Source organism: Falco punctatus, assembly GCF_963210335.1.
Source record: "Falco punctatus genome assembly, chromosome: 3".
Taxonomy (NCBI): Eukaryota; Metazoa; Chordata; class Aves; order Falconiformes; family Falconidae; genus Falco; species Falco punctatus.
Window position 1 is genome coordinate 53,672,567 of NC_137582.1, and position 72,089 is coordinate 53,744,655.

Below are 72,089 nucleotides of genomic sequence, written 5' to 3' on the forward strand. Positions count from 1 at the left end.
TAGTTATTTCAGTGCGCAAAGCGGTTTTGCATAACATAGTTTGCACTGGTGTGGTGGGTTAACCTTGGTTGGCTGCCAAGTGCCACAAGACACTCTATCACTCCACTTCTCAGCAGGACAGAAAAATCAGATGAAGAACTTGCGGGTCAAGATAAAGGCAGTTTTATAAAGGCAAAGGCTATGCATGGAAGCAAAGGAAACAAACAAACAAACAAATTATTATTTGCTTCCCATCAGGAGGCATTGCCCAGCCACTTCCTGAGAAGGCCTTAGTATGCTTAGTGGTTGCTTTGGAAGACACCTTAATAACAAATGCCCCCCTGCTCCTTTCTCTTAGCTTTTCATTGCAGAGCACAAGGCCATGCAGTATGGAATATCTCTTTGGTCAGTTTGGATCAGCTGTCTGGCTATGTCTTCTCTCAGCCTCTTGCCCAGTCCCAGCCTACTGGCCTTTGGGGTTGCAGAGACAGCCTTCAGCCAAAACATCAACGTGTTGTCAACACACTTCTATCTACAAATACAAAGCACAGCATTATTAAGGCTGCTACAAGGAAAGTTAAATCCACCCCAGTCAGACCCAATACAAAAATGTAATTCCTTTCCCACACGACTATTAAGGTTTTGTAATGATCATCATCCCTTGGGACAACAATCTAGACAGAACAGAAAGAAAAAAGTGGTTTGCAGTTTGCTTAGCTATGGATACAGTCACTCTTGCTGCTCTTAGAAGGAAGCTTCAGGAGTGAAAGTGAGCATGATGTTTTCTAAGATCAGTTAATTTCCTTTTTAAATAAATATTTTTTAGAAAAAAAGTATTCACTTTTAAGCTTCATGCTAGGGTTTGAGAAACACTAGTGGATGTGTATGTGAAGGCTACCATGCACTGAAGGTACATATCCACACTAGATTGGTGCTATTTGTGCTCTCTTGCCATGCACTGAGCTGTGTATTGTTAGTTCAGTGCTATTTTAAAACATGAGGCATCACAGGATGCCACATATTTCAGGTTTTCACATAATGCAGCAGAGTCTTCAGGAAGCATCAAGAGCAGGCTGGGCCACAGGGTTCAGGAAGTGGGGAGCTGGGGGTGGCAGCACAGCCAGGAGGGCAGTGCCATCACCCACACCGGTGAAGTCCATGGTACCCCAGCAAGAAGAGGCAAGCTCTGCCATGCCAGTGCTGGCCTTGGGCACAAACAGTGACGGCCCCAGGTGGAGGAGGCTGCAGAGCTATGCAGGTGGTACATGCCTGACTTTCAGCAAATAAGAACTCATTGTTACAATACTGTTTTGCACAAAAGTGAAATGCATGTTCAGCTCTGAATAAAGAAGGAATGGTAGAATTCCGATCACATCACCTGCCCTGAGTTGTGTTTCTTCCGAGTTATTCTATAATGCAAGTTATTTGAATGGAGAAAGCCTTTTTACTTGCCATTAAACTGATAATAATATGCAGAATTCTACAAAATACAGTTCGTTTTTTCATTAAGAGGAAATGAAGGGTGATTTCCAAACTTGCATAAAAGTATTTTTATTTTCTATTTTGCCTGTTCTTCTGCTCAGATTGCTCTGCACTTTTAATACAGAAAACCTGCAATTCTCCTCCTGTGTTCACAAGCACATGTTTTTGTCTTTCCAAAAATGTGGCTGCAGTACCTGTTCGGACTTGTCCTTCCAGACCTTTAGTAAGAGTATCTCTAAAAAGCATTTTCAATATATTGCCAGACCTGACAATGGTTATGAAATTTATTTCTTTATTCAGCACAAATATTTTGATTTAGGATGTAAAAAAATCAGTGTCCTAATAGACCGTAAAGAAAAACTCACTGACCCATCCAAACAAAAAGAAAAACCAAAACAAACCTCCACATCTGTATTATCAGAAAAGGCCTTTTCCTAATATATTTGATTCCATTTGAAGAACTAGCTTAAACTAATGTTCTACTGATTTATCTACAGAAACAATTTCTTTAAGTGTGGGTAAGACTGGATTATTCATACCCCTTTTATTGTTAAAGGCACATTCTGAAAGTTAAGTATCAGTCACTTTAGAACAATTCCTAATTTTAATTACCCACTGATTTAAGAATTTACCTGTTTCTCGTGATGTATTCAAGTATATTTCTATCTCAAGTTCATTGCTTTCTGCTCTTTCCACTTAGAGGTCTATCACATACACATTTATGTCCACTGAGGGAATACAAGTTAGCACAGCTCCATTCTCTGCTGATAAAAGTAATATCAGCACCAATTATATAAATTTAAGCATGTGAAAAACCAGTTGAGTTGACCCTGGTTTTAAAAGAATAAAAAAAGAAAAAAGAAAAAAATAATTAATTTGTTGCTAAAGATTAAAAAAAAAAAAAACACTAAAAAACCAGCCAACAACACAAGAGAAAATTGGGGTTTAGGTCTTTTGGAAAAAACTAGTAAGATGTACTAACCCTTCTATGAATTATAGAAAATGAGGTATCAGTCTGCTGCCAAATTTTGAATCCTAATTTCATGTATAGTATTCTGAATGTTCCTATCCTCAGAGGGAAGTTGTGGTTGTAAGGGTGCAGATGACAAGACCACTGCTCTCTGTCTAGCAGAAATATGCCTACAGAGCTAAAGCTAAAGGTGTGAATTACTGCTGGGCACAGGGAAAAACCTTAAATGACCAAACAATCTGTATTAGTAATATTATGCATATTATAAAATCCAATGAAAAACAGTTTGCTTGAAGCCTCCTGTGCTGGAACACAGCTCTATCGGTTTGCTTTGATAAATTCTCTATTACAGACTAAGGCAAACACTTTCTTGCAGACAGTTATAATTTTGTTGCCTATGCCCAGAAGCACAAACAAGGAAACAATACTACTGGCAATGAATTTGCCATCCCACAGAGAAAAGTCTGATTTTCAGGCACTGCTCAAAGAAACAAAATAGTTTGAATTGAGTTTAGTTGAATTTTTATATTTGGGTAGCAGAGGATATGGGACAGAAATAGTGTATCACACTACTTGTATGTTCTACACTGATTCAGAATGTCTTATGCAAATGATGAATCTGGGAATGTTTTTTGAAAAGTTATACTTCTATTATCTCCCGTTCCTAGCTCTCAAAGCTGTTAAGTGTTATGCTTGCATAATGGCTCTTTGCACCATTGATTCTTGGTGCTGAATGATGTTCATTCAGAGTTCAGATGTCGGTGCTGAACTCTGAAATCTTACAATGGTTTTCAAAGAACATCATATATGTCTTTCTACATATAAATTGAAAACCAGGTGGTTTTTTTTAGAAAATAAATGCCTCACTACTTAAAATATCCTAGAAAATAAGGGGGTCTTGGAAACTGTAGGCTTTGAAAGCCCCAAACATCAACTTCAAATGTATGTCTAGAGAAAATAAGATGCTACCCTCTAGTTTCTGCAGGGATATTCACTGGAGAGAAAACAAATAATAAATAGCTTTGCAAGAATACTTCCCAGTGCCATTTTTAATCATATGAACTCCCATTAAATGACATTTAAGAGTAGGAAAGAGAAGAATAGTCCTTCAAAACACAGAAGGGATTTTCTTTTTGGCATTTAAAAAGGCTTTGCATTTAGAATTTTAAGAATACTAGCTCATACAAACAGCTACAACTCGGATACCTGAAAGGGTATTCCCTTTCATGGGAACAATTAACTAGGCTTTTCTTTTATTCACAAATCAGTCTAATTGTACAAACCAATGAAACAGCAATTAAATATTATGATTGGATCTTTCTTCTTGTAGAATAATGCTGACCATATTAATATGATGTGTTACACCCTGACTGTAGATGTATCATAGTATTCTAAAAGCTAACTTTCCCACCTGTTAGGCAAAAACATTAAAAATAGTTCATTTAGATATCATAATGATTGCCTTTTGCTTCAGAAATTATTGTGCATCCACACACCTGTAGATTAGTGAGTGAGATGGAGGTGCCTGTTAGATGTTTGCTGTGTCATTTTGAGTTTTGCAGTATTTTATTCAGTGTTAACAACTGTCTTCACAGTTTTATAGATTAGGTCATGTGGGAGACCCTCAGATCTTGAATTTTGTTTACCCATTTCAAGATATTACCAGTCTGACTTTTTATTTTGTCAATGCCTTTTTCACCAAGTATGTTTTGCTCATCTCTGACCACCTGTGTCCAATGTAATTCTGAAGTACTTGGTAAAGGATATCTTTTGTTACCTGCATTTAAAAAAAAAGGGAGAAAACCCCAGATTGTTAAGGCATGAGAAATTGTACATGGTCATCCTGATAGTTGAATGTATTGGGATGTAATTCTTTCCAATATGTGCTATACCAATCACATTTTACAAAAACATGTTGCAGAGACCAACTAGTTTAGTTACACGTATTCAACATTTTTGAAATACAGACACATACACTAAAAAGTTTCTTTGCCTCTCTGCTAGTTTTCTTTCACCAGTGCTGCACGACTAGGGTCATAATTTCATTCTCACTTCCAAACAAAATATTCTCCCCAGTCAAATAGTAGGTGTCTAAAGGGATTTGGAGCCTCATTTTCAGATCATATAGGTAGTGTAGCTGGGCTGCAGTATGCCTCCATTCTGGTCTGTGTTCACGATTTTTTTTTTTTTTAAAAAAGGTTTAGATGTATGCAATGGCATCAAGGAGCTTTTTAAAAATTTATATATTTCACAGCTGAGCAGTTCTTCTTATGGAGAGAGTACAGCCAGAACTACCCCTTCAGACTAAAGGTTAAGACCTTGGAGTGGAATCGAAGACTTTAAAACTGTTTCAGCTCTAGGCTTCAAATTATAATTCATACTAACTTTCTGATTATACTTTTATATTTCATTATGAATCCATATTAAAGGTCTTTGGATCCATCTGGAACAAATGGAAATATTGAAAAAAGCTTCTGCTCAGCTTTGTTCATAAACTGCTTTATCAACACCTGCCTGTTATTTCTGTCCTTTTGGTCGTGGAGGTTTTTCAGGTGTGTTTGCTGAAGGGGTAGATAAATGGTGTCTCCTTTGCCCTGTTGAATGATTTAGCTGGAGATGGTTTTTAGTGGTGATGATCCAACTTCTTTTCTACATCCTATGAGATGCAGCATAAACTCTTATATGCCAGCTGAAATGAGGAAATATCTGAGAAAAGGATAGGAAGAAGAATCTTTTGTGCTCTAGAGGGAGACATATGATGGAGTGGGAGTTTCTGTTTAAGGTATGAAACATTAGCAGAGTTAAATGAGGGCCAAGTATCAACCATGTAAATGGAGATAAAGGTACATGCATACTTTTAAACTGCTTTGAAGTGTATCAAAAGGCTATTCCAAAAGCTATATGGCAGAAGTAAATGTTTTCAAATCAGCTTCCAATACCTTCTGGTTCTATACAGTTATTCACACTTGTCTATGCCTGGAAAAGACTGTAATTGTTAGTATCCCCATCATTTGGTAAAATAGCTTCAGATATTTTAATTTTTTTAATTATTTGATTCATTTTTAAGCTCTTCAGTTAACCAATAACATAATTATATCTTTTTTTCCTGGAAAAATTCATTGTGCTACCTGTAAAAACAAACAATTTAACCAATTCAGCGGAAATAAGATGTGTTTTTATAAGCTACACTGCATTACTATGGCTGATACTAATTAATTAAAAGTTCTGAAACATTTAATAACATTTAGTTTTGCTTAAAAACACTTCAATTATGCTTTGCATCTGCTCTGTAATCAACAAAGGTGGCACCACCTATCATAACTGACAGAAAATTGATAACAAGTAGTTGTTAAAATTATCTCCTGTGGTTTTAAAAAATAACCATAGGTCCGAGAAAATATGTCACCAAAAATATACATATAAAGTAAACACATGATCTCAACTAAACCCAAAGATATTAAATATTCAATTTTGGTTTAAAAAAATACACACAAGTATTCACAAAAATCTTAAGGAAAACAACTACAAAGCTGGTTTACAGACCTTCCTAAAATAGTTATTTTTTAGTATTCATGGTATGTAATTTACTCAGGTTTTATTATTTTCTTTATATTCCTTCTTTGGAATTTATTACCTTTTTATGTCATGTATATCTGGTATTTCACAGCAACATTTTCAATATGTTCGTAGTGTTGGTCAGTGAAGGAGCAGAACACCACTATCTTACTTTTGTGATTAACACACTATTAATAGTGAACATATATTTATGTATACATTTTGCAGTACTCTGAATCAATAAACTGACCACTATATGTCCTCTTGATTAAATAATATATGTAACTGTACAGCCTGTGATTTCAGTGGAAATACAAAATTATGAGAAACATATCCTTTCTGGTTACGTCATTAAACCAAAACTATATTTTAAAAATAGCATTTTAACATGACAAGAAAGACAGAGCATTGAATTTTCATTCTGTATTTTCCTCTTTCAATAAATGGACAGTTAACAGAAAAAGAGTATTCGTAAACATTTCTCTGAAGAAAATCTGTTCATCTGATTTTAGGTCATTTTCCAGACTTTTTCTTTTACACTGTTTGAACATTTGTGTGCCTGGTTTCTAAGAAATGTTATGGAAACAAATTATAAAGATAGAACTTTCAAGAAAGAATAATTACTGCAGAAAGTTCACAAGAAATCCATGGAGAGCAAGATGCTGTTGCATGAGTTTTATCAATCCTCAGCATTTCTGACAATCAAAGTAAACTAGAAGCTTACAAAGAAAAGATTAGCTGAGTAATTATAATTATGAGTAGTTTTTTATAGAATTTTCTCCTTCTATGTGTCATTTTAATGAAAATATAAATGCTCACCAAAAAGCAATGTAGATTACAAAAATGACTGAAGATACTAAACTAAGTAGACCAAAGATATGTCCTAATAGCTTCTCTTTATTATTAGGTTTAGACTACTCTGTGTCTCTGAAAGAAGCATCATAAATGCCCCATATCAGGTGCATGTAGTTTAACAGTCAACACACTCTGAATGAGTAGACTTAGACTGCAATAGTTGTAATGCTTGCAACACCATCTGCACTGTTTTTTTTGTGTAGACCTCAATAAGAAAGCAGTAATATTATGAGTTTAACTACTGAGCTTCTGAGGAATGCATTAGCAAGTGCTAAAATTATTAGGGACTGAAATCCCAGGGATTTCAACTGAACTTTAACATATTCCTAAGCGCTTTAAATAAACTACGGGGAAACTGCAAAAAGAACATTAGTATAAAAAGCATGTGCCACCTAAACAAACAGTTCTTAGCATCACTCCAAATTTTCTTAAATACCAAACTGTCCACATGGGAGAAAACTCATGTAAATACCTCAGCCACAGGAGAAAAAGAAAAAAAAAAAATAGCAGGTGCTTTCATTCATTGCTGAGATCCAAAACTACAGGAGACTATGCTTTCTTTACTTATGGTGCTCATGTGGCCGATTTCAGTTCCATTTTCTAATACAGATTTCCTGACAATTTTGGGGTTCTAGAAGACTAGCTGTGTGACTGAAAATAGTTACAGAATGCCTATTAAAGCAGAATATAAATTTATTAAAAGTAAAATAAGCAAAGGTTTTAAAAGTATCCTTTTATAAAGTGTTGTTTAATCAAAAGATAAAACAAAATATTTAACACAGAACTTGTCAAAAAATCAAGTTTCCACCTACTTCAGATTTTATAATGAAGATGCTTCCAGGGATTCTAGAAGAGAGTCCTTACTACACAAATATGGATTATTGTTCTACAGAGAAAGACTTCAATACGGTTTTTTTCTACATTTTACAACACAATTTTATTTTGTCTACATTATATTTAATAAATTTTGGTCATAAAGATCAAGTTTGGCAATTAATTGCAAAGTTTATTTTTTATTCAGTAAACCACTTTTTGGCTTTTTTTCTTTTTAATTTTATTGGATTTTCTGTTCTCCTGATGTATGAACAGGAAAAAATAGATACCCATCTCACTGTTCATCTGTTGTAATTCAGCAGTTTCATAGATGGATATGCTCAGGCACTTATCTCAAAATATCAAGCTAAATATTTTTGCCTTCTATCTATAACCACTGATATTCATTCAAATACATATCCAAGTATTTTTTGTTGTTATTTTTCAGCAGGTTTTGTTTCTTTCCTTTTTGGAGGGTGTAAGAGTCGGTCTAAAGAGAACAATATTTTCTCAACATTGCCAACTGAGACCTGGAGATGGAATGTGGTCCTCATGGACACCAAGACCCTGGGAAAGAGAACTGCATGGTACAAGGAGTACTGTGCTGCTCCCTGCCACCTAGGATTGAATAAGGCTGCATAACAGCTGTCCAGAAGATTGATCACAACCGTGGTCATAACAACAAACCAGAAAACAATACAAGAACACGCCTCCTGGTCTGAAGCTACCCGCCTCTGGGACAAGATAACCTGGCTTGAGAGGGTGGAGACTGGCAGCAGTCCATGGACCAGAGGTGGAGCAAGGTGTGTTGCTTGGCATAAAAAGATGCCTTCTTAGCAACTGAACTTTGGAGATCTTCCCCACCAAGGATCACGATGACCGGAAGGACCGGCAGGACGCTGCCTGGACCTGGAACCATAGGGACACCTTGGACCCATGGTGGTAGCTACATTCCTCTTGCCTTTTCTTTTTATTTCACCTTTTATTCACTTTCTGTCTTTCTACCTATCACACGCTGCTTTACGGGCAAACAATAAAATTGTGGTGTTCGATTGAAGCATAACCCCTTGGCGTTGTCACCTTGATTTTTGTGCTTCGAGATCATAGTTAATGAACCATCACGAGTCCACTGATTAGACCATGACAGAGGGGTATGGATTTACTACCTGTACCTCCAGGTTTCAGTGTCAACATTTTCAGACTTGGATAATGCTTTTATAGTGCAGAACTTTAGTTTTGCAACATCATGGAGGAAAGTGGTCAGTTAAATATAAACATTGATAAAGGCCCCTTAAACTTCCTAATTGCAAAAACTGCCATAAGGCTGAAGTTGGATAATTTCCACAAGATAGAACTGGAGGGAAAATTTGAGAAGGAGAAAGGGAGAAGCAGATCCAAGATAAACACATCATTCCTTGATGGCAAATCCCACTAAACCACAACATGGAGCAAACTGGCAACATTATCCACATACTCTTTTATGACTAGGGTCTCTAGGATGATTCTATACTATTAATCTCTTTGATGACTTAATAGCATCTTCAAGATTACTTTCAGAACATTAAAATTTGATACTGTTTTGTACTGCCAAGACACACAGAATAAAGTTCTTAATGGAAATGCCATCCAAGTCTTCTTGTGGACAATGAAGAGGTGATTTAGAACCAGCAGTGTAGGTTCACATCTGAATTACTTTTTTTCCAGTAGTCCTTGCTCTACATCCATTGCCAGCTATTATTTTATGAGTCCAGCAAAGTACTTTCCTGTTAAATTTGATTAGCAATACTTAGACAACAGCAGGTTTGGGTTTTTTTTCCCCTATAGCTTCCAAGAACAGATAAATAACTCGGTCTCCTGATCTCTAGCAAGGAAATTTGAGGTGGTCTACTTCAATATTAAAGGAAAATTATCTCTTCTGAATTTGCTAGTTTATAGGTCAGTCAATTTGTAACCCACAATGGTGGTTTTTTTTCAGTAATAGTTAGCTCTACAGCTTCTATCTACTTTATGAAAACAAAAATAAATGAATCTGAGATACTAATATTATGAGGAAAAATTTTTTGTTTGCCCTACATTGCCATAAGTTGTCCTACTGCAGTTGTTGCAGCAATATCAACACTAGTCAGCTGCAACAAGGTTTTTAACCATCACATACCAGATTAACAAGTAATTCTCATGCCTTGCCCCAACACAGCCACTAATTACCCACAATGTTTCAAAAGTTCCTCTGCTGTCCGTGCTGTTTCTTCATCCTCTTCAGGCCAGACCACCCTGCTCCTTGCCTCTGCAGCATCTGGATTCTTCTTTCCTGGGCTCCTCTCCCAACCAGCCTCTCTCCTGTCTCTCTTCCCTCTGCTTCTTCCAGAGCTCACCTCATCTGGCACTCTCTTCATTCAGTGCTCCTCCACCATGCCCCTTAGAGCTATATAACTACTTAGCAGGAAGCAGCCACAGCTGCACATTATCCACGTCAGCCAACCCACCGCCCCTGAAGCCAGCCCACAGCTTTATATTATCAATGTTAATTAACCCAGCTTCATTCGTCTACAATTCCTCTATGTGCAGTAATTTCATTGTTCTTCAGTATCTACTTGTTTACTCCTATGTAACTTAAGGATGAAGATATCAAAATCTGAACATGTCCCCAGATCTGAATTTTTAACTTCAGAAGTAAGCCAACAATGATATTAATGAAAACATAGCTAAATTGGTCAGATTTGGAAACAACCAATGATTATTATACTGTTGTGTCAGTAAAGCTTCAAGTTTTGAAGGATAAGAGTGCATTGGAACCATACAATCAGTAGATTGATCGCACATCTCAACCCTGTGTCCTCTTGATGAACTTCAGTATTGCAGTTTTCCAGCCAGCTTCTGAATTATCATATACTTTCCTTTCAACTCATTTGACCACACACGGTCCCTGAAGGAGCCAAAAGAAAAACAACAGCAATCAGTCTTGAAATTTGCAATATAAGATGTTGCCATGCCCACTAATACAACAAGTTAATTGAGATCATAGGGAATAATATAATGCTACCCTGTAAAGTATTTCTGCAGTAAGAAAAATCCCTGCTGTTGCATAAGCACTTAGGATTTCTCAAAAAGAGATAAGTGAAGGAGTTCAAATGAATCCTCTGAACATGTATTCATAAGGGTTTATGGAAACTGCATTGCAACTTCCATCAGCTGTCTCTGCCAAGGCGAATAATCAAAACAATGTGGTATGGTCAATTTTTGCATGAGACAGCTGTTTTATGGAGTACTTATTATGCCTGCAGGGAGCTGGGACCACAGCTACCAATCAAAAGTAGATGTAATATAACATCCTAACATTGCTTTCCTCTACAGCAAGACTTAACATGCTACAGACCATACTAGCAAGATGGCTAGATTTTCTCTGAACTGTTGCAAAAACATCTGTTGAAATTGAAAGTAAGCGGGAAAAAAAAGTCAGTAGAAATACAAGAATGAAATGCTGTATTATTCTTTCATTTTTAGCTAATCTGTCAAACTGCTCTCATCCTGTACCAGTCTAATTCAACCAAAAAAAGATTTTTGGACACAAATTCCTGAATATGTATTTACTTGTCCTCACCAAGCATACACTTCCTCGTTCTCCTTTGACAATCAGTGCATACTACATCTGAGGTATACAGACGCCACTATACAGAATTGTTCAGCTCTGATTATGACAAGAAGAAAAAGTTCTCACAAATCTCAAAGAAGGGTTCAGGAGGAAAAGATAATTGTTGATAAAGGAACTCAGCATTAACGTTTTCCTCATGAACCAGAAATATATTTGAGAAACTGGGATTTTTCTGTCTCACTTCTGCCAAATTTCATTTCTTCATAGTTTTAATTTTATTTGCATGTCAGATAGACTACTTATGTAGACTGTTGCTTACTTAGTCTGTTTAGATAGCATGTTAACATATTTAAACCAAAAACCTTGTGAATTTTACAATAATGAAAAATAAACTATTTTCCCTCAGAAATTTCCTACTTCATGTGGATGATATGCCTAAGACTTGTCTGATTGTATTTGTAGTATTTTAAAATAATATAGGAGAAAAAATGGAATGAAAACCCCCATGCTTCTTGGAATGCAAGAAATAGCAATATTGGCTTACTACCACTTGCGGCATAATTGAGTATTGTAGTTTCAAGATAGCACAGCCTTAACATGGCTTGGCTCTGGTTTGTTAGCTTTAGCTTATTTGAATGTGGTTTTGTTTTTCATGTTATTTTCTCCTTCACACATTAACTTTCAAAGAGGAAATACTTCATTGAGCAATTTGGCAATTTCAGTGTTACTGGACGCAGATTTGATACTTGGCTAGTACCATTTCTATACCTTTTGCAGTTGGTGTGTCATTCTTGTCTTATTGTGCCTTTGCTATCAAGCCTATATGTCCTTTCTCTCCCAACACCTTTATCATAAGCAAAAAGTGGGACAGCTAGAAAGAGATATCCTAACCAGATGAATCTGTAAAATGTTTAATCTAGGTTTTAATTGGCTTATTATCTGTCACTTTGATTTTTAGAAAGTGTACTACATATTTCAGTCCTTCCATGGAACTGAAACTGAATTCATTGTTTTTTACAAACTGAGAATACCTCCATAGATTTAGGAAAATATCTTCATAGATTTAGGACAAAATAAATCATAAAAGGGATATAAAAAATATACCTCTCCTGTGTTTGACAGACTTGGTGATACATGACACACCTCTGGAGATATTTGTCCAGTTTCTTAAAGTATCTAAAGCTAACTACATCAGAAACCCCTTCTTCACTAAAGAAACACCCTCTGCTTCTCAAAATCAGGGTTGGCTGGACACAGCACAGAAGAGGAGTCATTACTAGCAGCAATCAGAAGGGACGGTTACTATAGTAGAAGATAAAATTTAATACCTTAATAAAATTTAAGACCCTATGATGTCATCCAGAGTGTTACTGGAAATAGCATGTGATGTTTGTAGAATCCTGATGAATGTAATTTAAAGAAACTCATGTCATTATGTTTTAAATAGTGCGGGGAGTCTTGAGTGTAAGGTAAATGTCATTATTTTCAGTGAAGTCCTTCCAAACTGAAAAGCCTGCACAATGTGTGTTCAAATAGCAAACTATTCTTCTTCTTCTTCAGTTATGTAATCTGCAAATGGCTGGACATCAAAATTTCCTTTCAGAGAGGTTGTTTCTAATCTTTTAACTTTTGTGCCAAGTTTCAATAGTTTGCACATTTTTAGAACCTAGAATGACAGGGTTTATAATGGAAACACTGACACTCTTGTGGCTATAGATGTGCCAGCTACTGCTGTAATAATCAGTAGATAATTAGTTTTAGCTTTCCACTCAGAGAATTAGGACAGATGAAATTTTTCATTAAAAGATGAGTTTTGCTGTAAGAAAGTTTATTTCAGGACATGTCCACAATAATAAGCTAACTGCAGCTTGTTCTGTGATTCCTCAATATTTTTTTTGTTGGTTATTTTTTTTTAATTCAGGAGGACTAGCATGAATGAAAATAGTCAGAATGAAATGGTAGATAGCTAATTGCAGCTCATTTGTCCATTAAACACAACCCATCAGTGCAGCATGCACAGGTCAATGTGAGGACCTGAAACAAACTGTGATGTGATGAATCAGCTCATGTGCAGAGGAGCCTGCAGATGTTCTCAAGAAGGTCTAAGGTCACCTTGCTACTGAATTTCAGCATGGATTCCCATTTAGGAAAAAAACATAAATTCCAAATCATATTTTATGTCTCACAGCATGAAAATGATTCAGCCTCCTTTATTTTATAGGAACACTGATTTCTAGCAATTTTATTTTTATCAGGAGCAAAACCAGCACCACCACCACAAAAACATTCAAAATATATCAGTGTAGTTAAGTAGTTGTTATTATGGTGAATTATACCAGAAGAGTGCATTTAGCAAAATAACTTCTATTGCTATCTTTTACCATAACATTCATTAATCAATCAATGCTCAGAATATTTAATTCTGGGTGTTAATTTGAACCACCGGATAATATCCATCTAAACTGCGCCAGATGGTGATTTCTTCCATCATGAGAGCAGTTCAATATTTTATCTAGGAAAACTTTCTATTTAATAAAATTTTCAGAGAGCAGACATGAAATCATTAGATAATTCTTTCTTCTTCTTCTTCTTCTTCTTATTATTATTATTATTATTATTATTATTATTGTTGTTATTGTTATTGTTATTGTTATTGTTATTATAATATTTCCCAGTGCTGTTTTGTAATTTTACCCTTTGGATGGGTTGTTGTTGTTTTTTTTTTTAATTTGACCCTTTGAAAGCCTCCAGGAGTGCTGGGGTCAGGAAAAAAAATGAAGAAATAGGCAAATGTTACATATTTGCATCTGCTGTTCTGCTTTCTTATGTACTGACGCTAGCTGTCATGCAGAAGCCCAGAGCAACTTTAAAAAATAGTTACAGTAGATACAGATAAAGTAATGTTGCATTTTCAGTAGTTTAGGAATGCAATAACAAATATAGCCCTATTAGCAATTTTATAATTTATATTGAATACCTATCTGTGAATTTAAAATCATATACATTTTAAATCACTTAAATTTTAAAAGTCTCAAAATGCTTAAAAAGAGTAGCTGCTCCCATTATCATCTAGTTTTATTTCTCTTCCTACCTCCAAACAAAATAAAAATGGATTGTCCATTTCCTCCTCAAATCTCACCCATTGTTTCTTCAATTAATGCTTCTTAAAATAAGATATGGTCACAGTGACTGGAAAACCATTTCAATGAGTTTAGGAATCAGGTTAAATCAAATTGAGATTGCTAGATGAAGGGCTCAAGAAATAGTGGTGACAGAACTGGAAAACTGACTAATTTGTCCATGCACAGCTGAGACTGAAAGTTACTGCACCATTTATTTCACCAATTATTCATATCTTCAGTCACACTGCATTCGGTCTTGGTTTCCATTTCGGGCATGCAATGTGTCCTCCTGTGAGGTGTCAAGTATGTTTTTAAAAGTTTTAAAAGACTATAATTCTATCATTAACTTTTCAGTTATACAGTCACTCATGATTTATTCTCTTCTTTTTCTGCTCCTTTTCCTCCTCACTTGCTTTGCTCTATTAAACCTCCAGCCTATGAAGTTACATATATATATGAGAAAACTTCTCTTATCAAGACACTCAAATTGGAAGAGAAAGAATTTTCAGAATTCCTCAAATCACAGATATTATAACCATGATTAAAAAGAAAAAAAAAAAAAGTCTGGCTTTTAAAAACAGAATAGAAATTTCATTATTTTTGTTTCCCTCTTACACTAATTTGTTGAAAATCAATTTTTTATTTTTTTTTTAATCCATGTGGGTTTGAACTTTAACTACATCATATGAAGTCTGCATAAAATACTCTACTTTCACAAAACACAGTAAATTTAGGATTATATACGCTCCCTAGTATAAAGAATAATACATATATGCAACAGGAAAATTTCAAAGAGAGCAAAGAACTTTCTTCCTGAGAGAAAGAGAATTTATTTTTTTTTTAGATAGTACACTTCCTATAATATGGGAGCAGCACAAGCCCGCTTTCATTGGCACCAAAGGAATAGGACCAATATATGTGTTTCAGTTGAGTGAACAAGCTGCCACAGGAGTGCTATTAGGTTTTTCTAGGTATGTATTTCATTCTGTTTAATTTAACTTGAAGGTTAATTTGTAAACTGGTTTTGCTCAGACATAGAAAAAAAAAACCTGCAAAAGAGCATGAGATGTTTCCCTTTTCTGTTGCTGATGTTGCCTTGAGAAGAGTGAGTAATTTTATATTATGTTCAAGTTATCTTCATGAGATACTAGTGTTTTTTTCATTAACTTGTCATCTCATCAAGGCAATTACCTACCCCAGACAAGCAGAAAAAGACTGTATTGCTGCCTTTTGTTTGTTCTCTTGTTATAGCTGATAAAGTAGATCATGTGGTCCCCACAAAACCTACTGCCTGTGAGATCCTTTCTCACTCTAAAAGATCACAGGGAGCATTAATGTTGGGTTGTCCAGTTTGTCAGAGAAAGAATGATAATTGCTCATATCTGTGTGCTCTGTGCTTTTCCTGATGCATCACTGAAGTTTCCTGATATTTTGACACAGGTAGTCAAATTATACCGATGTTCTCTTCACATACATGTAAATGATTCGTGAGGCTATGGACTAAAAGCAGAATGCAACTTGATTGTCATAAAATGCTAAGTGTATAGACCTGCTGACAAAGAAGGTCTGATTTTGCTATGGAAATAAGAAATATCATGTCTTAAATGTTCTAAAGCACCTGAAAATAAAAAGGAAATGGCAAAAAATTTTAAGTCTTGTCAGACTCCAGAGAGATTTATGATGTCTAATATCTAAGAAAAGGAGCACAGTCTATAAAGTAAGTTATTGTACCTTATAAAATTAGGATGACCTACATCTCTGTGCACCTTTTCTTAACTCTGCAGTAGCCTAAAGATGATGCTTATAGTATTAAAACATCATTAAACTAATTGAATTTTCAATTAAACCATTTGTATACATTAAGCAATTTTTTGGCAAGCAAAATACTATACTTGTTGAAAGATTATATTTTGTCAAATCTTTTCACATTTGCCATCTTGTCAACTGCAGATGTGTAACACCTATGAGGATTTACTGTAGTTTTGTGACTTCTGTTGAAGGTGATACGTGCCAATTTATTCATTTGTATTAAGTTTAACTTCCAAATACGGTGCAATGACACATGTTCTGTGTATTAGGTAGATTATCAGATAATGGTTTCTAAAACAGATGTATACAATTTCTGTCTTGAGGGCATTTGATTTTCAGTTTAACTCAAAGATGTATGCATAGGTACTTTCTCCCTGATGTGAACAGCAGCATTTCAACTGATACTGGGGTGAAAAGAATCAGAAATCTAATGAAACAAACTATCATGCTGTCACACAACATTGCAGCTTTCTCAGTGATAAAACAGCATATTAAAGCTGAAAGTGGAGGTGAAAATAATGCAGGAAATTAGTCTAAGTTTACTGCATTTGACCATTGTTGCTAACTCAGCTCTTTTACAAATAAATTAAAACCAAAGGAACTGTTGCTTCAAACAATCTCAATGGATAAATTAATTCACAAAGGTTAATAAAGACTGCTTGTAATGGAAAGGGATACTGTGCCATTGGTATTCAGCAATGGCTAAAAATGTAACAGATGTGAACCAATAACATACAGAGTATGTTGTTGCATTTTCATAATGCAGTTTAATTTTGCAGTCCTTCAACTATAAAAGTAAGTGATTCAAATTTAATAGAAAAAACTGGAGTCAATGAAATATCTTACATTTACAGCCAGGGGAACAATTCATAATGTAGCAAATGTGAGTACAATAATAAATTATGAGAGCAAGACTGACAGGAAAGAAATGATTTCATAATGTTAAGATTGTACAAAAAATAGAACTGAATTAAAGTCATTAGTGGAATAGCATCAGCCTTTACTTGAAATCACATTTACAAAATTATTTATATGCTGAATTAATATTACAAATGTGTTTTTTTCCTTCTCCTTCTCATATATATATGTGTATCTGGTTTATGTGGCAAGGTTTTGGTAGCAAGAGTGCTGGAGGAGTGGCTTCTGTGAGGAAAGACCAGGAGTTGCCCCCGTGTCAGACAGACATTTTCAGATTATTCCTTTCAGATGAGACCTGTTGCTGCGCAAAGCTGAGCCCCTCAGTGATGCTGTTGGAAACTCTGTGATAACATATTTAAGAAAGGTTAAAAACCACTGTGCAGCAGCTGTGAGAGAGAGAGGATTAAGAAAAATGTGAAACAGTCCTGCAGATGCCAAGGTCAGTGAACAAGGAGGGGATGAGGTGCCCTAGCCTCATGATGAAGCCCATGAAGCTCATGAAACTGCAGCCCATGATGAAGACCATGGTGAGGCAGGCTGTGCCCCTGCCACCAATGGAGGTCCATGGTGGAGCAAATCCCCACCTGCAGCCTGTGGGGGACTCCATGCCAGAGCAGGTGGATGTGCCCTGAAGGAAGCTGCAGCCCATGGACAGCCCACACTGGAGCAGGCTCCTGACAGGAGCTCTGGTCCATGGAGAGGATCCCAGGCTGGAGCAGGTTCGTTGGCAGGACTTGCGACCCCATGGGGGAGAACACTGGAGCTGTCTGTCTGTTTCTGATGAAACATCCTGTGGAAAGGATGCGTGCTGGAGCAGTTGTTGAGGAACTACAGCCTGTGGGAAGGACCCACACTGGAGCAGTTGATGAAAGACTGTCTCTTGTGGGAAGGACCCCATGCTGGACCAGGAGAAGAGCATAAGAAGGAAGGAAGGATGGAGACTAAACTGAGTATTTGTATGTCAGTAATGAACCAACCACAGTCCCCATTCCCACCTCCTTCCCCTGCTCAAGGGGAAGAGGACTCAGAAGAGTCAGGAGTGAATTTAAGCCTGGGAAGAAGGGACAATGGGAGGAAGGTGTTTTAGTTTTGTCTGTGTTTCACACTATCCTACTCTATTTTTCATTGGCAATAAATTACATCAGTTTTCCCCAAGTCAAGTCTGTTTTGCTTGCAAAGGTAATTGGTGAGCAATCTTCTTGTGTATGTCTCAGCCCAATGAGCTTTTCTATCTTATTTTCTCCCTCGGTTCTGTTGAGAAGAGGGAGTGAGAGTGCAGCTGGCTGGGGGTTTGGCATCAAGGAAAGGTTAACCCACTACAGTATAGCTGTTGGTTTATTCTCTGTACCCCTAACAGCTCATCAATAAACATGTTTAGACAAGGTACAAAGCCCATTGATAATGGAGAAAATGAAACAAAACAGTTCTTTGACCCTGATTATGCCAGTTGTGGACTGAACAGTGTTTTCAGCATCCACTGACATTCCTGAAGGATAAGGGCACTTTATGTATCATACTGCCAGGGAGCCCCTTTAGACTTACATGGCTTTTGCATGAATCTCTGAATCAGCCCCAATCTTCTGTTGCTAAAGGTTACTTTGCAGAATTTACACAGATGAACAGCAGCACACCTTTATGCAAATGCTCAGAGGTCCAGTTTGTCAAGCACAAAAATATTAAAGTCCTTCTGTTCTAGCCTTCAAAACTTTCAGAAAACTACTACCACAAAAATGCTATGGATCTCACTCAAAACCAGCCACTCAACTTTTTGGCTTACTGTAGCCCTAGGTGGTTATCTTCTGAGTTTAAAGATCAATCCTATATTCAAGTTTAAACCAAAAATTCAACACTGACCCCTTGATTCTTTGTGTACCCATGGCGACATATCAACTCTTCAGCTAGTGCAGTTAGTGGGATCATGCATATTTGCTCTGGCACAATTAATTTCATTCCAAATTCCATTTGGAGTTTGAAACATTTTACAATTAGGAAGTCCTGAGATTCTTAAACTGCTGTACAGTTCCTGGAAGCTACAGCCTGCATCAGGCATGGGTAAAACAAGTAAGTGCACTGGACAGAAAATCAGTGGCAGTAGTAGAATGATATTCCTAAGTACAACAAATAGATTTCTGTATACATGTACCTGGCTAAATAAAAAATAATAATAATAAAAAAAAAGAAACAAAGTGGGGCAAGCTTGGGCACTGGATGCAAGCTCATCCAAATTGTTTACTTTTTGCTCCAAGGCTCTTGTTTATACCACCCCAACTTGTGTTTTCATAACAAAACTCAGACATGACTCTTGGCACGACTATATCTCCCTACAAGAATGTCTTCCAAAAGTCAGTACTAGTGATGTAGCACCACACTGGGCTGCTCCAACAGCTTTTCTAGCACAATTCAAGCAGTCTTTGTGACTGTTCACATCTTGAATGATGCCACATCTTCAAATTAGTGCCATAAAGCACTAGTCTGGCACATTTTTGCAGTCACTTTGAAGTGAGAAAAAACACACAAAAATTACTGTTTGTGTCTTAGGTTCACAGAGAAAAACAACGTTGTGTGGCATAACCAGCTCACACCAGCCATAAACAGCAAGAGTCAGTATGTGTTAGCTGGACTTTTGTATTTACTTGTTAGGCCAACTAGAAACAACCTTGGCTCATTTCACACGCCCTTAAAATGTCTGAAAGCATGTGAGTGCATTAGTGGCTGGCAGATCTGCTCCGTCACACATATTGTTTGGAACTTATTCTGGGCATGAATTAACGAACCCAGGGCCTCACAGGCTCTACTGATCTATTCCCCCAAGCCCTGCTCTCCCAGAAGCTGTAGAAATGAAAACCAGTGCAGAGGGAGAGAGAATGGGGAAGGACATTCCTCTCATCTTCTCTCTTCCTGGTTGGCAGCATTATGCTTGTTTGGGCATTTCTGAATTTGTGCACTTGGCAGTAGCAGAGACAACCTGACTGGTGCTGTGCGGATAGCTAATGTGATCAAAGGCACCTAGTACTCCAGCTAAGGACCTTGCCTGGTCTCAATTCTTTAGGAAAAGCCACACTCAGGGAGCTGTCCTGAAGCTACTGCAGAGCTAAACTTTGCTGGTCCATGAATTGAGGACAATGAAAAGAAATTTTAGCTACTTTGCAAAGACTCATTTAATCGACTCTACTAAGACTAAAAGGCAGCAAAAAATACTTGCAACTGCAAGAGCTAGTTTTATAGCCAAGTATCTCATGCTATCTGAAATATCAGCTCTGCATGGCTCAACTACTAATAAAAGCATGGTAAAACACTCGTTTCATCTGTCAGATGTATGGATAACAAATTTTCCTTATGAAGGGCAGACAGGTTTGACACCACGAATACGCAGAGGAACTGATGGAGTGCTCTGATGGGCTGCTTTTTTTCACTACAGATATTGTTGCAGGGATGCAATGTCTCAGTCTCTAGAGTTTAGTGCTCTTGCTTTATCCATGCCGTAACTTTTACTCAGAACATGGAGTGCTGGTCTCTGTGGCAAAGGACAGAAATTATCTAGTCCCAATTATTCTGCTACGGTGAAAGCATGATTGAACATGATGCTACAAATATCTTTATAGAACAAAAATCTGTGGGAACTCTTGTCTGATTTCCTTTTCTCTTCTGGAAACAATTTAAATCAAAGAATTAAAAAGTGAAATAACAGTTTACTTGGGCCTTAACTTATTTAAACCTGAAAATCTGTAGGCACTATATATATATGTGTGTGTGTATATATATATATATATAATATTGAACAAGCCATTATATTTTAATGTTCTCCAGCCTTCCACTCCCTGAGTTTGCAGGATCAGAGACCATCTTTCTTTTAATCAATCTCTATCCTCCCGAGAGATTTTTTAACCTCTCATGACATCTCTGGATTAAATTGTTATTAACTTCCTTCTGTACCCACATGAAAAGTCATTGCCTTATAATATGGTATTTTATCAATCTGCTGGGATTTCTGTATTTCAAATAAGTACAAAGGTATAGATTTGCATTGTCATGCCATTGACATTTTGGAAAATATTTTTGAAGTATCATATCACCATTTTTTCTTTCAGCTGTAAAGATATTAACCTCTATATTGCTAATATATTTATATTTGGTAGATGTATTTAAATACCTTTATAAAATTGGAAATTTAATACATTGCATCAGATTTTCTCAGTATCATTCAATATTTAGATTTATCAGAAGAAACCACTGATAAAAATGTGTATTCATTATTTCACTGCCTTTCTCATTATTCTAAACACATATTCTTGCTGCTCTGTTGCTTTCTGATTTGAACCTTTCTGATCTGTGCAAAGTCAGCAGCCAAGGTGCGTACAGCTTACCCACTGCAGCATTTACCTAAACGAACACATATTGTAGGCGTTCTTTACTAAATTAGATACCAGACACTCTGTAAGAGAGAGAAATCCTAAATGGTGATCTGGAGAAAAGAATATAGATTCTTTACTGTGGAATAGCTATTCACTGTTGTCTGGATGATATTCACTGATATCTGGACTGATGGCTGCTAATGACACTTCAAAGAGACTGAAAAAATTCCAAGATCCAGCCATGCAACTTTATCAGAGGACCTTAAATAAGCCTGTGACTGAGATGCTTTATCAATTTCAAAATCCACCATCTTATTCAACTATAAGTAGCACCAAATACCTTTGGGAGGAAAATTTCTGCACTGCTTTCCATTTCAGAATATCTTTTTGTGTTCTTTCCATTGACTTTCCGCCTTTCACAATGGTATATATTTATCACTTCTCCCCTACTTTAGGTTTTTGGGGTCTTGATTTAAAAATAAAATCCTACTCCATGGATATTGATATTGCTAGATTATTATCACCTGGGTTTACAGGTGATTCCCAGACATATTCATTAGTCCTACAGGCACCGTTGAACTGAAGTACTTGATTCCTATCAACAAATATGTGATAAAAATGAGAAGTTATCTCTGGTTTTTACCTTCTCTGCAGTGTCATAAGACATTATGCAATACATGTATTTTAGTAGCATATAAAACTGTAATACTATCAGTTTTGAATACCTATGATTCTTCAGTACTTTCTTGTACTCACTTATGGTGAGTATAGATACATAGCCTATATTCTCTACCTGACCACCTGGGCTAAAAATTGCTTTTCAACAGGAATGCAGTGAACATCCCATGTTTCAAACTCACATACATGCATGTGTTTATGTGTACTGTAAAGGTTACAGTAATGAGATACGAAGATCTTGCATGAGTCTAGTTTTCTTTCTACCAGAAGGACACATTCTGTGGCACTACACCTCATTTTTTGTAGATGGCTTTTGTAGCCCTAAGGCCCTGATCACTTTAAGTATCATACACATTTCATAATTGCCCTCCCCTTCCAAAAAGGCAAAACAATGAAAAAAAAATCTGTCAGATGCAATACTGTATCAACAAACAATATATCTTTCTTAGATACTAGCTAAATATAAAATTAAGAAATTCTGACAAGCATTTTGGAAAGGAAAAAACCAAAAAAATGCAAGTTGCATAATCATCCATTTCTGCCATATTAGACCTGTACCTTTCCCTGGCTAACCAAGTTTCTACCATAAGGTTTTTATATGTTCATATATAACCAAAATGCCCCAGCTGAATCAGATTTTCACATTGCTCCACCCAAATTAAGACAGCAGAATTCATTACAGACAGGAGCCAGCTCAGGTTCTGTTTTATACCTTTCCATCTTGGTGATGTCTTGTTCATCTCTAATACTAACTTACTGATTATTTGTGCTGGTCCAGCAGACCAACCTATCACAGAATTTTTATTTCTGTGTTTTAATGAAGGATTTAATAATAATGAACCGGCATAAAATATCCTGGAATTAGAGCTTATTTTGCCAGGCTATGGGTCTATAAGTATGTTTTAATGTATTGGGTTTTAACAGATGTGAATAGGAAAGCTAGCTTTCTAAAATAGTTGTTTACGTTAAATCCATAGCACCTGTTTTTGGTATATTCATCATAATAACTTTATTTTGGTCAGGATTTTAGTAAATTGACAGTGCCTCCAACAAAATTTATTGTTTGTTAATATTCTGATTCACAAAATGTGCATTCAGAGTGCAGGTCAAAGATCTTGGTCAGTTCTTAGCGTTCTTATCAAGACAATAAATCCTATTGAGCCACAACCTTACATAGCTCAAATAGTTATTTAAATTTATAGGTATTTTCCTGTCTAGTATATTTCAGTCCCTTTTGTGTTCCAACTGCAAATGACAATATTTGGAAACCCTTCAGAAACCTCCTTTCTGCTTTGTCCCCCTATGCACTAAAAGTTGCTAGAGGCTTACTTTACTTAGTTGCTGCCTTGGTTATTTCTGATATCGAGCATTAGGGAATGTTTGTAAAAAATTAGTTTTAATGTCTCTGATGGAAAAATGTTACACTTTGCCTCATCATGTAAATCAGTTTTCACTGATTTCAGAAGGTACATTTGCCATTTGATAGATGCATCAAACATCCTGTCCACTTAGACATGCATACAGCTAGCCAGGGTGCTTGTTGCTTTTCATAATAAAGGTAAAAACCTTCCTGCAGTTTAGCTAGCCCATCTCCTCTATGTCATCATTATGGTTTAGTAACACTGACATGATTAACTTTGCTTCACAGCCTAGATTATTTTCCTCCTCTTGGCTGTCATTAGTAAGGGCAAGTTTCCAGCCTATGTGGTACATCTACAATTTGCAAAGTAATGAAAACAGCGTTGTTTCCAAACTATATTCCTATAGTCACACCATCGACTTCTGTGGAAAAATAATGTAACTGCTATTGCACTTAGTTTATAGTTGGATTTAATTTTCTTTCTTTATTTCTTTCTTTCTCTCTCTTTTTTTTTTTTTTTTTTTTTTTTAATTTCAATTACTTACATAGATGACATTTCAAAACTGTAGTTCTGTTCTTGCTGCTGTGTATACCAACATAGTCCAACATAAAGCCACAATATTTTGGAATTAAAGTATGGAAATCCTTTTTTAAAAGAGCAACAAGTTGTATTTATTTTTCCAGATGTACTGTATTGATAAATTCTGAGATTGCAACTCAGTTCAATTAAAATGCCAACTAATATAAAGTATTGGATCAGCTTAATCATTTTAGTTTTCTTCTACCATACAATGTTTTATTTATCCTGAGAGATTTATTTTTATGTCTTACAAGAAAAAAAAAAAAGTTCAAGCTGTGACTTCCATATATGAATTAATCATATTTTTGTGTGTACTCATAGCATGTTATATTGATAATGGTGACTGTCCCTGACAAAGAAACAAATATGAAATGAACAAAAGCTGGAGGTAAATGTAAGGGCCTGTTTCGACGCAGTTGTGTCTGTGAACACTACACAGCTTTGAACCCAGGTACAGCTAATGGTATGTTTCCATCAACACTCTGGAAAGTTGTTTCTAAGATACAAAGTGATATTTGGAGACTCATTCTGACTTCATTCAGTGCATGTTCATAACAGTGTTATGTCTTATCTGAAGCACTCTCCAGATGAAATTCAGTTATAGAAAATGAGAAATTACTGAAAATTCATTTTCAGAAATGATCAAATAAAGGGAAGTACAAATATCTAAAGGTCTATTGATCTATTTGCTTAGCCTTTGTGTTTTCTTATGTAGCATTAATGCTAGCAATAAAACTTATGAATTCAAGGGAGCTTCAGTGGAGTTGTGGCAACACTATTCCTGTGACTATTGAAAATACCCCGAATATAAACTTAGTTTCTTTTTAGGATTTATTGAAAAATGATTGAAATGGAGAAACTTTTATTTGCCATTACTCCTGCTGCTATTCTGACATTTCTTTCTGTTGTTGACAACATATGTGGGATCCAATATTGTATAAGTATTTGATCTGGAGCATATCTACCGGGCATAGTTGAGCTGCTCAGTCTAGCAATCATATGAAGTCCTGTGTGTATATGAGCACATGTAAAACAATGCCAAACCTGTGGAAAACAGCAGACGTTGTGGGTGGATGAGCAATGCAGGAGAGCAGCAAGCGACCAAAAAAGCAGTAAGAACCCTGAGGGAAAAAGATACAGGCAGCGCAGCAGAGGTTACAGAGAGAAACTGGACTATCAGTTACATGGATGGAAAATAACATACAAAGAGGGAGAGAGCAATTCATAATCAAAAGGACCATTTGGAGAATAAAAGGCATTGATAAACCTCTCTCTCTTTTTTTTTTTTTTACTCATTTTCTCTGCAAAATAGTCCACAGTACAGAGGAGCGTACATCTGAGATACATGGCCTCAAGAGATAAGTATTAAATGGACACTTGGGAGTCATGAATGGGAGCAATATATGGGACTCCCTGACACATGACAAGCTGACTGGGAATAAATTTCTTTGAGCATAGTTTTAAAATGTTCTCTAGGTTTGCCAGGCTCATAAATAGAGTTGTTTACTGAAATTCAATGGCATGTTAAAGTCAGACTGAAAACCAGTCTGTTTCAGCACAGGGATGGCCAGAGCGGGCTGGTGTCACACATCACTGCCTCTCAAGGTGATCAGGAGAACTCTAAGGAAAGTGTATAGGAAGCCCCAAGACCACACAGTCCCACCTGAGGGAGGCAGCATCTCCCTAACTCCTCACAGTAAAGGCTGTGATAGCTCCGTGGTTACCTGTGCCCCACGGCTTGGGTCTGTCAATGAAAAGTTGTCAAAAAAGTACACCTGAGGATTACTTAAAAGTTAAGGTTTTTATGGAACTTGACCCACTCAGCTACCAAAGGATGGCAGAGAATCTAAATTGTATTGCACACAAGCCCAGAGAAAAGCACTTTTAATTTTTAAAATAACAAAATGTGCCAAATTCTGCCAGCTTTACATTTGTAAATTCAAACATCTTGCATTACATGCGTGGCTCTCAAATTACATCAGTGTTCCTGTTCTGTATAGGGCTCTCACTTTTTGTATGTATTTGTTCCATGGCATGTTTACATATACACATACACACACTTGTGTAGAACCACTATCTGCCACAAACTAAAATTTTCATACTTGCATTTCAATCCCTCTCCCTTCGGCAATCTGTCAAAAAGCTGACCCTGGCTCTGACCAGATTAAATTTAGTGGTAAAAATCTCACCCCCATTTACAGTGCACAGATAGCTCTGTGAAGCCTCGGTAAGAAATCCCATCTGTGCCTTTGCATCGTGTACCAACAAGAGCTTCTTTCAGTCCCAGTTACAGCTTCAAGTGCACAGACATTTAGCATGCAAAGGTATGTTTTTCAATCCCTAACATTTCTAAGTCTGCCCGCAGGCTTGATATCTTGCTTTGGCCTTATCTCGCTTTTCCCCAGCTTCATGGGTCCAAAGAACATACTACTGTCTTCAGGACAGGATACTCAGAAAGAGAAAAAGAAATAAGAAATGGAAAGGGAGAAAAGATGGATGTATGTACTTCTTTAGTTGCTCCCCGTTTCTCACTCCCTTGAGAACCACACAACCACACTAAGCTGCTGTGTTGAAAAGTACCTTAATCTGAGAGAAGGATTATTGATTCAGTCTATTTGCATTAAAATCTTCTTTTCATTTCCATATCTCATATTCTTAATTCCAACTAGATTTTAAAAGCATAATCTGTCGTAATTAATCACTAGAAGATTTTGTGTATGGAGGAAGATTTTGCTTTTGAAAGCTATTTCTAAGCAAGTGAAGGAGAAATTGATGTTTGGGAATAGCAAACAGGCTGACCAAGGGTGAATCTTGCCAGACAAACTTGGTCACCTTTTATGATGAAATGACTGTGGACAACAGAAAAACAGTGGATTTGTTTATCTCAGCTATAGCAGGACTTTTTTCATGGTCTGCCACAGTATCCAAGTATCCAGGTTAGGACATTAAGATCTTAGATAAGGGGACTGCTTAGGTGGGTGAAAATCTAGCTCGGTTGTCAGATTCAAAGGGTAGCGGTTAACGGTTTTTATTTTGCCGGTTAGCAGAGCTCCTCAGGGGTCAATTCTGTGATCATTCAATGTCTTTTATTTTCTTCAATATCTTTAACCTAGAAGATGAGGTGGGGTGCACCCTCTTCAAATATGCAGACATCCCCAGAGTAGGGACTACAGAAAAGCCCTTCAGAAGGACTTAAACAGGCTGAGGGAATGGGCTTATATGAACCTCATGAAATTCAACAAAGACAAATGCAAAGTCCTGTACCTGGGATAAAATAATCCTCTTCAGAAAACTACAGCCAGTATGAGGGACATAATTATTCCCTTCTGAGAAGCATTGACTAGGTCATGTGAAATACTGCATTCACTTTTGGAAGCTCCAGGGCAATGAGGGCTTTGATAAATGGAAGCAAATGAATCTGGTCCAGGGCTGTAGCACTTATCCTGTGAGGAGAGGCTGAGAACCCAAAACTCATTAAGCCTGAGGAAAAGATGGCTTTGAGCGGCCCTAACAGCAGTCCTCCCATACTTACAGGGATGTCATCAAGAAGATGGGACTCGGCTTTTACTGTGCAACGAGGAACATTCCAATTGGGTAGAAGGAAAATTTATCATCCTGAATATAATTAAATATTTGAGCAGGTTGACCAGAGAGTTTATTGAATTAAGTTTGCCAGAAGTTTTCAAGATCTGTGTGGTCAAAGCCCTGAACAGCTAACTTATTGAGTATTGACCCTGCTTGGAGTAAAAGGTTGCACTAGGGACACCCTGAAGCACCTTCTGACCAGAATAATTCTGCAATTCTACGGTGCACAAGTCATTTTTGAGACCTCAGCACTGTTCTAAAGCAGTAGGAAGTCTGTTATTTTCATTTTGTGTATATTGTAGGGTTGATGTGTGTGAAATTAGTGATGCTGTTCCCTGAGAATGTCTATCGGCCTCTTTTTCTCCAATTTAGTTCTAACAGAATCATAGAATCTTTTAAGTTGGAAAAGATTGCAGCCTATACCCCCATAAGTTGTGCTTAAATGATAAAATTCTTATTTTACTGCAGGACTGTTCCATGTAATTTTTCTTCTGCTTGTAGCCATAATGGCATTATTTTAATGAACTGATGGTAGATCCTTCAATCCCAAATCAAATCAAAGTTTTGTCTTACTGTCTTACCTATGTTTCTGCCTACAAGTCCCCAGTGATTCCAACATCAGATTTCTAACACTGAAACTACTCATTTTTAGCTCTGTTGAACAATATGCTGACAACTAAAAGTTCTTATTTCAGTGACTCTGTTTCTTAGTATCAGTGTTAAAAAATAATCAGAGCTTTAGTCCACAGACTTGTTAGAAAATTCTCTTGCTGACTGTGGTTTCTAATAGCCTGCCAGACCATGTAATGCAAAGTTATGAATGCTATCAGTGATGTGTTTAAGCTCCTACTTATCTGAAAATTACATAAATTGACATTTTTTGAAGTATGATTTGTGTTAAAAAGTTTGGTATGTTGGCATGTTGCCTTTTTACAAGATTTTGACAGGATAGGTTTGGTATATGTTAACTTCTCTTTCTCTAAAGTATTTTCAAGTGAGACTGCCTCAGGGAAGTGAGAAGAATAGTGTAGAAGAAGTACAAAGCTTTTTTTTATCCCCCACAAGTGAGACTGCCTCAGGGAAGTGAGAAGAATAGTGTAGAAGAAGTACAAAGCTTTTTTTTATCCCCCACCCCGACCTCATGTAATCTGAATCTGTATCATGTTCGGTTCAAGGAGATAAAATTTTCTGCACTATCTATATAGGTACTTTTATTTGATCTACTCTGTAGTTTCAACAGGCCTTAATAGCTTCTTCGATGCATGTATTAATTTCAGATCAGTATAAGAAACCTTTGGCCCTTCTCTCTTAGATTTTTAATTCTGCAAGTGACCTACTTGTGTTGCCTTCTTAGTTATTATTTTTATTTCCCATAATTTCTTAAGAACCACATTCTCATCTTTTAGAGCAAGAACTGGTATTGAGAGAATCTGTAAACTGATGGGACGGACATACTCAAAAGTACAGACTTGACCATCCAGGGGTAACAATCTTGTTTCCTGACAGTAATGGTTCTCATGCTCCCTTACAGCAGAATGAGTATCTGTCCATGTGTGCTAAGAAATGGACTTCTATTTAAACTAGCAACTAGTTAGTTGTTTGAAACATTTTAACACTGCTGAGGTACAACATACATGGGAAAGACCTTCGCAACTTTAAGAAGAATGTTGGGTAAAGAGCAAAATCAAGGGCATATTTGTAGCTCAGTTCTGTTTAAGGGAAATATAACAAGGTATCAATCCTAATCTACCATTTATGAGATATCTTAGAGGTTGTTCCTTTAACTCCAGTTCACTGCTAAGTTTCTTGCCTTTCTTTTTTTTTTTTTTTTTTTTTTTTGTCCCCTTAATTGCTTTCCTATTCTGATGAAAATGCTTGGAAAGTATGTATTTATTGATGGGGCAACTCTTGACTCGTGATGTCAGAGGGACAGTCTGGCTCCAAGCACATTTGAAGAGCCATCTAATGGCAGCATTAATGGTCCTAGCCCTTGACCGTAACCTCACCCAAAGCTTCACTTCACCACTCTTGTCCCATAAAAAAAAATTATACTACTTCCTTCACATACCTCTTTTCCAGGTTTTGGTTATTATTTTTCTTTTGCATTATATGGGTTGTTCAGAAGGAGAAAAATGAAATCTAAAAAGGCAAGGTCCTGATACTGCTGAATGGTTTTACATGGGTTCCAGTACAGTCTGTGGGTGTTTTGTGATTGATGACACTGGGAGAAGAACTGGGCTCTACATGCTCATTGTAATTCAGCAGCTCAGTTGAAGAGTACACAGTGTCACTAATAAGCTCCCATCAGAGAACAGTAATGGGAAACTGGTTTCCTGGCACCAGCTGTGTACCTCACTGTGCCCTGCTACTGTTGAAAAATGAAAATGACATATGAATTTTACTGATCAGAACATATTATGGCAACATGCAGAAAGGAGCAAGTTTCATTTTCCACAACAGAAAGGAAGATACACTGTAAAGGCTAAATGTTCCAAAGGACAGGTATCCTGGGTATACTCTGGGTAAAGGATAGGTGTCCTGGGGACACTTTGTATTAAAGAGAGCTGAACGCCTGACAGCAAAGCAGGAACAGTCAGATGAACAAAACTGCCTGAAACGTTAAAGAAAAAAGCTAATTACATGTTTAACTGAATCAATGATAAACATGGGATTGCTAAGATTTCTTTATTGTTGTTTAGTTTTGTTTTGTTCTTTTGGTTCTATTTTTTTAACTGATTAATAGGCAGAGTCTTGTTCCTGAAAGGACAATCTTATTATTCATCTCAATCTACACCTTTCACACAAGATGAAATCTCAGAGGCAGGCATAGCTGTAAGCACTCTTTTCAGTGCCTCTGTAGGCTGCCTTTTGAAGGTTACGTGAGAACCAAAATGTTACCTTTTGTTTTCTTTTTCATTTTTACTGTGTACCATGAGATTCCAGGTCTTCCCTTTTGAAGCTTATGCTGTCTATTGCTTCTGTGTTGCCTCTATCTCCTTCTAGTCCTCCTTGCTTTTTCTACTTCTCTTTTAGATTTCCTCTTCTCTTCGAGCTTTATCTGTGCAATTCCTTGGAGCTTCATGCTGAAGAGACATGACTTGACTGCAAGCTTTCAAAAGTTACAAATGAAATGAGCTTAGGAACTCTGTGTCTCTTGATGCAATTACAAAAAACTTTCCTAAATGCTGTAGTTTTGCCAGTCAGTTAGTGAAGCCTGTGAGAAAAGCATGGAGTAATAAAATTACATGCTGAAAGGAATACCAGAAAGTAGAAGCAGTCCTGATTTAATGGAGAGGAGCGTTATTGATCCCTGCCCTCCGCAGCAGAGCTTAAAAGCAAATAAAATCCATTACTTTCAATGGCAGACATTTTAAAAGCCGCTGTCTGTGTAATGTTTCAAAACATACTGCACCAGAATTGCGTTGTCTCTTTATTCTTGGACATTTCTGTCATACCATGAGCAAAGTTTTGCTGTTACACCATTACAAGAACTAATTTCATGATGACTACAATCACTATCTCCATAGATCCAATTGCACCTGGGTTACCAGCTTGTCAAATTTTCTCAGCTAAATGGGACCCAGCACTTCAAAACAGAATCTCCAGGGAAATCCTAGATCTTGCAGAAAATAATTTTGAACATTTGAAAATCCATGACTTATATTCAGCACCACTTTCAACCACCATGTGTAGCTAGGGAGAACCATGATCTTTGAAGTGTGTCTTTTTCAACTAAATAAGAACACCTGAGCTCCTTCAAAAGTTATGGTTTACTTGGGGTCATCTTATCATCGGTTCTGGCTTTCTATCTTTCTTACTCTTATCCCTTGCATTGTCAGGAACGTTAGAAGTACCTTCCCATGAAAGGTCCCTGCTGAATCAAATCTTGGAAAACTGCGGTGTTTTGTCTTTACTTGTCTATCACCTTCATTTTCAAAGTGACCTCTGTTTCCTCCTGCAGTAAAAGATGCAGTAGAAACCACTTTGCTTTGGTAGTGGAAGTCAGCCAGCTTTCACCCCCCCCCATTCCTCATTTGAAAAGAAAGTACTGCCTTTGGCACAATGCTGTAGGACTCTTTGGGGCAGAAGATTTTACAAGTGTAGGGTATCATCCTCCAGTTCTCTTTTTCTCCCCTCTTTTCTATCTCTTTTGTTTGGTTTTTTGTTTGTTTGTGGTGTGGTTTTGTTTGTCTGTTTTTTTTTTTCTCTGTAGGTCTTGGAGCATTATTTATAATGTACCCTATATTTATTCTTTTTTTTTTTTTTTTTTTTTTTTTGGGGGGGGGGGGGACAGGGCAAAGAATGAGAGAAAATGCAATCTTTCAGAATAAAAACTGATTATGTACTGCAAAGCAGACTGCCTTGCTACTGTAGGTTACTGAACCAAGGAACTGCTTGGATTTACCAGAGAATCCTGGCAGCTTTTACTCCTGCGTTAGTCAGTCAGCATGGTATGAGTGTTCCCAATCATTTGACAGAGAGATGGCTGTGTAGCTGCATAATGTGCTGTCTGCGTTATAACTAAATCTGACTTTGCATACATGTATGCCAGAGATAGTATTGTATGGGAGTATACAAGAAAGCTTATCTGCAGATTTGTTATTTTTCAAGTAGAATAGATTTTTTTTTTTTTTTTTTTTTTTTGGGGGGGGGGGGGGGCTGGTGGGGGTGGTGATGGCATGGAGTACAAGATTGAATGCAAAGAAGAATGTTATTTAACCTGACAAAAGGAGAAATCAAATTCCTCTCTGACCTCTCACTGGAAGCTTGATCAGTGAGAGGAGCTTGCCATCCTTCCTGAAGGATCAGTATCGGAACAGGCTGTTCAAGGAGGCAACTAATTCTGTAGAGTGCTTGCCTGATTTAGCCCTTCCCCAACTTGCTTACTACTACCCACATTTGAGGACTGATGAGAGAGCCTTTAACAGAAGAGATTTGTGAATAATTTTGCATGCCATTACCTATCACTCCAGGCTTTCTGCAGGGAATTATCGGACAGGCACTTTTTTCCATGTAACGAATAAAATGGAATAAGCATCACATACTTCCTTCTTCATAGTATATTACAACTTAATTGTAACACTGATATTAGTTTACTTGAAATCCTCTTTGCAAACAGTTGCTCCATTTCCCCTCTCACTGGTATATTTTTATTTTCATTATCTTTTTGTCTTCACTGAAGAACCTGTAGCTATGAAAAATACTGTCTTTTGAACTGGGCATAACATTTTGCGGCATTTGCTGTTTTCCTTAGTAGTTATCAGAAACCAGAGCTGGTGCTTATAACTGATAATTCTTTACAGCATAACAATTAAGCTATAGAAAGCTTATAGACTGCTAGCATTAACTTCCCCTAAGCGCAACTAGTTCTGTTTTCAAAAATCCTAGCTTCACAAGCCTTTTAGAAGTGTCAGTTACCCCTATGGCCACTTATGTGAGGTGGAACAAATTGTCTCCTCAGGATGCATCCACTGAGCACCAAGTCATCTGTTTCAGATCTTTGTGGGGAACTTTTCATAACAGTTATTAGGTTTTTTTCCTAACTCTAATTTTCTGATTTTTTTCATCAGTGCCTATTCTGACTTCTGTCTTTAAATGAGGAACTGTCAGAAAGCTGAAGTCTTTCCTTTTGTAAACTACTTTCTTCTCTTCCTTTTTTTAAAATTCTTTTTTAAATAGAAGCTTAATGATAACAACATGGGGGTGAACTGCAGAAAACATTTAGTCTCCATGTGAGACTTAAGAATACAATTCAGTGGACCATCAACATCTGGTCCCTTCTTAGCATCTCAGAACTGGAAAGAGCTGACTCCAAATGTTTTTAACTTCTAACATTATTTAAATGTTCACAAGACTTTCTAGTTAAATTATATATATTAGTTTTCAGGTTTTTCAGTGACTTTTCCAATATTTTTTCTGCAGAAATTAAGAATGCCTATTCTTCTGTATTTTATGCAAAAAAGAGACCATTTACATAAATGAAGAATAAGAATGTTTAACATTATTGTGAACAAGTAAGTGTATAAATATATGTAAATGTGAACACACACAGACATTCATATATACCTATATATGCATATAATCCAAATGTGCATTCTTTCTCCTAGCTTTCTGCTTGGCATCCTAATTTATAAACCAATAAATCCACTGTAGGTAACATATTTCCATTCTTTTAGTTAGAGTCTCACTCTCCCTACCACTAGTATGCAAATATGCATTTATAAAATTTATCCTTTTTGTTTTGAAATAAGAGAGACATGAATTGGCAGATACATTTCAAAGTAGATCTTTCATAGATCTGGAATGAAATAGGAACAAGATCTTAATACAAATAAAGAAAAAAAAAAAGTTCCCCAGTGATAACACAAATTTTGCCCATTCGGCTGCCTAAAGATATCAAGTTTTTAACCAGGTCTAATATGTGCATTGACAATGATGCTGATCTTCCATTTAAAATCTCCTTAATTTAGACTTTTCTCCCTGTACAGAACAGATCTCTTAACTTTGTCCTCCATGTAGAAAATAATGTCTGTTCTTGAAGATACTTTCAGGACTTTACACTCTGATGCCTGTACTCAACAGCTGTCAAGATCGTCAAGCTAGAAGCTTAACAGCCCCGATTACAATATTAATCTACCAAGTGTTCTTGGCAGCTGAGCTTGGAAAATGTGCTATAGAAAAGACAACATTAATAATGCTTTACATGGACCCACACTTCTAATCAACTTCTCAGTTACGGAACAATATAGATGGTTAGATCGTTTTGGTGTTTATATACAATTACCTTATTAGAGCCATACTGGATGGATACAGCATCGGTGTGAGAGTTTTTGTGATTATGTATACATGCTGCATCTTTGATGAACTTTCCAGTCACTATGCTCGTAAGTATTCATTACTGCATTTCCTGTGGTAGGAGAGGTTCACGTTTTCTCGCTTTTCATTCAAAATCTGCTTTCTAGCAATATTTTCTTATCTGGGCAGAAGTAAGACATGCTTCTCTGGAATTGTGACAACACTGCACAGCGGGCAAAAATAGGAGGATTTAAGCTTCAAAATCCACAAGGGATTTGGAATTGCACTAATAATTCTGGCTTTGTTCCATGGGGTGCAATGGCACAAAAGCTTATATATAAAATCTCACCTTATACAGCAATTTAAACTCTTTAATCCTTGCTACTAGTTCATTTCTGTAGCTTTCTTCCAGAAATTAATCATCTAGACAAGATAACTTCAGGCTGTGACCAAAATATCCAAAAAGCTTTCTGCAGTCCACTGTACCCCACCACAACATTTACAGTTGATGAGGCTTGTACCACTGATACCAACCTTTATTTTATCAGTATTTACATGTCTTTTAATAAGAGATTTAATATGATTTTTCACTGGGTTTAATGCTCTAATAATTTTCTATTTTCTTGCTGTTCAAATAAATTTGATCTCTTCTTCTGCCTCAGTAATGTGTTATCCAAGTTATTTTTTTTACATGCAATTAATTTGTTCTTTGCTATTAATTTTACTTACAGCAAAGTTGCTCTAACTCTAAAAATACATCCTTACATTTATTTCACGCATTTTAAAATTGATCTTGGAGGACTTTAATTCCTTTTTGCATGGCTTATTCCCTTTTTCAAATAACTGGACAAGTCCCTCTCCTTTTGCATCTCCACTACAATGGTTTGTGTAACCCAATCTGACAATGAGTGGATTTGCTCTCAAATGGCAGCATATATCTATTATGTAGAAGTGTGGACTGGTAACAGATCTTTTCCAGTGTAAGGAAACAAGTTATCTGGTTTCATTTGCAAAATTGTTATAGAGTAAATGAATCTGTTTAAATGTTCCAGATTCCATAGAGTTCGATATGGGCAAAATGACAAAGTAATATGACAATAAAGTGATAGATGTATGCTAGTAAAGAAATATTAGCAAGATCAAGTCTTTGTCTCCTGGTTTCAGCCCCATATACTTGTAGGTAACCAGTGCTCAGAGGGCTACTGTTGCTGACTGTAGTTGCTGCAATGAATTCCTTATTCTCCTGCTCTCTTTAAATAAATTTTATTTAAAACTCAGTGTCTCCTGGTATTGGAAATGAAGTTATAGTAAATGCTGGAGCTAGGAATGTGTTGTGTTTGGTTTGTTGTTGTTTTGGTTTTTTTTTAATAAATATGGTTTTACAGAAAATTCCTCTGAGGAATAATTTCCCACTGCTGCTGGTAAACCAAGAGGTGTAATTAACAAAGGAGAAAAAGAATCTTATTAGGTTCAGGAAAGGAATTATCTTTGTAGTGCTAATACTAATGGAGGGGGGTGGGGTGGGGAAAGGCAACCAAAAAATGTATATGTTATGAACTTCTCAGTATACAAAAAATTTTCAGCTTAAGGCTTTTTGGATTCCAAATGTAGGTTTGCGAACTTTAACAGTGTATTAGAGATGTGTTTGTATGAAAGATTTCACTGATAATTAGTTATATATTTTGTAAGGAACTTCAAATTGGTAGCAACTGTAGTATAATCACACATTAAGGCCTGTCATTATTACCCTGCTTTAAAATAAAAAAATTGCTTTTTGAGATACTACTCTAATCAAAACAAAGAATCCAAGGAAATTTTCACATATTCCCTCCAAGAGATCCCATAAGGCAAAATAACAGAAACATATTAATGGCTGCACAAAGTTTAACTTCTAACAAATATTGTCATTGCATCTCTACAGCAAAATTTATGAGACTGCCAGGTTCACTGTCTTCATGGATCATGAGACTGCAGGCAACTGAGAAAGTGCTTCAGTATTAAACAGTACAGGAACTGGCACATGGAAATTCCTGCTACTATACAACAGTGCAAGAATATAACATTTATTTTGACTAGATAAAGGAAAATAAACATTTTCTGTGTATTTGTAGCTATTTGTAGCTTTAAAAAAAAGTGAGAAAAAATCTGCGCAGAAGTTCCCAATTCAGCTATTAGGGAACAGACTGAAGCATAAGAAAAATCCTGATTTATAAGATTCTCTAAGTACTATTCTTGAAAATTACTTCCTCTGGTATGCAGGTCAAGTGTGATAAACAAGCTGATGAAAACAAAAAAAGGCCAAAAAATGTCTACTAAACATTCTTTAGAAAGTAAACAAATGTTAATATGTGGGTTTAAGAACTTAAATTTAAGATCCTGTTTTTGAAAATACTGCCTGAGTCAGAGAAGGCTGGCAGAAAGGTTGTCTTTCTTGAAATTGCCACTGCTATCTTTTTAAAATGTTCCATAATGAACCTCTCTTATGCAAGACAGTCAAAAAGTGAAACTTGCTGAAGATCACAAAGCAAACTGAAGGAGTTGGATCCTCATAGATCAAAATTGAAATTGAGGTCTGCTTAAGGACTAATGAAGAAAAGGCACTGTGTACCATGCTCTATTTTTATCACAATAGCTAAACAGAATCCTAAATATTAGAGCAAAATAGCCACAATTCAACAATACATGTATGTCTATATCCTCCCCTGACCTCCAAAATAGTGGATTTCACTGCTGAGATACCTGTTTAAGAATCATACCAGAAAAGCCACAGACTGTGAATAAATCATGAATCTTTCTCATGTTTCTATTTCTGTTACATTTCCACTACCTCGTATAAACCAAGCGTTTACATACACACTTTACATGACCATTTTCAAAACCAAACAGGTGTGAGTAAAGTAACATCAGTAAAACAAGCAGGCATGAAACATGTCAGTTGTATCAAAGTTAAGGATTGTCGAATCAGTATGTGGAGATTGATTGAGAGTTTTCCTAAACATTTCCAAGAGTCACAGGGTGTAAGAATAGCCACATCAATACAGTCATTCTTTTAACATTGATTTTCAAAATACATGCCAAACAATTTGCAGTGTACTGTAGAAAAGCCAGTCAGAGGTAGGTAGATGGTCACAAGGGGTATCAGTTTTAAAATGTTGTATAGTATCAAAGTCCTAGCTTTGGTGAAAAAAAGATCAGCAACAGTATGTTAGAATTCTAATAATGACCGAGGGAATCATAATTAAAGGGAGCAAACTTAGCTCTTTCTCCTCCTTCTCTCAGCTCATGCTCCCCCCGCAAATTCTTTGAAATACAGATTTAGTGACAATATTAACAACCACTAGCAGTCTCCTAGGTCCCATCTATTCCTCCTTTATACATTCCTACCTATAGGAAAAAACTGTCATGATGCAAAACCACCAAATGGATTTCCCCATGTTGTCAATCAGAGGGAAACATGCTTCTGAAGAATATGACCTTAAAAAATATCAATCTTAGCTGCAGTAGGTAAACAAGATCAAGGTCTTTGGAGACCTAGACTCACATGTTCTTCAATCTAGCTGCAGTAAATCTATGTTGTGATTTGTAGACATGTATGAAGGTTCATTTAGTAAAAAATCACAGGTTTTGGTCAGGAACAAATCAAAAGTAGCAAATTCCTAATCTATATGGAAAGCAAGCCAGAAAAAAGATATGTGGTTGTTTGTTTTTGGTGGGTTTTTGTTCTTTTAATTTTCAACACTTGTTACATTAGACTCTAGGCAGAACTTCCAGTTTCCCATATTTGCACTTTAATGAATTTCTGTCTCAATGGAAACTAGAAATAACAAAATCTGTACTTCTTTTTTGAATAATGCAGTTAGACATAGCCCCACAGTGCCAAGGTTCAATAAACGAAGTAGTATTTTCCAGTCATGTAGTCATTGCATTTCTAAAGAGTACAAATGAATGATCTGAAGCATACACACACTGTATGTAGAAGGAGATATCTTGCGCACATACAGAAAAAGAGAATATGCAAATGTTCTAAAACATTTTTCAGGTCTTTCCAAGGTGCAATGTCAGCTATTCAGAAATATGCATATATTTTAGTGTTTGCATAAAATTATATAGAGAAGAGCCCACGAATATAAACATGTATAGGTGTATACATAAATAAAATTTGCATGTACTGACAGAGCAATTCTCTCTTGCAGTGTTTTTTTGCAGTTTGGTTATTTGTTGGGTTTTTTTATTATTATTATTTTTAAAAATATGGAAGGATAACTATAAATGGAAAGTTATCTATGGCTGCACAATAACACTGCAGTAATTAGACACATGGAAGACTTCAATTTAATGAAGAATGCGTTATTATTAGCTCATCTGCATTACTCTTGATATGATAAGCTTTCCAATATGTTAGTTAAGAAAATAAATAGAGTTTTGACAGATATTGAATTTATGGTCATTACTTTCCAAGTTCATTGTTAAACTACATTTTTAGTCCTGAAAATTTGCACCAATCTTGTAAGGCAAATGAAGGAATAGCCTGTGGATTCCTATTTAAAGTAATGTATAACGTCTAAAAAATACTGGATTCATTGAATGCCATTAAGATTGAATTCATGTTAAAATGCAATGACCATTTACACTCTCCATCCAGGACATTTTGGAGCAGACTACACATGAAACTGTTGGAATATATGATGCTTGAAGTCTTGGGCAGAGCATTTATCAGCACGCTTTGACTGTCCAAATTATTTCCATCTGTCCTTAATAATGGCTTTTTAATGGGAATGCTAGGCAGAAGAGACAGGCCAGGGTCATTGCTAGAAGAGCTCTGAAGCCATCCACCCCAAGGGCAGGTGGAAATTGAAGTCACCTGTAGCTGAGGTTGCACAAAAGGCTAATATTTAGCCCTGTTGTAGAATCACCTGGAGCATTTTATCCATTCTGAAATGGCTCACATAAGGCTGAGTATAAAAATTGTAACTTCCCAGATGCCTTGCTGTTTGCAGTGAGGTTGTAAGCTGAAGATTTATGAACATCTAAAGGGCTCATAAGAACAGCTTTCTTTGAAGAACAACAAATTCTATTCCTTTCTCTTCTGAAAAACTCCATGGACATGTATTTTCTCCCCTCTGTATAGCCATTTACAAATGCAGGTATTTATAATTTTTTTGCAATCATTAAATCTGTGCAATATATTGATGCAAATCTTTCAATGCAAGTGAAAGTGCATATGCAATGTACAAATATATATTTAATCAAAAAGTTGCCTTTGTTGTCTATTATAGGAATTATGCTTTGGTAATATTTTCCAAATTAAGCCACATTAGAAAAGTCACCCCTTGCATATGTATTGGAGCCATTTCTCAATACTTATCTCAGTTTTATGCTAGTTGAAATCCATTAATTTAAGTTGATTTACATTAGTATAAGACTAATAGAAAGAATATAAGCTGGAAAGAATCAGGTCAACATTTTTAATCAGAATTTTAATATTCACACAGTCAGCGTGGTATGTAGGTTAACTTCATAACAGCTCCATAAAGTGAATTGATACACAGTACTGTATCATGCCAACATAGCATTACAATCTATAATTTAAAACTTTTCCTTTGAAACTAGCTAAATACAGATTAGGAAGATAGATGGAAAGAACCTCATCATCTATCAAGTAAATAAAACTATACATCAATGAACATGCACAGGCATTCTTTGTCATCTCCTGTGCTATGTGTGAGTAATATATTCTTGATTAGCTGAGAAACTTCTGTAGACTTTTACAATTTTATATATTTTGTATATTTCATGGAGTAACATAACTTTATGTTTAATTATACTGACTATATGCCATAAGAGCGATCTCTGTTGATTTCTTCACAGAACAATGACTTGATGCTATAATTCTTAAATACTTGGTAATCAAATTTCTCCACTTCTCAGCATGAAAACAAAGTATCAAATACACTAGTTTTGGAGATGATGTTGTGTAGGCATTTGTCATATGTTTTCAAAGCAATAGGCTACTGCTAACATTTTTTTCATGTTTTTTTTCTGTTCTGGAAAACAAAAGTTGTTCTGGACACTGGAATTTCTCAATCTGATTTTATTATAAATTATTTTTAGTCAGAAAAGATTGAACCCTTTGATCTGGTTTTGATCAATGATGGTTCCTATGCAGAATCCATGTGTGTGATATTAAGTACTGACAGTTTATCGGTTAACTTACGCTGAGGTGATTGGTATTTCCTGGAACTGGGGCAAGAAATGGACTCGTATGAGCATCCCATTGGATGATAAAGAAAATACAAAGAAAATATATGCAGATGCCTCATCTTCTTTCTCCTTTGTTCAGTTTTCTTGTTCATGGTTACATGCTCAGCTGCCCCAAAGGAGTCACTTCATATCCAAAACGGCCATTCAGATTCAGTATCCATATTTCCAAGGCATTCCTTGCTTTGTTCTTTCACCATACTTGCCCCCTCACTCTGAAAAAAAGGCTTCCTTGGAGTTCTGCCTTTTTCCTGAGTCATCTCATATTTCTATGCTATGTAACTGTTGTCTCCATCTCTCCTCACAGTGGGCTTAGTACAGTATATCTCCCCATTTCATCAGTCAGTAGCAGTGAGCATGTATGTGAGAAATTATATTGATGAGCCAGGAAGGAAAGCAGCCTGCTTATCTGACTACCATTTTCTTTTAAGTAGGGAAAAAAAGCATTCCAAATGAAGAAAAACAACTTTCTGTGGTTTACCCAAAAATGCTGTATCTGTCCTTGTCATAATTATGTGAGGTACTAAGTTTATGAAAACTGCAGTTAACTTTTTTATCAGCCTTCCTGTTACAATATAAGAAGTCTTCTAAGCAGACTACCTGATCTTTTTTGACACCTTTTGCAGGGATCTGTAACTGTCATATCCTCTTCCTGGACAGTGCTGCAGACCACTGCGAAGAAGAACCACTGTCATTGACATCTGTCTATATTGTCAATTATAATATTATGCACCTCTTCATACCAGAGAACTTTTCATTTCCTTTCAGCTTAGAAAAATACTGATAAATTGGGTATAAACTGCAAGGCTTTTGTAGTGTGGGGTGGTCTGCAGGGGTGGCCTCTCTGGGAGGAGGTGGGGGGTTGCCCAGTGCCAGACACAAGTGAGTCCAGCTGGCTCCTAAATGGATCCACCACAGGACACAGCCAATCCCACCAGCAAAGCTGTGGCACCTCTATGATAATATATTTAAGAAAATACCAGTGAGGGAACAAAATAGTGAGAAATAACAGAGGGAACAACAATGTCAGAGGAGGAGGAGGTGTTCTATGGCAGAGTAAGCACACAGCTAAGGGGACTGTCACCCATGGAGGACCTATGCTGGAGCATAGGAAAAAGGTGATAAGGAAAGGTCAGCAGAGAGAAACCACTCTGCACTGGGAGTTGCCTAGCTAAAAGGATCAAGTATAACCTGCAGCAATAACACCAGGGAAGGAGAGGTGTCTGAAGTGAAGTTGAGCCTGGCAAAGGAGGAAGAAAAGTGCGTTGTCAAGTGTCTAAATGTTGCCTTTTCATTTCCTAGTACATGAATCAATTTGTTAACTAGCAAGTTAAATTCCACAAGTCCAGACTGCTTTGCCTATGTCAGCAGCTAGTAAGTGATCTCCCTGTCTTTATTTTGACCCATGTGTTTTCTCTCTCCTGTTCTTCCTGTTTTGTCCCACATCAAGCTGCAGGCAAAGGAGTGAGCAAGCAGCTGTGTGGGTGCTTGGCTGCTAGCTGGGGCCACCCTACCACAATTAGATAGCCAAGTGGTTACCAAGATCTATCTAAGTAAATATCAGGCTAGTCTTATCAAATTAAGGACTTCAGTCCATTATGCAGCATGTTGATTGGTTCTGGGATGATTTAGGTTCAATGTAACACAATGCCTATACTTACAAACTATTTACCTCAATACCGCTTTAACTACAGAATGGCCATTAAAAGTTCCATGATAATAATTTACTTGGAGAATAAGCAGTTAAAACACAGACTGACTGGAAATATTAGACTAAAAAAAAAAGGAATTCAAGTTAGTGAAATAAATAAAATATAAGCTGTAGTCAATATTGCCATCAAATCATCAAAAACATCTGAAGAGACAGACAGCATCAGGTGAGAAAGAGCTCTCTAATGAAAACCAAATGTCAAAAACATATGACATTTCATCACATTCTTTCAAAAAATCTGCTAGAAAGAGCTGCAGAACGAATCACCATCTGTTGCAACATCTATGACATCAAAATTCAGTTTTTTAATAATGATTTTTCAATATCATCCTTCAAAAAATACTTGACCTTTATTGTACTTTAAACTTGGTTAAATACTATGCTATTCTTTAGTGCCCTTGCTAGCTTTACACAGTAAAAATTGTTCTTCTATTTCCCCTATTTTTAAAAAATTGGCTTTGCAAATATAAACTCCCACACTACTTTGCTAAGCCAGACTAGGTTTTTTTGGATGTGGGGGATATACATTGTCCTTTAGATACTTATTTAAATATCCACAAACACTAATATAGAAGTAAACAAATCTTCACTTAACATCTACATTCTTGGAAGAACTTGTGTTTGTCCAAAGAAATGGAGTTACAGTCCTACCTGCATTATAACATTAAACATGGAATAGCAAACATAGCCTATATCCTTTATTCAGGGAAAGGACTCTTATTCCCAGTATAGATGAATATCTTTTCCAACATTGGTTACTATTTGACTGAATAAATATGTTTAACAAAGTTTCAGTGTTAATTTCAGTAGAAACTGAATTTATATTTAAATTCCACCTTTGTCAGACTTTATAGAATTGATGTCTTTTATATTTTTCAGGCTTTTATTTTTTTCTGTTGTATAGAGCTGTAATCAAACTCCTCTCTAAAACCTCAAAAAAATCTCAGGAAGTATTATTGCATGCCTCTCATGTCTTTTGAGCACCAGGAGAGAGTTGCAATAGTCTCAAATTCTTTCCTTTGATTCTGTTTTTTGAGGTTCCACTTTTCTGTACAATAAAGAAATTGTCTTAATCAATGCCCCATTTACCTCTTAGATATTTTCCATTACTCCTGCTGTCATTTGAAGAGGATCAATTGTTGATTTACTTATTTCTTCTCCATTCTGCACCACATACCTTCTCCTATTGTGATTCTGACTGTAATAGAATCAATCTTCAACTCCGGAGTTTCACAAGTGAGTAGTAGATTTTAGGGGGGGGGGTATTATTATTTTTAGGTTGACAAGAGAGGTGAATTTATTGTAAAAGTTTGTTTTGCTCTGCTAATTTAATAGCAATGTGAAATTCAGACTTCTTAACCTGAAGCATTCCTTCCTGTGAGCAAATTCTATGCCTTTATTTCATACACACTTGTATAGGGAGAAGACCTCTAAGTAAAGCACATTAACTTGAATGCTCAGATACATCCTGTGTATAGCTAGCATTCCTAATGTGTGTGCACACATGCACAAAAGCCTGGCTCTAATTATAGGTGAACTACATACTTGCCTGTGGGAGCCAAATGCAGCTGCAGTTTGGCTACTTGCTCTGGCTGAGAAACTAGAAGTTAGGTTGGCTGCCACTTTTGCTGCTTCTAAAGGGGGATACTGGCCACAACCACTGCTTAAGATGTCCCCAGCCACAGGAGGAATGGGAATAAGTAACAGCAAGCTCATCTCTGCTGAAATTTCTTCCCAGCATCATTTCATTTACTCATATCAACCTTTACGAAGAACATCCTGTCTTGGGGGGCTGTAGCTTATTCTTTGGACAACAAAACACAAGCCCTGAGACACTTTGGTGCAAATACTAACATGCATAGTTCACTCATTGTTTTGAGAGGGAAATTTCTGTTGTTCTGCTGGAAGTACTTGAAAGCAGAGCTTCCTGTAATGATTCTTTCAGTTTAGAGTCACTGTGGCACGATATATTCCTGGGGCTCTGCTAGTGTGATTCTGGACCATGCATCACACAAAGAAGATAGGCTGTATTAGGTGATTCTGTGAGACTTAGAGAATTTCTACATATTTGACATGTCTCTAAGCCTAATTCTCTTTGTAGAGAAGGAAAAAAAAAACCAAACCCAGCATGTTCTGATCAACAATATTGAATGAATTACATTTATTTAGTACAAATACTAGGTAGGGGTACAGACTGTAAAATGTAGGTAAATGTATTTCATATGCGTTAGTTAAAAAAATAGTTTCAAGAACAATATATAATGTATATTTACATGAACTTAAGAATAACTACAGAGTTATTCAGTGGCATTTTATGACACTGCAAGTAAAGATTGGAAGAGCTGTTATAACTGAAAGAAGAGGCAGAACTGAAGTGGTCTGGAATATTCTCTGATATTTATTCCTATTATTATAATGTGATATTTAGCAAAGACTGAATCAAAACTGACCCAATTTCCAACAGAATAACCAGTATAATTATTTTTCTTGATGAAATAGTCTCTTGTTAAGCATTCTATAAAAAGTGTGGAATACTTCTGAAATTCACCACTTCTATCCTAAACAAGTATTCATTTAAAGGTAATAAAGCATCATACCTATTCTAAGCTCAGGCTAGACATCTATATTCAACACCTCCTATGGAACGCTGACACAAATGATACATTGCCATGTGCCTCAAGATCCTTTGTTCAGAGAACCCTGAGAAATTGGGATGAGCACTATACGTGCAGCATGTAGCTTCATTCTTTACCTATAAAATCTTAGCTTGGCTTGCGGGTACATAGAGAGGGAAATATGAAATGTGATATCTAAATGCAGTTTTGTGATTTAATTGAGATGTACTGATTTGGATTGCTAAGTTGTCATATCATATAGCCTCAAAGCTTTCTGAAGTGATTAATCCGTCTTGACTTAATATATGAGGGGGAAAAATATCTGTCTGTGATTAATTGAAAAACTTGCCTTTGCAATTTATTTCTGGGCAGATATAGCTTGGGTCTTGAATATTTGGACAGCATTTTAATATGTTCTCAGATGGCATGAAATAGCCCAATTCTATGGCAGAGATCTCGGGTACAGATATTAGGACATTATCCTTTTCCACAGTAGAGTATGATTATGCTTAAGGGAGTAATTGGCTGATGTGGATAAAGTAGACCAATTTGAGTTCTTCACACAGTCTCTGTTCTTCACATTTGCAACCAGGTGCCCTCCCTAGACACAAGAAGGAAAGGTTTGCAATCTTCTGGATTCCTGACAAATGACTCCACCATCTGCTAAAAAAACAAACAAACAAACAAAAAAAAACCCAAAACCAAAAAAACCCAAACCAAACACCCATAACTTGTTTCTTTGCTGTTCTATTAATGTACTTATGTTTTGAGTTATACTGTGCTAATTGCAACTGTATGTGCCTTCTCAGCAGACAGCCAGACAACCCTTATATTCTCAGCCATAAATTCCAGATTTTAAATATAATTGGAAAATAAACTTTCTTGCCTCCGAAAGAAACCTGTGATCATATTTGGCCTGCAGTTTACAATGCTTTTCTGTGATAAAATGTGTTAGAAAACCTGCCATTGAGGCAAGAAATCTACACTTACACGTGTATTATAAAAAGAACATTTTTTATGTATATATGAAGTCTTTGGACACGGGGGAGAATTTCATCCATGGTCATAATTAAGACGCAATCCTGGCGTCCTTCTCTTTTTTAATTACCAGTAGACCATGAAGCAACTTGTTATCATTTTGTAGTTTATACTTCTGTTCTCAGTTTAAACCATATATAAAACCACAAATTGTGTATAAGCATCAACACATACATAGCTCATCTTTATTTTCATTTTTTTAAATTAAAAAATATTGAAAAATATTATATTTACTGAAAACATTTAATTCTGCCCTATTCAGTAAGCCCACCTGCATGGCAATTATTCCATATTCAATTTATCCATACAGTATCTCTTATAGTATTCCCTTCAGGAAAAGCCTCAGAGGGTAGACAGGCTTTGCAGAATAACTTGTATGTCAGTCAATAGAAGCTCCAAAAGATTGAGGGAGGAAGTGAATTTCAGTGTTTAAAGATAGTTGTTATGTGCTGATGCCAGTTATTTCCATGGGTGGATTCAGAGGGACAACAAAGAAAAAAGGAAAAAAAATAAAAAACATCCTCCAACCACCAAAAGAACTGCCCCCCTCTTGTTTATATGAAATGGGAATTTAACAAGTGATCTTTAAAATGGCTAGAAAATTCCAGCTCTTTTAGTGCTCTTGAAGAGAATGCCAGTACCTTGACTTAAACTATGGAATGAAGGCAAGCTAGCAGATATTATTTTAATGAAACAAACCCCAAGCTGTCCAAAAACCAGCACAGAATGCTATTGTTATATTTTTTTCTGTTTCTTTAACTTGAAACACTTTGCACCTATCTGTCATCATTCACAGGGACAAGAGCAAGATCAGCCATCTGAAATCCATTCTTGTTACGCTATGTTTGGTTTCCTTTTATGAATAATCTTGGTCAGTGATGTGCCATATACATTCATAAATAATATTTGCATGCTTGTGTACAGTACACAACATTATTAATATCCACATTTTTGTGAAATATGAAGTTCAGCATGTGTAGGATCTGTGTGTTGCCTCAGGAGCAGAAAATTTTCTCTCTGGTCTACTGATTTGCCAATTATTTTGTCAGGCATAGGAAATATTTAAATGTTCTTAACAAGTGTTTCCAAGGAGCTGAGGATTATCGAAGTATCAGCATTATTTCCTACTTTCATGACAAAGAAGTAGCACTGACAGAGATTACTTTAATTTGAACTGACTTTAATAAACTCCAAGCAAAGGTGTGAGTATAGAGGTTGGTTTCCTCTTAATGGAGAAGATGATCTTTAAGACGGCAGCTCAGTATTCTTGCAGTGTCCAGCATCCCTAAACAGTAATTTGGGATGTTCATAAGATGACACTGTGGGTGAGCTTGGGAGCTAATAATAATGTCTGCATTAACAAAGATTCTTCAAGAGACTAACACGTACCATATATAATCCTTGACAGCAGCATGGTAACAGAGAGAATCCTTGAGGAGTTTTTGTCTCCCTGTTAATACCATCCCAACTAAGGCCATTAATAAACTCATTTTCTATAATTTCACTTTACGAAAACATTGCTCCATGCCTCTTCCATCCATCTTCTCTACAGAAATAATTATATCATAAAATGTCCCTGCCACCTACATCGTCTCTATGCACCTAGAGCACACAAGTGTTAAAAATCAGAGAAGGTACTTTCAAGAAATAGCATCAGAACACAACACTGGCAATTTTTGGCTGCGCTTTTTTTTTTTTTTTTTTTTTTTTTTTTTTTTTTTTATTATTTCTGTGAGGGAAGGGCTATCTTCAGCAGGATTTGAAAGAATTGATGTTTAAGATTGGAGATAGTCTTCTGTGTATTTCTAGAGTTCTGTCTGTTATGCTTTTAGTAGCTTGGTGTTTTAAGGTATTTCCTGCATTTTGCTCCATCTCAGTGATAAAATGTAGATACTTTGGAAACAAGTGTTGAAAATGTGGTTTAGCTGTACATTTGTATAATGCCTTTTACATATTTATCTTTCAGAAGAGCCAAATATAACCTTCAGGACTGTTGGATAGTTCTTGAGCCATATTCTCAGCTTAAGGAAGATATTCCTATGACATATGGAACTGGCAAACTTAATGAGAAACAGGAAGTAGGTAAAGCATTCTAAATGCCAAAGTAATCATTATTTTATCGCTATGTCATCTACACTGACACAGATAACTGGCAACTGTATTTAATTGTTGACAATGACTCAACTTTGGGAAACTCTTGCATCAAGTAGAGAGTTAATTCAAGGTCAACATCAAAACCACATAAAGCAGAACAAGATTCCTTGGTGGCTGCTATCACCATGTGCAACAGAGTCGACAACTTAAAAAAAAAAAAAAAAATTATTAATCATCACCAAAAAGGCAAATGAAGGTTCCACAAGCCACTGTTCTTTATACTGGATCCCTAGCTCTTTATTCTGGATCCTTCTGCTTCCATCAACAATCATCAGTCCTTTGAATTGCAAACCCTTGTACAGAGCTCATTTTGATGTCATAGGCTCACAGAGTCAGAGAGTGACTGAGGTTGGCAGGACCTCTGGAGTTCATGTGGTCCAATCCTCCTGCTCAAGCAGCGCCACCTAGAGCTGGTTGCCCAGGACCATGTCCAGATGGCTTTTGAATATCTTCAAGGGTGGAGCCTCCACAATCTCTTTATACAACCTGTGCCAGTTCTTGGTCACCCTCACAGTAAAAAAGAGTTTGTTGATGTTCAGATGGAACCTCTTGTGTTTCAGTTTGTGCTCATTTCCTCTGTTTCTGTCACTAGATAACACTGAAAAGAACCTGGCTCTGTCCTTTTCACACCTTCTCTTCAAGTATTCATACATATTGATAAAATCCCCTCTGAGCCTTCTGTTCTCCAGAGTGAACAAACCCAGCTCTCCCAGCCTTTCCTCAGGTAAGAGATATGAGGACTCATATGAGTCCTTCCTACCTTCATGCCTTGTACAGCCACAGTAGCCTTTCCACCCAGTCAAAGCTATGCCTAAATATTTGCAGCTACAAATTTCATTAGAGTGCTCATTATTGTGTAAGTCTGACATACAAGCACAATGAATAGTTCCTTGAATATAAACTACGAACTCAGTCAACTGGACTTGGGAGACTAAACAGGTTTACAATTTAATCAAAACAATTTTCACTTGAGCTAATGGCTACTAGTGAAAACTCTTACCATGGACAACCTTACCTTTCAAATTCCAGAAAACTTAATTATAGAACTGCTTAAAAATAGGAGATTATTTATTCCCTTTAAATGATCTTTTTTTCACCTCTGGCTAGAAACAACAGAACTGCTCTTCCTTCCAAAGTGAAAAGAACTCACTCTGAGGCAGAGATTCAATACAGAAAATAAAAGCCCCAAACCTTCAACAACTAAATTGTGAGTGATGGAAAAGGTAGATAAGAATAGAAAACATTATCAAAGCCTGAAAGCATGTATAACCTTTCTTATTACAAGGACCATAATACTCATTACTAAAACACAGTTTTTTCAATGAATGTTCAGAAGCAAAGGACAGCAAGTTATATACTTGAACTATTTTCACAGCAAGTAATAACTTGCCGTGAATGATTGTACAAATGAATATATCTATATTCAGGAAAAACTACAAAGGATACTTTAAAGTGGGCAACACATCCAATAAGCTCAAAACATTATGATTAATAGCTTCACTTTTGGAAAAAAACAGTGCCTTAGAGCCAAAAAATTCAAATTTATTTGTTTAAAACTTGTGCTTATACAAATGTTGTACTTTCTTACAGAAAATAATTTGTCAGGTGTTTTCTTGCTATACTATGAAAAATTCTTTTAAAGTTCAGTTGTTTCAGATGCACTGTAATAACCACATGTTCTTACCCTCTAGTCGCAGAATTCTTTGGGCTGTTAGTGGCTAAGATTGCCTGCTTTGAATAAAAGCTGTACAGTTATTTCTCAGGAACAGCATAAAAATTACTAGCTTTTACATGTCACACACACACATATATATATATAATATATATATATATTAAAAAACAGTCAGAGCAGAGAAATGTACTTAATCCTCCCGTGGTTGCTCCTTAATCACCTTATTACAAAGGTGCAAACTATGATGATCTGAATGGTTGGCTCAACTACAGGTCTTGAGTTTTTTTCAAGGCGTTCAAACTCAATTATGCATCAAAGAGGTGGGAAAGGCACAAGAAAGAAACAATGAAATTTAATCATTTGGGAATGTAAAATATACACTTTTTTCTTAAGTTAAAGCTTTAAATAATGTCTTTTAAGTGGCTACACCTCATTTTCCTTTTCCCCCATATTTTCACTGTTATGATTTGTCTAAACTCCTTACTATGAAAATTACTACTCTACCTATTTCATTAAGCAAAGCACTGTTGTAGGAGTAGCAACATCTCTCCAGACTTTCACCCTATGCATCTAGAGATCATGATCTATCCTAATTAGAATGTAGGGAAGGCTGTTCTCCGTGGAGGTCTTTTGCACTTGACTAGGTAATTGATGTATTAAGCTGCTCTCTTGTAATGTCACAAGAGGCTGATGAATCTGAGGATAACTGCAGCTCAGAAGACCTGGGACACAATCTTTTCTAATCAGGTGTACTTTCTCCCCAGTTCAGAGCTCACTAAAAAGCTAAAAATTACCTTTATATTTTGAGGATTGTCTCCATGAATGTAAGTTCAAGATCCTTGCAGACAGGCAAGAAGACATAGGAAAGAGTTTTGGTGGAGACAGCATGTAAAAGAGGCAAACTTAATGTCCAAAACATATTTTCCCCTTTTTTCCTAAAGCCAGGTTAACTAATTTTAATTTCTTTCTTCTGCTTAGCTGGGTAATTAATGGGGAAAGGAAAAGATCAACTGTATGAAGGATAGGAAAAGCCATAGTTTGGAGCTAGAGTCATTTAGGTTGGAAAAAGACTCCGAGATCATCAAGTCCATTTGTTAACTTCCAAGTCCACCATCATGATCGATGTGTTGCCAATGTATATACATTTCTTAAATGCCTCCAGGGATGGTGATTCCACCATTTCCCCGGGCAGCCTGTTCCAACGCTTAACCGTCCTTTCAGTGAAGAAATTTTTCCTGATATCCAATCTAAAAATCCCCTGGCACTACCTGTGGCCATTTCCTCTTGTCCTGTCACTAGTTATCTGGGAGAAGAGACCTACTCCCATCTGCCTACAGCCTCCATTCAGGCAGTTGCAGAGAGCAATGTCTCTTCTTGTCCAGGCTAAACAAAGTCAGTTCCCTCAGCTGCTCCTCATAAGACTTGTACTCCAGACCCTTCAATAGCATCATTGCCCTTCTTAAAATCGAACACAGTATTAGAGGTGTAACCTCACCAATGTCAAGTACAGGGAGAAAGTTACTTCCCTTTTCCTGCTGGCCACACTGTTTTGGATACAAGCCAGGGTGCTGTTGGCCTTCTTGGCCACCTGGGCACACTGCTGGCTCATGTTCAGCGAGCTGTCAACCAACATCCCCAGGTCTTTTTCTGCTGGATAGCTTTCCGGCCACTCTTTCCCAAGCCTGTAGCACTGCATGGGGTTATTGTGACCCAAGTGCAGGACTCAGCACTGATCCTTCTTGAACTTTTCACAGCTGGCCTTGGCCCATTGATCCAGCCTGTCCAGATCCCTCTGTAGACCCTTTCTTCCTCCAAGCAGATAAACACTCCTCACCCCCCCACCCCCAGCCTGGTGTCATGTGCAAACTTTTTAAGGGTGCACTTGATCCCCTCGTCCAGATCATCGATAAAGATATTAAACAGGACTGACCCCAGTACTGAGCCCTGGGGAACACCACTTGTGACCAGTCCCCAGCTGGATGTGACTCCATTCACCACAATGCTTTGGGCTTGGCCAGCCAGCTTTTAACCTGGGGTAAAGTACACCCACCCAAGCCATGAGCAGCCAGTTTCTCCAGGAGGATGCTGTGGGGCAAAGTGTCAAAGGCTTTACTAAGGTCCAGGTAGAGAGCATCCACAGCCTTTCCCTCATCCACTGGGTGGGTTATCTTGTCATAGAAGGAGATCAGGTTCATCAAGCAGGACTTGCCTTTTACAGACCAGGCTGGCTGGGCCTGATGCCCCGGTTGTCCCGTACTTGCCATGTGATGGCGCTCAGGATGACCTGCTCCATAGCCTTACCTGACACTGAGGTCAGGCTGACAGGCCTGTAGTTTTCCATATCCTCTTTCTTGTAGATGGGTGTCACACTGGCTAACCTCCATTCTCCTGGGGCCTCTCCAATATGCCAAGGCTGTTGATAAATGATGGAGAGGCTTAGCAAGCTTCTCCCTCAGTTCCCTCAGTACCCTTGGATGGATCCCGTCCAGCCCCATAGACTTGTGTGTGTCTAAGCGGAGCAGCAGGTCACTGGCCATTTACTCCTGGATTGCGGGGAGTACATTCTGGTCCTGTTCATCCCTGTCTTCCAGCTCAGGCGGATGAGTACCCTGAGGGTAACTGGTCTATTAAAGACTGATTCTTGCTTGATCAACAACAGCTATAATAAAAATTTCTTTAGCATCCTCAGTTATTCAGAGCAAGGAATGTCTAGCACCTCATAAGAAGGAAACACTTTCAGACCATGACAATATACTGCTGATGCTCGCAGCTGGCTTCAGTGAGTCTATTCATGTGGTAAAAGATCAATAGTTTGCATAAGGGTTGTAAAACACGCTCACATGACTATGTATAAAAGCAGGAAGAAACCTGCTAGGGGAACTAGGTATAGGAATGAGTACTGCTAATGAGTAGGAAGGAAGACTGAACTCATACATTTCACAAATAGTTCCCCAGATCATGGTGGCAATAATGATGGCCATTGAAAAAATACGTAACACATTGGTACAGCAGGAGAAAGAAATCCATATTGCTGCTATATATACTGTACCTGTCACATGGATAAATACAGCAAAGAACTTCTCTTTTGCAAGGCTGCCAGTCTAGCAACTTTATGAAGTACTAAATTTCAAAGGAAAAAATGACATTTTATTACTTCACTTATATTCTCTCTGTGGTATAAATTGCCAAAGAGTTACCTGGGGTTTCAGCTGCCCAGTTTCTATTGACTTTAGTGACCAAAGCATGGCTAAAACCCTATGAATCTCTATAAAAATCCTAATCATGTCTGCTTAGTTTACTGACAAAAAAAAGTTGTTATTACTGTCAGTTATATTGGCTGTGTTAAACTGTTAAAGAGCAAACAATTGCACTCTGCCTTGCATATTATTGACAAAATTGCCAGCCACATTTTGATTCCAGTGATTTTACTGCTAGTGATGATTAGTGTTGTGCACAGCTAAATGACCAGGCTGCTTAGTTTTTTCTGGATGAAGCCCCAAATCTTTTCCAGATCCCATGGTTGTGCAAAACTGAGCTGGTATTCTTGTGAGTACTGTGCGGCCAGATACCCTACAAGTCGACTAGTACTTCATGCTGCAGGTCACTTGGAAAACACCATGAAAATCACTTTTATCAGAGTCACGCCAACTCTGCTGTCAGTGTTGTTTGCAGCAAGGTTGTGAGGAGGTTCACAAACATGGATTTCTTATCAAAACATGTAATATTTAATAGTGAAAGATAAATTTCATTTTATCTGGAGTATAATATTGTCCTTAGCAAAGCCATAGAGTCCTCAGAAGCAGTAGGAACATACTCGATTCACGGGAAATGTGGGTGTGAGATTGGGCAGGGAGTCAATAAGGTACCTTTAAGTTTTCTCTACTTAAAGGAGCAGTAATTCTGACAGATGTCTAAAGGGTTTTAAAGGAGATCCTCACAGTCCTCTTTAAGGCTTTTTGAATTAGTAAAATGGTCTTTTCCCTATATCTCATCCTGCTGATTTCATAATGGTGTTTACCACAGAAGTAAAGCAGTAAGAGTTTCATCCATCAGCAGTGCTCTGTGCAAATAACAATAGGATGACAGCTTTCTTGCGGATATCTCACACAAAAACAAAATTTAAAGAAAACGCTTTGAGGGGGTTTGTCTGAATGTGTAAAATAAAGCATTTACGTCTATAAACTTCATAAAGGTACAATGAAAAAATAGTATTGACCCAATTTTACCAACACAGCATTCAATCCAGATCAAAAATTTAGAGCAATAAATTATATAGGTGGTTAGTTTCCCTGTCTCATTTTGAAATTTGTATTTTATAATGCTACTAGGTGGTGTGACATAAATGTCTGAAACAGGAAGACTATCTTAAAAAATCAACCTTAACGATCAGACTGCACTTTAAACTTGTGTCTGTCATAAGTCTTTTAATGCCTAACAAGGAAATACAGAGCTAGCAACACAGCTATGACATCTAAAAGGAATTAGAATTGTCACCTCAACATCTGTGTTTGCTTTTGTGATGTTATATGTGTGTGTTTTTACACTAAGGGCAGAGAGGTTGTTTAAAACAAGTTACACAGAAAAAGCCCTTCTTTTTTCTTCCTAAGATCTCATCGTTATGAAAGAGAAAAAAATGACAAACAGGAGATTGATGGGGAAGGAGAAAGGAAAAAGCTACGTGCTCAAACACAGTGATATGCACTGTTACATGCACATCTTGTCAGTTATTTACTTTTACTTTAATTAGATTTTTTCATAAAATATTCTGTCATCAGAAGAGATGCAAATCATGGGTGTTGTCAGAAAACACGGAAGTCAAGAAAGGAAGGTCAGGCCAAACAGAGTGCACTAAGAGACATTTCTGATGTGGAAGGCAGGATGAGGTTGCCTTTGGGAAAAGGTAACAAAATGAGGGGACAGCAGCACATCCACTCTTCTCAGGCCTGGTGGTGGTGTCAGTAGGGTGACCCACATCAAAAAGCTCAGAGATGTACCCCCATTACTGTTTCTTTTACACATGATATTTTTTATGGAGTTCCTATCAAATTCCTTACTTGTTTTTTCAGGCTGGACCCACTCTCAGCCACATTTCCCCTAGCTTTTTTGGGGGTGTGCAATAGCACAGGTATGAAATCCACATGAGTGTCAGGCAAGATTGTACTCTCTGGATGTGACACAGACAGCTGTGTCCTCATTCTTTGTTAGGCTCATGCAACCAGGTTTCAAGATGGTCCCTGGGATAGCACCCAATACTTATGACTGGATGTACAGCAGGCTGCAATGAGTCTTCTAAATGGGCAGATTCTGAGGAAATTTCTTTCTGCCTTTCAATGGGCTCTAAGTGAACTGCAGCCTCCTGTTGCCTTTGCCCAAGTGACATCACCCATCCCTCCAGAAACAATGTTTGTTCATATTTATTCCTTAGCTACTAGCTATTCAGATCACGTCTGTCTTTTTTATACTAATTATGTCAGATTTCAACAAGGAAACCTGGCCTTCTGTTCCTTTCTCCTGTAAAAATAAATAAATACATAAATATATCTTGGAAAATTATGTGCAAAGATGGACTTGAAGTTAATGGAGGATGGGGTAATTGAAAATGCAGGTCTATAACATAACACAGCTTATCAAAATCTATTTCTTGAGCTAGAGCTTCAATTTAATGAGCATGCTAACATTTCAGCAGTCATTATACATTGAAAAAAGTTTCCAATAATTAAGGATAATTGGCAATGGAAATAAAATGAACAGATGATAATGGCTTTGCAGCAGACTTCAGCAGTTTGCTTTTTCAGCATGTGTTGGGTAAGACAGCAGAGGCAAAGTTTTTAAGAGGCAATCCAAACTGGTCAACTATGTCTTAATTGTTATTCACCTAAATTTTTATTCTCTGTGCCTCTGCCTGTTGTTCTTTCCTATTTTTCCTGGGCTGCTCGCAACATAATATTTCAGGGTTAATAACCAGCCAAATTAGGTCTATATTTAATGATTATACAGTGCAACCATCTAAGCTTCTATTAGTTTTCCCTTTGATGTCATCTCGCATAAAATGTTGCTTTCAACACCCTGACTAACCTGCAATGCCAGCTTTTCTTAGGTTTTAAGATGAAATAGCTTTAATATATAATAATGTTGTGAATACATAGGGATTTTAATAGTCTGCACAGCATTTTCCAAAGCTTACTGACTTTTTTTATGGCGGAACAGGGGAAGAACAGGAGGACTTTTCATAACATTAGAATAAATGCACTTTGTGCCATGGCTGTGCCTACTAGCTACACTGTAGTTAAAGTATTTCCAAGATATTACCTTCCATTTTCATTAATTTAAATCTTGGCTGTTAAAAGTCTGTTGTAGAATGGAAAAGGAATACAAAAGGGACAAATTCAAGGACCGCAATCACAGCCTTTACAGTATTTGTTTTGAAACTGTGATATTCACTCACCCTTAAATCTCCCTTATGATGCTGCCTATGGCAAAATGATGCTTCTATTAAAGAAGAAAAAAAAAAAAAAGAAAAAAGGGATGTTTCCTTTTTGCTTCAGCTCAGAAACTGTGTGTCTGGACATGGTTGTCTATTCCATCTTGTTGTCAATCAAAATGACTCCAAAGAAATCCCACAGTTATTTGTAGGCAGTTACACATGTGTAGAGCAAAAATAGTGAATGATCTGATTCGTTTATCACACTGCAGTGTACACAATCTAAACATCAAAGAGGTCTTTGACTAATTTCAGTGGGAATTTGTAAAATGGTGATCTGGGAATACCACTTAGTTCTTGAGTAAGAAAGCTTCAAATTACTTATGCAGGTCATTAAAGAAGTGACAAGAGCTTTGTAATTGCAAGGCATCCTTATGTGTCTGAATATACTACCTATGTTACAAAAAATGAATTTAGAAATTCTAGAGAGTGTTTTCCATTTTTTAATTGAAAGTCTCTTTTTATTTGCATCAGTTCATAAAGCCAAGAATTTCAGTTATCTTGAGACCGTTATCTTGAGACCCCTGCACAAAACTGAAAAAAAAAGAAAAATGTGTTTTCTGTTCATGATTATGTCATAGTCCTAAAGTGCAGCCCCATGAGCCCCAAAAGGGATAACAAATTCAATGAATCTCCTCTTCTGAAAAGGGTGAATCTTCCCCAGCACATCAAAGATTCAGTATCCAGTTTACAGTAGATTTTAGCCCTAAAATGTTGAGACTAAGACTAAATCACTTCTGCTTGGCCAGTTGTAGATACGTTATTGAGATGGGAATTTTCATATTTCAGAAAAGAGGAAAACAAGTATTTGGGAGACTTCCTGTTTTAAATATAACTATTGCAGTTTGCTGGAAGACATTACCTGTGGAATAAACAAACTGTTAAGGGGTGCAGAGGAGAAGCTGTTGGGAAGTGAGACAGAGGTACATTAATTTTGGTCTCATTAATTCATTGTTCCATTTTGATAATCTCAATATCTATACGGCAAAATGTGAACTGTATTTAAATCTGTAATGATTCTGAAGAAGGATTTAGTTTTGGTGAAGCTTGATATCAGAATTATACATGAGAGATTTCCTCACTGGCATAACCAAATATTAAACAGTAATAAAATAATAGAAGTTCTAGTTTCTATTCCAGGGAATTGAGGATATACAGTGGAAAATTATGCATCAAGTGATTTAATGTGGAAATATGAGAATATAATCAACAAATATCTGTTTAATAGGATTCCATGCATACAGGCATTACATATTAGGTATACAAGTACACAGAAAGTATTCTGGGTACAGAAATACTTGGTTTTAGTGGGTCATTTCAAGTTAAATCGTGTAGTTTTCTCTGGAGCTATTTTATGTATGAGTTCAAATTGAATTAATTGTGAGATTTTTCTTAAATACACAGAATAAATTAACAGAAAGAAAAAAAAGGGGGGGGGGGGGAAGAAATGAAGAAAAAGCACACAATCCTCCTTAACCATAGCTATTCACCCTTGAGTAGTTTGGAGAATTGGCTGAGCCAGGTTTGCATTAGAATGCAGTTCTTTTTGGTGTTGGTAAGCACAGGAGAGCAAAAAGGGCAAGAAGGTGAACCCAGAGAACTACAGGCCAGTCAGACTTGCCTCCATCCCTGGAAAGGTGATGGAACAGCTCATCCTAGATGTCATCTCTAAGCATGTGGAGGAAAAGAAGACCACCAGGAGCAGTCAACATGGATTCACCAAGGGGAAATCATGCTTGACCAATCTGATAGACTTCTATCATGGAATGACTGGCTGGGTACAGGAAGGGCAGTGGATGTTGTCTACCACCAGTGAGGTGGATTGAGAGCTGGCTGAATGGCAGAGCTCAGACAGTTGTGATGAACAGCACAGAGTTCAGCTGGAGGCCTGTAGCTAGTGGTGTTCCCCAGGGGTCAGTGCTGGGTCCAGTCTTGTTCAATACATTCATCAATGACATGAATAATGGGGCAGAGTGTACCCTTGGCAACTTTGCTGATAGTACACAACTGGGAGGAGTGTCTGAGTCTGATACCCCAAAAGGCTGCGCTGCCATTCAGCGAGGCCTGGAGAGGCTGGGGAGGGGGGGGATCCTCATGAAGTTCAGCAGAGGCAAGTGGAAGGTCCTGCACCTGGGGAGGAACAACGCCATGCACCAGCACAGGATGGAGCTGACCTGCTGGAAGGCAGCAATATGGAGAGGGACCTGAGAGTTTTGGGGGACAGCAAGCTGCCCATGAGCCAGCAGTGTGTCCTGGTGGCCAAGAATGGGATCCTGGGGTGCATCAGGAGGAGCATGGCCAGCAGGTCAAGGGAGGCTTTCTGGAGTGCTGTGTCCAGTTCTGGGCTCCCCAGTTCAAGAGAGACAGGGAACTACTGGAGAGGGTCCAGAGGAGGGCTACAAAAATTATTAGGGGACTGGAGCATCTCCCTTACGAGAAAAGGCTGAGAGATCTGGGCCTGTTTAGCCTGGAGAAGACTGAGAGGGGATCTTAGGAATGCATATAAGTATCTTAACGGCAAGTGTCAAGCGGATGGGGCCAGGTTCTTTGCAGTGGTGCCCAGCAACAGGACAAAGAGCAATGGGCACAAACGACAGCACAGGCAGTTCCATTTGAGTATGAGGAAAAACATCTTTAATTTGAGGGTGACAGAGCGCTGGCACAGGCTGCCCAGAGAGGCTGTGGAGTCTCCTTCTCTGGAGATAATCAAAACCTACCTGGACATAACTCTGTGCAACCTGCTGTAGCAGAACCTGCTTTAACAAAGGGGGTTGGACTAGATGATCTCCAGAGCTCCCTTCCAACCCTGACCATTCTGTGATTCATATGGCAACTGAGCATTGCAAAGTCCTTCACATGGTATCAGTGGCAGAGTTCAGGCCAAATTGTAGAGGCAGACAAAAGATAAACTGCCTCCACGTTCCTTTTACTGATATAGTAAACACATGAACAGTAGACGCAAGGATCTAAGTGTATGCAATGGAAAGAATGTGGATAATATTTTGTTCAATTGGTCACACCATCTTCTGTGAAATATAAATGTTATCTGCTGTATGTATGCTGGATGATTTTACTGTTCAGTGTCCTACAGTTAGGTTTTAGCATAACTTTTAATGTTGGTTTATAATTCATGTAGCTTGCTATAGGTTTATAAGGTAATTCAAGTTAGAAGGGACCTCAGGGTCTCTAAGGTATCTCCAAGTTCAAAACAGGGTCAGCTATGGGATCAGGTGAGGGTATTCATGGGACCAAACCAGGTCACTCAGGGCTTTGTCCAGTCTCATCTTGAAACCTCCAAGGGTGGAGACTTCACAGCCTCCCTGGGCTGCCTGTACCACTACTTTACCAGGTGTTGGAGAAAAGGTTTTTCCTTACATCCAAACTGAAACTTGCTTGCTACAATTTACAATTTATGAGTTTTTCCTCTTGTCCTCCAACCAAGTACCACTGTGAAGAGACTGACTCCATCTTCTCCCCACAGGTACTGGGAAGGCTACTGTTAGGGGCACTGAAAGCCATCTTGTCTTCAGGCTGAACAAGCCCCACTTCCCCAGTTTTTCCTCCTATAACAAATGTTCCACTCCCTGTCCAGCTTGGTGGCCTTCCACTCAGCTGCATGCACGGTAATGAAGTACTCTGAGAATTGCTTATGCTTAGCAATGAAAAGGAGCAAATTAAGCAATGGACATGAAGAGGTTCTGTGCATCAGCTTTGGGGAAAAAAATCCACCCAATTACAGCTCTACAGAGGTTTATATTGAGGATGTAAAAGAAAAAGTATTATTTGCAGATATGTAAGATTCTTGTTTGTGCATGCTCTTTATTAAAAAAAAAAAAAAATATATATCCAATCAACTAATACTGGCTTCAGAGATGGTATAACATGAACTTTCACTTAATCTATTTTCTCTTTTGCTAGACATATGCTATTTCATTTATTTGAATAGATATATCATGGTGAGCTGCTTTCCAGCAATGGACCTATTTAATTTACCAAAGCCCAGAATACTATGATCAGATTATGTCAGACAGAAAGTCATATAAACAAAACGTCTTTTGTCCTTGTATTCTCGTAAAAGAATTATGCCAGAGTGCTGACTAAGGAGAATGGATAAACTCTTTGTTCACAATATCTGATAATCCATATGAGAAAGAAAATACATAGGTGACGACAAAATCTTTTGCACTTCTACTTCACAGCTTTGGCTGCTCCCTTTTCTACCAGGCCTTCATGTTAATATAATTCTTTAGATGAGAGTAAGAGTGCATTATCTTATGCCACAAAAATTTTGCCTTGAGTCTTACTTGTCAAAACTCAGCCTTCTCATGGACTCATTTTCAGGACAGATGTCTTTGTACCTTGGCTACACTTGGATGAATAATTACAGGATTTTGACCTGTAGTCTTGCCTGGTATAAGTTTATTGGAAGAGATTTCATGATTAGAACTCCCAAGCAGATAAAGGAATTTTCTTACCTGTTATATTAGAGTAACTCTGCATCCCTCATCCAGCCTCAATTTCATATCTTGGTGCCTATGTTCTTTCAAAGCTTGTATTCAGACTTTACACATTTCAGCAAAAGTACAGCTAGTTTGAATGATTTAAAATACTTCCTGAAAAGACCAACAATATACAAGAGTGTTTAATCTTCTTTACGAGAGTGTATATTTTCTGGATTACTGAACAGAAGATGCAGGGTAACTTTATTGGCACATCAAAAGATCTTTGATTAAAATGAAATATTTTAGAGCTCCAGCTGCAATAAGAGGTCTAGACTGGTAAGTACTGCAGTAAGCTCAGGTACTAGCTACTTAACCGGATTGCAACATAAGCAAAGCTGATTATACATGGTCCATGTTCCACTTTGCTGCCACAAAGAGAAGCATAGTCTGACCAGTCCATCTTTTATACCATATCTCTTCATATGGGAGAGCATCAGATGGCATGATACAGGTCCTCAAAAGGTAAATTACACTGGGATCACCACTGACAGGTACTCTGGTAAACATCCCTGATTATTGCATTGTTCAATGAGAAGTGAGCTTTGGTGAAGAGCTAGTAATTAAAATGTCACATGGAAACAATTATATAGTTTTAGCTCACTAATGCAAGCTTTAAAACTTAAGCAATTAATTCTATTTTGGGAAAGTAAGACTTTTTATCATTGTTTATCAAATTGGACTGTATATTTCATAGATACCAATTTTTGTGTCAACCAATGCATGATATTAATAAAAATATTTGAATTATTTTTTTTTGCAGAGTTGCAAACAGGTATAGCCGCCTTCATGGAAAAAAAAAAGAAAAAAAAAAAAAAAAAGCATGGGATTTCTTCTGTTCATCAAACTTTGGGCTCTTCTTTTTTCATTTACTATCACTTAAACAGAACTATTACCACATAGCCCATGTGGTTCATTTTGACTTCCTGTGCCAGACAATGGGAGAAGGATCTGTAACCCAGATTCTGAAATTGAGAGGTTAAGCAACAGAGTCAGGACCCTAGACTTTAGGACCACAAACTTTAGTAAATTGCTTGCCAGGATTCCCTGGGAGACCATGAAGAGGAGTAGAGTTGTGTTGGACGCTTGCTGGATTTAAAAATATTAGTAATTATTAGCACTCAGGAACAAGGTATCCTGTTCTGCAGGAAGGTAAAACATTTTGACAGGAGGCTAAGCAGGAAATTCTTAAAGAACAAGATTGCAAAGAGAGAGCATACATGAAGTGGAATCAAGGACAGGCAGAGAAAAAGAAGTGCAACAGAATTTCTTAGACGTTCAGGGGAGAACACAGAAAAGCCAGAGCCCATCTGGACTGAGCCAAGCTATTTTCACTAGTGGCAGATGATAAAACAAAGGTAACAGTTACAAGTTAGGGCTTGAGATCTTCAGTCATTAGGAAAAACTTCTTCATTATCAAGTTAGGGCAGCATAAAGACAGATTGCCCACCAGGGACCTTCCAAGACTCCACTAGACGAAGCAACAGATGATCCAATCTGGTTTTGAATATTGTTCTGATTCAAGTGTGAGGGTGCCTAAATGACTGTTAAATGTCCTTCCAGACAATATTTCTATGATTCTGAAAATCTCTATGTATAAAAACCTTTTTGAACACTGTTAAGACTATTTCAGAATCAAAATTAACCACGCTAACATTAGCAGAACCAGGATGTACAATCTCTGTTTGTTCTTTGCTGTGTGCAAGGTCATCTTCCTTTTCAGTGATCACTCTACCTTACATCCTTTCACTGACTCTTCTTTTTTTTCCATCACATCTAGTTCATCTACTTGCTCTCACCTTTCACACTTTTCAAAGCTCTGAGTATCCCTACCTATTTGTTCTCTGACTCTAATGAGTTGCTCTTTGACATTTCCACTCCATCAGTGATAGTAGCCCAAACTATTCACTTGACAGTTTCTGCCACAGGAGTCTTAGCCCTTTTACAAATAGAGTGCACTCCTTGAATTAGTGCTCAAAGCCATTAACCTCTCATCTTTCAATTCCCATCTTGAGACCCACAGGATTTGGAAACAGCCAGCTGATAATGGCTAAGTAAAAGGCCAATGGGGACTGCTGTTACCTATTTTAAGTTTACAATGATGTAGCACCATCAGGTTAAAAAAAATACCATGATAGATTACTTTTATTATAATTATGATAATCTTATTATGGCTCCTGTCCTCATCCTCTGTCTCACTGTAGATTTTCTGCCTGCCAACATTTTGTCTTATCCTGCAAGCTCTGCAAGCTAGGCAGCACACTTTCCATGGTCTTGACAAAAGCACTTCACAAAAGAGGTCCATATGCTTTTTATTCTCATGAGTAGAATAACTCTCAGTGTCACTACTTGTGTTTAAGGAAGTTATTTAATTTTAACAATATTGTTTCAGAAGTTAAGAGTCATTCCAATAACTCTGGACATAATTTAAAATCAATTCTTATGGGTCAACAAAGAAGCTGAAATTTCCAGCTGATTTTTATGGAGACTATTCCATATTTATTTAGAAAATAATTTATTTCATGACAAAGTCATCCAAAGGATCCACAGGTTACGATCTACGTAACAGGGAGGACAAATAAAACACAGTATAAGCCAAATTGAATATTAGTATAAAATCCAAATCTACATAAATGCAGTAAGCCCGGATAAAATATTCACAGTGTATTGAACTTGTTATTTGAGGACTGAATGAGATTACATCAAATTCATTACCAGTCTTAGGTGACAGGAAAAGAAAAAAAGACCTGCAGGCTTGTCAATAACAATGTTGTAAGTTGGAGTGTGACTTGGCTATCTACCTTGAACAGCAGCTCAAAACAACAGTACGCCAGGAGACTAAACAAAAAATTGTGGCTTCGAGGTCACAGTCCTTCCTGGATTTCTCTTTTCTTTGATTGAGATGTAAGTTGTTTCATTCTTCCACATAAATTATTTTGGTTTTCTTAGCACACAAGTTTAGCTTTATACTGAGTTTTCACCTCCCAGACTTCCTGCTCCTTGCTGATGTGTCTACACATAGGAAAATTAGGTGCAAAGTCCTCTTTGCCTCCTCTGAAGAAAGTCCATTTAAACAGGTATCTTTCCTTTGGATGAAAAAGTTTATTCTCCATAAAATAAAGATCCTATGGCAGGAACTTTCATTATCAGTTTACATGGAAACTACAGTGAAGGTCTAATCAGCAGAACAACTGTGCTTATCAACTGCTAATGGCCTTTCCTAATGCCCAAGGACCAAAAAAAGGTGACTTCAGTAAAGGTAAAAAGGACCACATCCAAATGCAATTGTTTGTGCAGCTAATTATTGTAAGAGGCAGCAAGCTGTAGAAACAGAGAGATAGGAAACTTTATATTTTCTTCCACATTCCCCTTTCTGTAATTTTGACCATTTTCCTATTGTTTTCTTATTTATAAAATGTGAATAGTAACGAATGAAGATTTTGTAAAAAGGGAAATGAACCGCAACAATTCAGCTTTTCTTCCTAAGAAAAAAATTGATAAATATTCTTTTCATATTTGTAGATTTCAGAATGGGCTTGTGAAACATTTACAAGTATTTGTTGAGGTTTTTCGCAAGGAATAGCTACTATACTCATTAGATTACACATGAAATGCAAGAAGAAGTAGATACACAACACTTCCTGCCTCATTAATAAAAGGAGCTTCTGTAAATACCTTCCTTATGATTGTTAGAAAAGGATTTTACAGTATTTTCCTTTTTACCCATACCTTAGCAAAGGGAATCCCATGTTTGCAAAGCCAGGCGAAAACCAAGGTGTGAAGCCTAGGTCCTCAGAAGCAGTTACAGTAATTGTCTCAGACACATTATAAAACTGCAAATAAAAGAACAAGCAAGTTGAAGAGCTGAAGAATGTCACCCTTTTTTATAGATTTTGCTATTCTTCAGCTCCTCAGCTGAGCTTTGGGCAGAAGATATAGTTCATCAAGTTTCTCTGTGGAATATCTCTGATCCAAAGGAGTGTTTTGGTTTAGTTTTTTTTTTTTTTTTTTTTTTCAGCTTCTTTTAATCTCATTGAAGAAAAACCAGCAAACAGCAGTGATGGTAGCAGTTCTTTGACTGCCTGGTCACAGGAGTTAAGAAATAAGTGATTTCAATGTTGATCCCAAGACCTCTGAAAAACTCTTCCAAAATCAGTGCTCAAGAGGCACAATCTAAGCCTTTATTATATTACCAGATAAGGTGCATCCAAGTGCTTTTCCACATTTTTTCCTGTGTGAGTAACGTCTATCTGGTGGGAAGGACATGTTTACTATACTTAAAATACAATTAATTAGTTTATATATATATATCTTATGAAGTGTCACATATGGCTACTTACACAAGTTATACACAACTGATTCTGCAGTTGTGTCAGGATTTCTCTCCTATACTTATCCATCAGCATAAGATTATATATATTGGTTCAGTCCTAAGCTTCGCAGCTCAGTATCTTGTTTCCAACAGTGGCTATAAGGAAGTTTCTAGAGAAAAGCAAAACCAAGTCAAGCATGCTGACATTTCACCTTAGCACAGATACTTATCTCCGAAACTCGTAATGGAATGGCATGTCATATGGTGTGATTGCCTTCATAGCCTTGCAGCCTACGCTATGAAAAGTTTGAGAATCCCCTGGCTTGAGAATACAGTGACTGTTTGTGAAAATTATGTACTGGTAGTGCTAGGAAATCATTTGGTTTTATATCTTGCTAAGGTTGGACTGATTATGAAAGAACAGAGAAAAGGTCAGGCAAAATATGGTTTTACTTACATACATCCTATTCTGGTCGTTTGCTAATGAGTGCCATTAATGTGTAGCTTTTTGGGATTTAGAGTGGTGGAAGAGAAAGTTCACAAGGTTCAGTATCGTAATCTTACATCATTTCACATAATGGGTCTTCTTCCTCAAATAGTCATTGCACATCTTGCAAGTCTTACATGCAGCCCATTGTTTCAAGAAAAAAACCAAGAGTATAAGCTACAGAGTAAAAATGAATCAACTCAGTAAATCTTCCAAAGCCATGAAGGATTCTCTTTTGATCATTTCAAAATGATGAGGAGAATTGACTAGCTACAGTTTCAATCACCTAATGTCCTCAAGACCTATATTAACATGCTGAGTGTTATTAAGACAGATGTCTGTAGCTGTGTAAATTATCTGTGATGAAAAAGTATCTGAATAAGCAGGAAATTAGTCCTGAAATGTTGTAAAATCCTGCACTGTTAATATACCCTGAGGAGGCTGTTACAGCTAAGGTTTAGATGTACTCATATGAAGCTCCCTATCTTGGAGCAAATGAAGAGATACTGACAGTTTTGCTGCAGTGTCTGTGAAGTGTTTTAATGACTACAGATTAATCAGTTTCTAAAGCAGCATTCCCTCGTGGTTCCCCACCCCAAAAATCATAACCCAAAACAGCAAATGGATGTCATTAATAATTAAAAAAAAAGAAAGAAACAGAAGAACAAGGGAAAACCAAAACAAATCCCCCAGCCCCTCACCTCTTCATGTCATGAAAGCCAGAAACATTTATAGTCACATTCTCCACAAGAAAAAAAGCCAGCGATGACACTGGATTTACTGGAACAGTCAGTTAATTGTTATGGTGAGGGTTTTAATTTTCTTCTCAGTGTAAATCACAATTGAGGAAAGCATCTGCCATCGCCGATACTTCCTGGGTAGTAAATTTAAATGGAGTAATCACCCTGCTTGTTCTGAAGTTCTGAAGGATGATAGTCACTTGCCAATGGGCTGCGGAGTCCCTCTTTCATTGATTTTTAGCTGTCTGGGGGGAATTGGTGGGCCTATACCAAATATTTTTTTGCCCACCTGTTTCCACACCCTATCATCAGAAACTGGTTAAAATATTTACCTGGCAACCGAGTGGGTTTGCTAGGAAACTGTCTGGATAGGATTGTACTTGGATCACAGACAAATGAGGATCGTAATGTTGACTTTGCAGGGAACATTTTTACCAGTCCAACAGAATTTCTTAATGTAGTGGTTGATACAAAATCTCAGTAGATGGCCATTTTCCCAGATAATTTCAGTGAATTTTGTGTTCTACTTGAAAAGTGCAACCTCCCACTCTGGAATTCATGGAAATCTGGCAACTTGCAAAGCCCACGTGAACTGTTCATGGACAATTGTGGCATGGTGCCTTTTTCTTTACAATTGCTAAATCTCACTGAAAAGAGAGGATGGGGTGTGAGAAACCAGCTTTCAGAGTCTGCACAGTGCTCATTTTACAGGTAAACAATGTCTGTGGGTGCAATGGGATCTTGCACAGCTCCAAATGTGAAAGATGGTACAAGAAACAAATTCTCATTTAAGAAACATGTATGTTATGATTCACTTGTAAGAAACCCTTTGCTTTTCTGAGGAGTGTACATCAAGCTTTGGTGCATCTGTCTTGTTTCATGCCTTTTAGAAAGTGTCTTGGTTTTGTGTTCCTCATATTCCTATTTTTCATTTACTTTTTTTAAAAAAAATATTTTTGCATTTCCCTGCCTTACAGTGTGTTTCAGAAAGATGATATACTTTTATCCATTCATTATTTTTTTAATATATATATATATAAAACTATTCTATTAAGAGACATTTTCTAGTACTTCTATGTGGTTATTAAAATGAAGAGATTTTTTTTCTCTGTTTTTTTCTGTGCCTGAGCTAAAATTAATCATACTGAAGGCCTATAAACCATTCAAAAACAAATGCTGCCAAAACTCATCAGCCTTGCAGAATTGAAATGATGGGAGGATAAATAGTTGCTTTGGTGAGATTAGTTGTACATTTGTATGAAACATAAAAAATTGTGTAAGGTTAGGTCATGAATGTATGGCTGAAATCTTTTTTGCTTCATTTTCTAACTAAAGTGTTGATTTAAGCAGCCTGTGAAATAGCATGAAGCAGATAACTGTTTTGCTGTACAAATTACTTTATTTTAAAGGTATTGATGTCTATGTAGGTATGATAGAGTACATCCTTTGCCTAAGGATCTCAATTTGCTTCATGTATATTCACTAATTAAGTTTCACAATAAGCTTGCAAGTTAAATAAAGAGTATGAAGTGATTTTTCCATTCACAAAGCCATCCCAAATCGGAAGACAGTATCTATTTCTGAATGTAAACAAATATTTTTTTAAAAATGCAAAGGCAATTCAAATTTTTAATGAATTAAAAATGGACATGAACACCTTTGTGAAGCCTTGGAAATGTTGCCTTGAAGAGTGTAATGACTATAGCATTCAGATTCCTATCAGTGTTCCAAGCAAAAAAACCCTTTTTTGCAGTAACATCATTTTGTCAACATGCTCTTACCCATGCTCAGATGAATCAGGGGTGATTCATAGGAAGGACAGCCACCTGCGGCATTTTCCTATCCCAGTGCCAACATAGATATGCAGCTTCTTACTCAGATTGGAAGTACAGCTAAAAATATATATGGTTGTTTGAACACAGACTCTATAATTTACAACATGGATGGAAGGGTATGAACTACTTTGATTTTTCTACTGGGTTTGGCAGTACATGGAATAAAGCAAAGGCAACAGTCTTCATGCCAGTAGTGTATTATTTAATCCAGATATCATAAAGAATGGATGATGAGGGTATGATGATGTTCCTAAGCAATACCAAATAAAAAAAAAAAAAAAACAAACAACCAACAACCCAACACTTTTCTAAAAAAAAATGGGAAATTGGAAAAAATATAATCTTTTCTCTTTACACTTGGTTTGACCAGCTCTTTTCTTCCAGTGGTGGACAAGCAATGACATTTTCTTTGCAGAAGGTATTTTGAGCTAGGATTTAAATGAGGTGAGATACAGGATTTGTCAGAGAATGGTGGAAGACTGAAGGGCAAAGGAAGGATTGGAGAACACACAGAAAGGAGAATGTGATTTGTCTGTCTACAGAGGTGACAGGTACAAAATATCTACATGTGATTCCATATAGAAAGCATGAGATTGTTGAAACAGGTAAAAATAGTCTTTAAAAGAAAATTAAAAAATCACAGGAATAACAAAAACAAACAAACAAACAAAAACCAAAACACACACCACCACCACCACCCCCCCCCAAAAAAAAAAAAAAAAAAAAGCACCTCACGCTGGGAAATTATCCAGAGAGTCAGGTTTCTTATGTAATCAATGTATGAAGTGATTCTGGGTTATTCTGTACAGTTGATTTTGGATATGATTGTTTGCTTGTCTTCCTGCTTAGGTGTCTTTCTGTACAGGTGTATAACACACACCTACATGAATCATTGATAATGTAAAAAAAATACATGCTATGTATTTTTACATACCTTTTTACATACATTACATAATATGAGTCTGAATTATCTGTATTCAGGCAGCCACAGAATTTTATCCTGTTTTTGTCAGCCAATATGGTAGCTTGTGACTGCCATGCCACATACAGCTGAATCCACTAAGTGAGCAGGGACAGTCTGAGCTCCAGGCAGACTGTTCCACCTATTTTTCCCCTTAGGTCTCTGGAGGAAGACAAATACCTCCAGACCTGAGGCAGAGTGAGCATCAACATACAATTAGCAGCTAATCGTTCAAGGGAAAGGCTCAAGGCTCATTGTGCTAAAGGGAGAGCTCTAGCCAGGTGTCCTGGGCTGTACTGTCTCATACATAATGTAAAAGTATTTATACTACTGTGTATATATACCTGTGATAATTCTAGGTGGACAATAGCTAAGTATATGGTAGTTATTTGTGATTTTATCACCAAGAAAGCTGGAGAGAGAAGCCGGGAATATACAGCCATATAGCTCAATCTGATTTTGTTTAGACAGAGAGAGCAATGGGGAACAATATAAAAATCCACTGGCAGAGGGCAAGGATTTGGGAATGCTACAGGCAACCTTATTAAGACAATATAACCTAAATTTTCTCTTGGTAAGTAGATTACAGAAGGATAAAAGACAGCTACAGTGGTTTTGTGAGGAAAAGATCAAAGATGTAAGGACAAAACCTAAAAGAACCGAAAAGAGGAGAAACCAAGGCTGGGGAATCAGTGGCTGTTTTCCTGATTTGTGTTTCCTTTCACAGCACGAGCTGTGGAAACTTTAAAAGTTCTGAGGCCTCAGCATCAGGCCTGGTTTCATTCCACTCCCATTTTTCAGGCTGTGAGAAGAGGCTGTCGTGCAGCCTTTGCTGAGATCCTCATCAAGGTCTGGCCTATGAAGTAATAGAATCTGTAGGGTAATAGGACACATCACAGCTCCTATTCACTCACTTTCCTAAAGAAACGACACCAAACGGTGCTAACCATTTCTGCCCATGATTGGTGGTCACCAGATGAGGCATCCAGCATCTTTGTTTCTTCTTACAGCACTGGAAAGAATCAGCCAGAAAGGGGAGTTCCTAAGCAGAAGGCATGCACTGCTTTTGCTAAGTTATGCTGCTCCTTGTGGCACTTCTGCTTCCTTTCTTCCTAAGCTTCTGCTGTGACTAATATAGTTAGGAACCATCTAACCCTTACTCTGTAGGCCCTTTGATGCTTTGAGTGCCTTTTATTCTCTTTTTCTGTATATAACACAATGTATCTCTGATTTTGATGCTCCCAATGCTTCTGTTGTAGAAATAAACAATAATAATTACAGCAATTTGTCTCCAAGAAATTACTCTTTTAAAAGTGAAATATATGTTCTTTTCAAAGAATTTCTCTCATTATACAAATATGGCACCTGTTTTCCACCAAGAACAGGATCACAAATACTATGATTCAGGGAGCAGAGCAGGATGTTAATAAAATGTGTTGATTGCTTTATGAAAAGTTGCAAGCTTATGAATCCTTAACACTGTGCAATTAGTGACTACCAGTGAAAACACACCCTCCTCAGGACTTCAGCAAATCCACGAATTTCAATAAAGTAACAACTAAACCAATTAGCAAGTGAACACAAAATCAATTATTGTGAAACAGGCTAGAACAAAACACTGACAAATGCTAGTTTTAAAACAAGAACAGAAAAAAACAAATTAGCATTTCAAACAGAAGTCGTAAGTCTACATGTTTTGATACATGTAAGAATGATATAGTTCATGCAGAGGTCTGCATGTGCACACAAAGCACAGCTAAAAATACAGCATTTAAAGCAAACCCCACAACCAATCTACCTATACACATTAGAAGGCGATTGGTCTTTGATCTTCTTAGGTAATACAAAATATCTCAAAACTGTTGCTTAAACCAAAGAAATACTAATGAGACAAGTATAATTAGATGCAGAAAATATTTTTCTTTATCTTGTAAGTCTTTTAATTTTAGCTTTTCATAACAGCAGTCCAACTTACAGAGGAAGCCAGCCGTGAGAGTATATGATGTACTGCAGAGATCATAATCCTTCTTTAAAGGATAGCGCACAGAAGCTTGCTGGTTTTTAATTTTTGTAATGAGGGGTTTCACAGCAATGTCTCATGTATGCAGCCACAGAACATCTGAGTATACAATGTCACCAGCTCAACATAGATACAGTCTTGCTCTTGAGAATGATGGCACAGGACTGACTCATGGTCCATGACCAAGCTGGTGTGACTTCACAGAAAGGAGTCCTCTTAGATGCCTTGTAATTAGGGAGAGAATGGAAACATTTGTATCAGATCACTCCTGTTGATTATGTTTCAAAGGCTAGATGGCAGCATTGTCAACTCTCATGATTTTTATCATAAGTTTTCTGATATTTGGTATTTTCCTTTAAAACACCAGCTGTCAGAATACCAAGCTTCCCTGAAAATCTCGGTGTTTAAAGCTGTGGTTTTAGTTGTCTGATGGTCAGAAACATGGCTGGAGTTCAAAAAAAGAGGCATGGTAAAACAGGGGACTGGAGTCTAAAAATGATTTTATGCAGCTGACAACTAATAGCATAATTTAAATCACTACGTAAAGCACTTATATCACTGAACAAAATGATATTGAGAACAAAAGAATCTTCCAGTTCTCTTCTCAGAAATAAGAGGTAAAGCCCAGTGCAGGTGGAAAACAGCATTTCCATCTTCTGTTCTCAGGATTAATGGTTATTTTTTGGATCTCAACTAGAGACAGTCATCTTAGGCTTCCGAAGAGCTTTATCAACTTACCTGTTTTTATTTGTTCTCCACTTTGCTCTATTGTCATTTTATGCAAGATTCTCAAGTTGGAGATCATCTATTTTTGTATCACTGCCAAATGCCAGTTACAACTCCAATGTGAAATAAATAAATAAA